General features: G+C 31.1%; 4 protein-coding genes across 5 annotated transcripts; 2 read left to right on the forward strand and 2 right to left on the reverse strand.

Moving 5' to 3' along the window:
- The first annotated feature begins 21,315 nt into the window (after positions 1 to 21,315).
- Positions 21,316 to 22,911, forward strand: LOC127259335 (stemmadenine O-acetyltransferase-like). Its single transcript, XM_051286600.1, has one exon. It carries the CDS (start codon positions 21,430 to 21,432, stop codon positions 22,780 to 22,782), a length of 1,353 nt encoding a protein of 450 aa, XP_051142557.1. The 5' UTR covers positions 21,316 to 21,429; the 3' UTR covers positions 22,783 to 22,911.
- A 189-nt stretch (positions 22,912 to 23,100) lies between these two features.
- LOC127259987 (uncharacterized protein At2g39910) lies at positions 23,101 to 29,014 on the reverse strand. Of its 2 annotated transcripts, XR_007840612.1 has the most exons (10): positions 28,905 to 29,014; positions 28,290 to 28,827; positions 28,061 to 28,147; positions 27,035 to 27,225; positions 26,755 to 26,950; positions 26,009 to 26,073; positions 25,663 to 25,764; positions 25,441 to 25,540; positions 25,204 to 25,284; positions 23,101 to 24,350 (listed from the first exon to the last, which is right to left on the reverse strand). XR_007840612.1 is itself a non-coding variant. In XM_051287607.1 (9 exons), the coding sequence occupies exons 1-9, from the start codon at positions 28,970 to 28,972 to the stop codon at positions 25,276 to 25,278; spliced, it is 1,356 nt and encodes a 451-aa protein (XP_051143564.1). In that variant the 5' UTR covers positions 28,973 to 29,014; the 3' UTR covers positions 24,958 to 25,275. The 2 variants fall into 2 exon arrangements, 1 of the variants encoding a protein (XP_051143564.1); XM_051287607.1 differs by lacking the exon at positions 23,101 to 24,350 and having other exon boundaries at positions 24,958 to 25,284.
- An 8,758-nt stretch (positions 29,015 to 37,772) lies between these two features.
- On the forward strand, positions 37,773 to 42,107 carry LOC127260105 (LIM domain-containing protein WLIM2b-like). The gene is made up of 6 exons (XM_051287783.1): positions 37,773 to 37,971; positions 38,201 to 38,356; positions 39,772 to 39,871; positions 39,996 to 40,030; positions 40,116 to 40,205; positions 41,588 to 42,107. Exons 2-6 carry the CDS (start codon positions 38,222 to 38,224, stop codon positions 41,807 to 41,809), a joined length of 582 nt encoding a protein of 193 aa, XP_051143740.1. The 5' UTR covers positions 37,773 to 37,971; positions 38,201 to 38,221; the 3' UTR covers positions 41,810 to 42,107.
- Positions 42,108 to 51,335: 9,228 nt separating this feature from the next.
- LOC127260180 (probable sugar phosphate/phosphate translocator At3g11320) lies at positions 51,336 to 55,002 on the reverse strand. Its single transcript, XM_051287881.1, has 4 exons — positions 54,104 to 55,002; positions 53,353 to 53,456; positions 53,011 to 53,239; positions 51,336 to 51,965 (listed from the first exon to the last, which is right to left on the reverse strand). The coding sequence occupies exons 1-4, from the start codon at positions 54,563 to 54,565 to the stop codon at positions 51,819 to 51,821; spliced, it is 942 nt and encodes a 313-aa protein (XP_051143838.1). The 5' UTR covers positions 54,566 to 55,002; the 3' UTR covers positions 51,336 to 51,818.
- Between the last annotated feature and the right edge of the window lie 17,087 nt (positions 55,003 to 72,089).

Here is a 72,089-nt window from a genome sequence, read left to right on the forward strand (position 1 = left end):
CCATAGATGGATTTTCTTAATTTACAAACCATTTGCTTTGGGTCACCGACCTCAAAAGTTTCTGGTTGTACCACATAGATCGTTTCATTAATGTCACCATTCAGAAACGCCGTCTTAACATCCATTTGATGGAGCTCTAAATCAAAGTATGCCACAAGAGCCATGATTGTCCTAAAAGAGTCCTTCGAAGAAACCGGAGAGAAAGTCTCTTTATAATCAATCCCCTTTTTCTGAGTATAGCCTTTAGCTACAAGACGTGCCTTATACCTCTCCACATTACCATTTGCATCCCGTTTGGTTTTAAAAATCCATTTGCAACCTACGGGTTTTGCACCTTCTGGCAATGGGACAAGTTCCCAAACTTTATTGTCTTGCATTGACTTGTACTCATCACGCATCGCATCAATCCATTTATCTGAATAAGGACCCTTCATGGCATGATAAATATTAATTGGATCATCCTCAGTCATGCCATCATTATCCTCACTTTCTTGAAGAAATGTCACATAATCATCCGGAATGGCATTTCTCCGTTCTCTAGTGGATCTACGCAATTGCGTTGGCTCTTGAACTGTATGTTCTTCAGTTTGTTAAGTTTGTTCCATAGGCATAGGTTCCTGTTCTATACGAACGGATTCCTCAGTCGCACTTTGAAACTCTATGGGAGCTGGAATGACTGCTAACTCATGAGGTGTTTTATCAATCACATCAGTGATTTCTTGATCCTCAAAAGTAAAGTCTAAAACTGTATTTCTCCCCCTAAACTCAACATCCTCAAAGAACTTGGCAGTAGCCGTCTCAAAAATAGTTCTTGATGTGGGATCATAAAATTTATACCCCCTTGACCGTTCCGAGTAGCCAATAAAATAACTGTTTACTGTACGAGGTGCTAGCTTTGGTTCATTTGGTCTATAGGCCTTCGCCTCAGCTGGACGACCCCACACCCTAAGATGATTTAAGCTAGGCTTGCGCCCAATCCAGAGTTCATAGGGTGTTTTGGCAGTCGCCTTAGTTGGTACTCGATTAAGGATGTAGACTGTTGTCTTTAATGCTTCTCCCCATAATGATGGTGGCAAAGTAGATTGACTAATCATACTTCGAACCATATCCTTCAATGTGCGGTTTCGTCTCTTAGCAACACCGTTCATGCTAGGTGAACCGGGCATGGTGTATTGAGGGACAATTCCACACTCCTTAAGGAAGTCAGCAAAAGGACCTGGACGTTGTTCACCCGAGTCATCATTTCTGCCGTAATATTCTCCTCCACGGTCAGATCTGACAGTCTTAATGCGTTTGCTTAGTTGATTTTCAACTTCAGCCTTAAATGCTTTGAACATGTCCAGTACCTCAGATTTTTCCTTAATAAGGTACAGATGACCATATCGAGAATTATCGTTTATGAATGACACAAAATATTGTTGACCGTTCCACGAAGGAGTGGGAAAAGGCCCACAAATGTCTGTATGTATCAATTCTAAGACATCCGTAGCTCGATAAGCACCTATCCTTTTAACCTTGGTTTGTTTACCCTTAATGCAATCGACACAAACGTCAAAGTCTGAAAAATTTATGGAATTAAGGATTCCATCCTTAATGAGTCTTTCAACTCTGTTTCTTGAAATATGACCTAAGCGTTTGTGCCACAATAAACTAGAGTCATGAAATTTTCGCTTAGTACCTTTTGATTCCATATTAAGTGCCTCATTATAGGAAACCAAAATATCGAGCATATATAAACTGTCATTCACCATAAAAGTACCAAAACCAACCAAACATGAATTAAAAGACAACTCAACTTTATTGTTTCCAAAAGAACAATGATAACCGAATTTGTCCAAATAAGAAACAGAAACCAAATTCCGTCTAAACGACGGTATAATAAAAGTGTCTTGCAATTCAAGAAAATGTCCAGTACTCAATAACAACTTGAAAATGCCCACGGCTTCCACCACTACTGAGTCCCCATTTCCAAAGTAAATGCGTCTTTCAGCATTAGTTGGGTTTCGGTAGCTCAGGCAACCCTGCATTGAAACACTGATGTTAGTAGTTGATCCAGAGTCTAACCACCAAGTATTTCGAGGTACTGAAGCTAAATTAACCTCAGAACAAACCAAAGTAAGAAACGTACCCTTCTTCACGCGCCAATCGTGAAACTTAGTACAATTCTTCTTCTCATGTCCAGGTTTCTTGCAAAAGAAGCAAGTCTTTTCAGGACGAGCCCGAGGAGCTGGAGCTGGAACATGAGCCTTAGCAGTCTCAACCTTAACGGCCTTATATTTTCTCTTCTTGCCGCCTGCATCCTTTGAGGTATCCACCACATGTACCTCTTCAGTCTTATTACGCTTCATCCTTTCTTCTTCCTCAACACAGTGAGAGATGAGCTCATTGAGAGTCCACTTCTCCTTTTAACAGTTGTAACTGACTTTAAACTGATCGTATTGAGTAGGAAGTGAGAGCAAAACCAATAGGACTAACATGTCCTCTGAAAGGTCTAACTTAAGTGCTCTCAACTTAGAAGCAGTATTAGACATGTTCAGGATGTATTCCCTTATATTTCCTTTGCCGCTATACCTCATGGTAATGAGACTCTTCAGGAAAGTACTCATTTCCGCCTTATCGCTTTTGATAAAGCGTTTCTCAATTTCGACAAGGAAATCATTAGCAGTAATGATATCATCAGATATCGTGCCCCTAAAGATTTCTGGAATGCTTTTCTTTATGATCATTAGACTAAGGCGATTAGACCTATCTCACTTCTCAAATAACTGTTTTTCATCTGCAGTGCTTTCTTCCGTAGGAGAAGGGGGTTGGTCTATCCTTAATGCCAAGTCTAGATCCATACAGCCCAAATGAATCAATATTGATTCTTTCCAGTGCTGATAGTTGTCCCCAGACAGTATTGGGACTGAATAGTTAGAAGATACCATAAGATTTGATCCTGAAGATAACAAGGAATTAATATACACATAAGTACTCAAGTAGCATAATGAAACTCAAAATAAAATAATGCAATCCCATCTCAAGACACTAAACGCAACATTAATGTTTAATCTTTGGATCAATGCCATTAACTGCAAGCAGTCATCTTGTTGCAATAATCATATACGGATAATAAGGTAATGTCAAACAGTAACCAATCTTTGGACTGATTTACTATTCACATAAGTTAAATCTATATAATTGTCTCATACATATTATCGCAGATGCATATTTCATTCTGTCAATTACCGACTGCCTTTGGGCCGAAGAATAATCACATGAATTAAAATACACATGTAAACACTTACGCTATCAAGTAAAAATTTCATATAAGAGAGGTTACTTTGGCAACTTCAAATACTAGATTTTCACCGTCAAAATGCAGCAAACATTATTAATGAGTTTCCAATTCTGAAGGTTGAAATATTTGCAATATAAACAAAATTAATTTATGAAGATGCATACATCAATTTCATAAATAATATATTCCAAAATATTGATGATATATTTATAAACAAATAAACATGAATTCATGACATGTATTCAATGCATAAATAAATCAATAAATAAATGAATTAATGAATGTCCAGACATGTATGCACGGAGGCATATTCTGAGGAAACATTACAATATATATATACATACATGCTTTCAATATATTCTATTTCACAAAATAAAATTAAATAAATAACCGAGATGTCTAATCAAGATTGCATGATTAATTGTGTTTGAACACGTATGCACACATACATCATATTATATATACACATGTTGCCAAATTGCAAGTCTTTATAACATGCTAAATATGAAAATTAATAATTAAATAAATATGTGTACTTTCAAGACTCATAACCATGTAAATATATAAACATAAACACGTCTGCACACACAGCATGCCTTTTATGTACTTCCAACAATTAAAACCAATTTGTTGTAAGTGGAGTAGCCCTTCACCCCTTATAAAGTAGGGGAATCCTAACATTACATCCAACGTGGAATACTTGACACCCCCCTCGAGATGGTAATCTCGAAAATCCATACATAATCAATACCAAATACGGGCAACATGGCTCTGATACCAATTGTTGAATATTAGATGCCCGATCCTTTAAAGCGGAAGCGTACCTGATGAAGCCATATACAAATTGGGTGATTAAAGGTTTGGTCTTCCAAGATCAGAGAGCCGGCTTCTTTTCTGTCCTTGACGGGTGAGGAGCAGAAACTGCAGGGAGAATCAGATCTCTTTTACGGCGTGCTGATCATGGGGACCTAACCCTAGCCTATTTATAATAGGGCAAACATAATTGCAATTACAATTATGCCCTTAATTAATATTATTAATTTGTCACGTCACCAAAATAATAATATTATACGGGTAGCTGCACTTTCATTCCATAACAATCAAACCTATCAGTCAATAATTAATTATATTAATTAGATCACTTAAATAATAAGACTGAATAAAATAATGACTTTAACAACATATTCGATACACATATTTGATCCCAAATCCAACAATAATTACTCATGAAATTGATTCCGTGAGTAATTCGTGCATATTTTTTGAATAATTATTCACGGAATTGATTATTGAAGTTATTGCGTGAGTACCCATTTCATGAGTAAAATGCAGTTTTTTTGTAGTGTTCTCTCTGAACGAATTCGTAGACTGCGACAAGAATTTATGGTTTTCATCGTCGCATACACCCCTATTGGTAGCTTTCTATTCCTTACGAGATTATATCGTTTTGTGGTTCTAAAAGTGTATGCTTGTTTTCACCCCTCTTTTTTTTTATTTTTCTTTCCTTGTATTCTCGTTTCTTACTACCATATTTGAATTATTTTTCTCGATTAATAGTTTTATTAAGACTATTAAATTATGTTTCTTTTTACTTGGCGGAAATAACTATTAAGGGCTCGAGACATCCCGATGAGGAGATTTTCCTATCAATTATTTTTTTTCTTATTTATTTATAATTTTTTTTGGATTGGTAACGGAATTTGATTAACTGAGTAATTTCGTTAGTAAATTTAAATTATTTGAGTAATTACTCATTAAATTGATTCCGTGACTAATTCGTGCGTATTTTGTGAATTATTATTCACGGAATCGATTATGTAAGTTATTGCGTCACTATCCAATCCATTAGTAATTTTCATGAGTAAAATGCAGTTTTTTTTTGTAGTTTTCTCTCTGAACGAATTCGTAAACTGCGACTAGAATTTAAGGTTCTCATCGTCGCATACACCACTATTGGTAGCTTTCTATTCCTTACGAGATTATATATTTTTGTGTTGCTAAAATTGTATGCTCGTTTTCACTCCTCATTCTTTTTTTCATTTTTCTTTCCTTGTATTCTCATTTCTTATTTCCATATTTGAATTATTTTTCTCGATTAATAGTTTTATTAAGGCTATTAAATTATGTTTCTTTTTACTTGGCGAATATACGTATTAAGGGCTCGAGACATCCCGATGAGGAGTTTCCCTTCAAATTATTTTATTTTGTATTTATTTATATATATATATTTTCGAATGCTACCGGAATTTGTTTAAGTGGGTAATTTTGGTAGTAAAATTAAACTATTTGAATAAATACTCATGAAATTGATTCCGTGAGTAATTCGTGCGTATTTTTTGAATAATTATTCACGGAATCGATTATTGAAGTTATTGCGTGAGTACCCATTTCATGAGTAAAATGCAGTTTTTTGAATAATTATTCACGGAATCGATTATTGAAGTTATTTCGTGAGTACCCATTTCATGAGTAAAATGCAGTTTTTTTGTAGTGTTCTCTCTGAACGAATTCGTACACTACGACAAGAATTTAAGGTTTGCATCGTCGCATACACCCCTATTCGTAGTTTTCTACTCCTTACGAGATTATATCGTTTGTGGTTCTAAAACTGTATGCTCGTTTTCACCCGTCTTTTTTTTCTCATTTTTCTTTCCTTGTATTCTCATTTCTTACTACCATATTTGAATGATTTTTCTCGATTAATAGTTTTATTAAGGCTATTAAATTATGTTTCTTTTTACTTGGCGGAAATAATTATTAAGGGCTCGAGACATCCCGATGAGGAATTTCCCTTTCAATTATTTTATTTTGTATTCATTTATATATATATTTTGGAATGCTAACGGAATTTGTTTAAGTGGGTAATTTTGTTAGTAAAATTAAACTATTTGAATAATTACTGATGAAATTGATTCCGTGAGTAATTCGTGCGTATTTTTTGAATAATTATTCACGGAATCGATTATGTAAGTTATTGCGTGAGTACCCATTTCATGAGTAAAATGCAGTTTTTTTGTAGTGTTTTCTCTGAACGAATTCGTAGACTGCGACTAGAATTTAAGTTTCTCATCGTCACATACACCCCTTTTGGTAAGCTTTCTATTCCTTACGAGATTATATCATTTTGTGTTTCTAAATGTGTATCCTCGTTTTCACCTCTCATTTTTTTTTTTCATTTGTATTTCCTTGTATTCTCGTTTTTTACTACTATATTTGAATTATTTTTCTCGATTAATAGTTTTATTAAGACTATTAAATTATGTTTCTTTTTACTTGGCGGAAATAATTATTAAGGGCTCGAGACATCCCGATGAGGAGATTTTCCTATCAATTATTTTTTTTCTTATTTATTTATAATTTTTTTTTGGATTGGTAACGGAATTTGATTAACTGAGTAATTTCGTTAGTAAATTTAAATTATTTGAGTAATTACTCATTAAATTGATTCCGTGACTAATACGTGCGTATTTTGTAAATTATTATTCACGGAATCGATTATGTAAGTTATTGCGTCACTATCCAATCCATTAGTAATTTTCATGAGTAAAATGCAGTTTTTTTTGTAGTTTTCTCTCTGAACGAATTCGTAAACTGCAACTAGAATTTAAGGTTCTCATCGTCGCATACACCACTATTGGTAGCTTTCTATTCCTTACGAGATTATATATTTTTGTGTTGCTAAAATTGTATGCTCGTTTTCACTCCTCATTCTTTTTTTCATTTTTCTTTCCTTGTATTCTCGTTTCTTATTTCCATATTTGAATTATTTTTCTCGATTAATAGTTTTATTAAGGCTATTAAATTATGTTTCTTTTTACCTGGCGAATTTACGTATTAAGGGCTCGAGACATCCCGATGAGGAGTTTCCCTTCCAATTATTTTATTTTGTATTTATTTATATATATATATTTTCGAATGCTACCGGAATTTGTTTAAGTGGGTAATTTTGGTAGTAAAATTAAACTATTTGAATAAATACTCATGAAATTGATTCTGTGAGTATTTCGTGCGTATTTTTTGAATAATTATTCACGGAATCGATTATTGAAGTTATTGCGTGAGTACCCATTTCATGAGTAAAATGCAGTTTTTTGAATAATTATTCACGGAATCGATTATTGAAGTTATTTCGTGAGTACCCATTTCATGAGTAAAATGCAGTTTTTTTGTAGTGTTCTCTCTGAACGAATTCGTACACTACGACAAGAATTTAAGGTTTTCATCGTCGCATACACCCCTATTCGTAGTTTTCTACTCCTTACGATTTTATCATTTTGTGGTTCTAAAACTGTATGCTCGTTTTCACCCGTCTTTTTTTTTCTCATTTTTCTTTCCTTGTATTCTCGTTTCTTACTACCATATTTGAATGATTTTTCTCGATTAAGAGTTTTATTAAGGCTATTAAATTATTTTTCTTTTTACTTGGCGGAAATAATTATTAAGGGCTCGAGACATCCCGATGAGGAGTTTCCCTCTCAATTATTTTTTTTCTTATTTATTTATACATTTTTTTTGGATTACTAACGGAATTTGATTAACTTAGTAATTTCGTTAGTAAATTTAAATTATTTGAGTAATTACTCATGGAATTGATTCCGTGAGTAATTCGTGCGTATTTTGTGAATAATTATTCACGGAATCGATTATGTAAGTTATTGCGTCAGTATCCATTCCATTAGTAACTTTCATGAGTAAAATGCAGGTTTTTTTCTGGTTTTCTCTCTGAACGAATTCGTAAACTGCGACTAAAATTTAAGGTTTTCATCGTCGCATACACCTCTATTGGTAGCTTTCTATTCCATACGAGATTTATATCGTTTTGTGTTGCTAAAATTGTATGCTTGTTTTCACTCCTCATTCTTTTTGTCATTTTTCTTTCCTTGTATTCTCGTTTCTTACTACCATATTTGTATGATTTTTCTTGATTAATAGTTTTATTAAGGCTATTAAATTATGTTTCTTTTTACTTAGCGGAAATAATTATTAAGGGCTCGAGACATCCCGATGAGGAGTTTCCCTCTCAACTATTTTTTTTCTTATGTATTTATAAGTTTTTTTTGGATTACTAACGGAAATTGATTAACTGAGTAATTTTGTTAGTTAATTTAAATTATTTGAGTAATTACACATGGAATTGATTCCGTGAGTAATTCGTGCGTATTTTGTGAATAATTATTCACGGAATCGATTATGTAAGTTATTGCGTCAGTATCCATTCCATTAGTAACTTTCATGAGTAAAATGCAGTTTTTTTTTTAGTTTTCTCTCTGAACGAATTCGTAAACTGCGACTAGAATTTAAGGTTTTCATCGTCGCATACACCTCTATTAGTAGCTTTCTATTCCTTACGAGATTATATCGTTTTGTGTTGCTAAAATTGTATGCTCGTTTTTACTCCTCATTCTTTTTTTCATTTTTCTTTCCTTGTATATTTGTTTCTTACTACCATATTTGTATCATTTTTCTCGATTAATAGTTTTATTAAGGCTATTGAATTATGTTTCTTTTTACTTAGCGGAAATAATTATTAAGGGCTCGAGACATCCCGATGAGGACTTTTCCTCTCAATTATTTTATTTGTTATTTATTTATAATTTCTTTTTGGATTGCTAACGGAATTTGATTAACTGAGTAATTTCATTAGTAAATTTAAATTATTTGAGTAATTACTCATGGAATTGATTCCGTGAGTATTTCGTGCTTATTTTGTGAATAATTATTCACAGAATCGATTATATAAGTTATTGTGTGAGTACCCATTTCATGAGTAAAATGCAGTTTTTTTGTAGTGTTCTCTCTGAACGAATTCGTAAACTGCGACTAGAATTTAAGGTTTTCATCGTCGCATACACGCCTATTGGTCGCTTTCTATTCCTTACGAGATTATATCGTTTTGTGTTGCTAAAATTGTATGCTCGTTTTCACTCCTCATTTTTTTTCATTTTTCTTTCCTTGTAATCTCGTTTCTTACTACCATATTTGTATGTTTTTTCTCGATTAATAGTTTTATTAAGGCTTTTTAATTATGTTTCTTTTAACTTAGCGGAAATAATAATTAAGGGCTCGAGACATCCCGATGACGAGTCTCCCTCCCAATTATTTTATTTGTTATTTATTTATAACTCTTTTTTTTGGATTGCTAACGGAATTTGATTAACTGAGTAATTTTGTTAGTAAATTTAAATTATTTGAGTAATTACTCATGGAATTGATTCCGTGAGTAATTCGTGCATATTTTGTGAATAATTATTCACGGAATCGATTATGTAAGTTATTGCGTCAGTATCCATTCCATTAGTAACTTTCATGAGTAAAATGCAGTTTTTTTTTTAGTTTTCTCTCTGAACAAATTCGTAAACTGCGACTAGAATTTAAGGTTTTCATCGTCGCATACACCTCTATTGGTGCTTTCTATTCCATACGAGATTATATCGTTTTGTGTTTCTAAAATTGTTTGATCGTTTTCACTCCTCATTCTTTTTTTCATTTTTCATGAGTAAAATGCAGTTTTTTTTGTAGTGTTCTCTCTGAATGAATTCGTATACTGCGACTAGCATTTAAGGTTTTCATTGTCGCATACACCTACATTGGTAGATTTCTATTCCTTTCGAGATTATATCGTTTTGTGTTGCTAAAAGTGTGTGCTTGTTTTCACTCTGCATATTTTTTTCGTTTTTCTTTCGTTGTATTCTCGTTTCTTACTACCATAAATTTGAATGATTTTTCTCGATTAATAGTTTTATTAAGGCTATTAAATTATGTTTCTTTTTACTTGGCAGAAGTAGTTATTAAGGGCTCGAGAGATCCCGATGACGAGTTTCCGTTTCAATTATTTTATTTTGTACTTATTTATAATTTTTTTGTTGGATTGCTAACGAATTTTGATTAAGTGAGTAATTTTGTTAATAAATTTAAATTATTTGAATAATTAATCATGGAATTGATTCTGTAGTAATTCGTTCGTATTTTGTGAATAATGATTCACGGAATCGATTATGTAGGTTATTTCGTGAGTACCCATTTCATGAATAATTTTTATGAGTAAAATGCAGTTTTTTTGTAGTGTTCTCTCTGAACGAATTCGTAGACTGCAACTAGCATTTAAGGTTTTCATCATCGCATACACCTCCATTGGTAGCTTTCTATTCCTTACGAGATTATATCGTTTTGTGTTGCAAAAAGTGGATCCTTGTTATAACTCTTCATTTTTTTTTTCATTTTTCTTTCCTTGTATTCTCGTTTCTTTCTACCATATTTGAATGATTTTTCTAGATCAATAGTTTTATTAAGGATATTAAATTATGTTACTTTTACTTGGCGGAAATAGTTATTAGGGGCTCGGGAAATACCGATGAGGAGTTTCCCTCTCAATTATTTTATTTCATATTTATTTGTAACTTTTGTTTTTGGATTGCTAACGGAATTTGATTAAGTGAGTAATTTCTGTAGTAAATTTAAATTATTTTAGCAATTACTCATGGAATTTATTCCGTGAGTAATTCGTGCATATTTGTTGAATAATTATTCACGGAATCGATTATGGAGGTTATTGCGTGAGTACCCATTTCATGAGTAATTTTCATGAGTAAAATGCAGTTTTTTTGTAGTTTTCTCTCTGAACGAATTCGTAGACTGCGACTAGCATTTAAGGTTTTCATCATCGCATACACCTCCATTGGTAGCTTTCTATTCCTTACGAGATTATATCGTTTTGTGTTGCTAAAAGTGTATGCTCGTTTTCACTCCTCATTTTTTTTTTCATTTTTCTTTCCTTGTATTCTCGTTTCTTTCAACCATATTTGAATGATTTTTCTAGATCAATAGTTTTATTAAGACTATTAAATTATGTTTCTTTTACTTGGCGGAAATAGTTATTAAGGGCTCGGGACATACCGATGAGGAGTTTCCCTCTCAATTATTTTATTTCATATTCATTTATAATTTTTGTTTTCGGATTGCTAACGGAATTTGATTAACTGAGTAATTTTGTTAGTAAATTTAAATTATTTGAGTTCCATGAGTAATTCGTGCGTATTTTGTGAATAATTATTCACAGACTCGGTTATGTAAGTTATTGCATGAGTACCCATTTCATGAGTAAAATGCAGTTTTTTCATAGTGTTATCTCTGAACGAATTCGTAGACTGCGACTAGCATTTAAGGTTTTCATCGTCACATACACCTCCATTGGTAGCTTTCTATTTCTTACGAGATTATATCGTTTTGTGTTGCTAAAAGTGTATCCTCCTTATCACTCTTCCTTTTTTTTTTCATTTTTTCTTTCCTTGTATTCTTTGTCATAGTTGCTTCTTCATCTCGTTTCTTATTGTCATATTTAACTGAATTTTCAGGATTAATAGTTTTATTAAGGCTATTAAATTATGTTTCTTTTTACTTGGCGGAAGTAGGTATTTAGGGCTCGGGAAATCCCGATGAGGAGTTTCCCTCTCCATTATTTTATTTATTTTTTTATTTTATTTTTGATTGCTAACGGAATTTGATTAACTGAGTAATTTTGTTAGTAATTTAAATTATTTTAGTAATTATTAATGGAATTGATTCCGTGAGTAATTCGTGCGTATTTTGTGAATAATTATTCACGGAATCGATTATGTAAGTTATTGCGTGAGTACCTATTTCATGAGTAATTTTTTTTTGTAGTTTTCTCTTTGAATGAATTCATAGACTGCGACTAGCATTTAAGGTTTTCATCATTGCATACACCTCCATTGGTATCTTTCTATTCCTTACGAGATTATATCGTTCTGTGTTGCTAAAAGTGTATTCTCGTTTTCACTCCTTTTTTTTCATTTTTCTTTCCTGGTATTCTCGTTTCATACTACCATATTTGAATGATTTTTCTCGATTAATAGTTTTATTAAGGCTATTAAATTATGTTTCTTTTTACTTGGCGGAAGTAGTTATTAAGGGCTCAAGACATCCCGATGAAGAGTTTCCCTCTCAATTATTTTATTTTGTATTTATTTATAATTTTTTTTTTTTTGGATTGCTAACGGAATTTGATTAAGTGAGTCATTTCGTTAGTAAATTTAAATTATTTGAGTAATTACTCATGGAATTGATTCCGTGAGTAATTCGGCGTATTTTGTAAATAATTATTCACGAAATCGATTATGTAAGTTATTGCGTGAGTACCCATTTCATGAGTAAAATGCAGTTTCTTTGTAGTGTTCTCTCTGTACAAGTTCGTAGACTGCGACTAGCATTTAAGGTTTTCATCATTGCATAAACCTCCATTGGTAGCTTTCTATTCCTTACGAGATTATATGGTTTTGTGTTGCTAATAGTGTATCCTCCTTATCACTCTTCATTTTTTTTTTTCATTTTTCTTTCCTTGTTTTCTTTGTCATAGTTGTTTCTTCATCTCGTTTCTTACTGCCATATTTGAATTATTTTTCAGGATTAATAGTTTTATTAAGGCTATTAAATTATGTTTTTACTTGGCGGAAGTAGTTATTTTGGGCTCGAGACATCCCGGTGAGGAGTTTCCCTCTCAATTATTTTATTTTGTATTTATTTATATTTTTTTTTTTGGATTGCTAACGGAATTTGATTAAGTGAGTAATTTTGTTAGTAAATTTAAATTATTTGAGTAATTACTTATGGAATTGATTCCGTGATTAATTCGTGCGTATTTTGTGAATAATTATTCACTCAATTGATTATGTAAGTTATTGCATGAGTACCCATTTCTTGCGTAATTTTCATGAGTAAAATGCAGTTTTTTTATAGTGTTCTCTCTGAACGAATTCGTAGACTGCGACTAGCATTTATGGTTTTCATCGTCGCATACACCTCCATTGGTAGCTTTTTCTTCCTTACGAGATTATATCGTTTTGTGTTGCTAAAACGTATGCTCGTTATCACTCTTAATTTATTTTTTTCATTTTTCTTTCCTTGTTTTCTTTTTTATAGTTGCTTCTTCATCTCGTTTCTTACTGCCATATTTGAATGATTTTTCAGGATTAATAGTTTTATTAAGGCTATTAAATTATGTTTCTTTTTACTTGGCAGAAGTAGTTATTAAGGGCTCGGGACATCCCGATGAGGAGTTTCCCTCTCAATTTTTTTTTTATTAATAAAAAAAATTTGGATTGCTAACGGAATTTAATTAAGTGAGTAATTTCGTTAGTAAATTTAAATTATTTGAGTAATTACTAATGGAATTGATTCCGTTAGTAATTCCTGCATATTTTGTGAATGATTATTCACGGAATCGATTATCTAAGTAATTTCGTTAGTACCAATTTTATGACTAATTTTCAAGAGTCAAATGCAGTTTTTTTGTAGTGTTCTCTCTAAACGAGTTCATAGCCTGCGACTAGCATTTTAGATTTTCATTGTCGCATACATCTCCATTGGTAGCTTTCTATACCTTACGAGATTATATTGTTTTGTGTTGCTAAACGTGTATGCTCCTTATCACTCTTCATCTTTTTTTTTTTCATTTTTCATTCCTTGTATTCTTTGTTATAGATGCTTCTTCATCTCGTTTCTTACTGTCATATTTGAATAATTTTGCAGGATTAATAGTTTTATTAAGGCTATTAAATTATGTTTCTTTTTACTTGGCGGAAGTAGTTATTAAGGGCTCGGGACATCCCGATGAGGGGTTTCCCTCTCAATTATTCTATTTTGTATTTATTTATATTTTTTTTTTTTGGATTGCTAACGGAATTTGATTGAGTGAGTAATTCCGTTAGTAAATTTAAATTATTTTAGTAATTACTCATGGAATTGATTCCGTGGTTAATTCGTGCGTATTTTGTGAATAATTATTCACGGAATCGATTATGTAAGTTATTGCATGAGTACCCATTTCATGAATAATTTTCATAAGTGAAATGTAGTTTTTTATAGTGTTCTCTCTGAACGAGTTCGTAGCCTGCGACTAGCATTTAAGGTTTTCATTGTCGCATACACCTCCATTGGTAGCTTTCAATTCCTTACAAGATTATATCGTTTTGTGTTGCTAAAAGTGCATCCTCTTATCACTCTTCATTTTTTTTTCTTTCCTTGTATTCTTTTTTATAGTTGCTTTTTATCTCGTTTCATGCTTGAATGATTTTTCAGGATTAATAGTTTTATTAAGGCTATTAAATTATGTTTCTTTTTACGTGGCGGAACTAGTTATTAAGGGCTCGGGACATCCCGATGAGGAGTTTCCCTCTCAATTTTTTTTTATTTATTTATAATTTTTTTTTGAATTGCTAACGGAATTTGATTAAGTGAGTAATTTCGTTAGTAAATTTAAATTATTTGAGTAATTACTCATGGAATTGATTCGGTGAGTAATTTGTGCGTATTTTGTGAATAATTATTCACGGAATCGATTATCTAAGTAATTGCGTTAGTACCAATTTCATGAGTAATTTTCATGCGTAAAATGCAGTTTTTTTGTAGTGTTCTCTCTGAACGAGTTCATAGCTTGCGACTAGCAATGTAGTAGATGTTTATCCTCCTGTTATAGAAAAAAATAATTTGTAGATTATCGAATTTCACCACCAGTTTCTACTAACACTTATTGGCGAATTAAAATATATTCCATATATTTTTCATTGACACGGTCGAAGGAGAAAAGTAAGAATATGTTCAAAGAGAATTGTGGGCAACAATAGTCTCTCTACTTGCATACTGCCTTTTTGAAATGGAACTACTTTTAGAGCAAGAAGATAGTACTTAAATTATATGTGCAACTATATTCACTGAAATCCATCAATTAACAATAAAAACATAATCAATCAAAATTCGAAAATTCCCAATCTCAAACGAATGTGGTGTTCTAACTCGAAAAGAATCTATTTTACAAGAAAACTGAAATTACGTCAACTAAGGTATGTGTGCAATGATATGCCCTGAAATTCATCCACAAATGTATCATTAAAGACATACCCCAAAAGAATTAAGAACAAGAAAATGTCAGAATGATGAACCAATTTCGTAACTATTTCACATGAGGATTCTATCCATAAAATGGGAAGGTCCAAGAGAATGGAGAAATCACTTACCCAAGCGGGGGAAACACTATGTTACTCACCGGAAATTAAGATGCGCGGTCGATCCCGGGTCACCATCTCCGACGCCGACGACGTGCGAGGAGCCCTTGGACTTGCGGGAGAAGGTTTGGTGATGGGAAAGATGGGAGGAATTTTGATTATAAATTAAAAAAAAAAAAAAAAAAAAAAAAAAAAAAAAGAACTCACACGATGGGCTTGCGAAAAGACCATTGTGAAACATCTCACTCCCATCCGTCGATTTATTGCAAAGTAGGCTTGTCACATTATTCATTAGGCTTGACACGTAACTCACTCGATTGAGGCTAAATTACAAAGGGTCATTGCAACAGCTCTTAGACAATATATTATAGATTCGTATATAATTAATTAAAAGACATTTATCATCTAGCTAATTAGGGTTTAAATCATTTTGTGTTTATTGTGCAGTTTGTTGGAGAATTAATTTAGAGGCTTTTCAGATTTGTATTGAAAAAGAAAAAAACCAGTGATGTTCTTAGCTAAGGACATTTATTTTCCAAATTAATTTACTTTTTTTAAAATAAATTGAATGAACGAGATGATATGAGAATTAATAATGTATTTGTAAATTTAAATATTATTAATAATTATATACAATTAATTTTTTGAATAAAAAGTTTTAAAAAAAATATACAAATAATATTATGAATAAATTAAAGGTATATTAAATAAATAATTAATCATAAGTAAGGAAAATTATATAGAATTAGATTTTTATTTAATTTAATTTCGTAAGAAAATCATAAAGTAGTAATTTAAATATTATTGAAACATATTTATCAATAAATTATTTTTTAAATATATTTATCCATAGTATTCCCTCCCTTCCCTCAGTCATTCAAATCTATGTTCACTTTCACTTTTTTATTATCATCAAAAAAATATTCTTCTTTCTTTTTTAAAGTAAAAAATCATTACACTTATTTACTTTTTCTTATTGGAAAAAATAACAACTAACTTTTATTAAAATCCAATCGAATGAGCACACATTTGTACAGAAGAAATAGTATTTTTGTAGTTTTAGTAATTTATATTTATTATCTTAGCAGTACAAGAGTCATATAAATTATTTCTTAATATATATATATATATATATATCTCAGTATATAGTACTGATATAATAAAAACAAAAATAACACAAAGTCAGAGGTTAGGGCATAGTGTATATATATATATACACACACTAGTACTAGTGTGAGCGCGGCTAAGCCGCACAAATTTTTGTTATGGTAGAATTTTTTTGTAATTTTTTTTATATAAATATGTTGTATGAGTTCATTAGCGGTGCATATTTTACATTTTTAATTTCTTGAAAGAAAAAAAAATATAAATATATTATAAGAAAAAAAAAATTGACCGATTTAGTTTTACAAAAGAGGAAGAGAATGAAAAAAAAATAATATAAATATATTTTAGGAAGAAAAGTAAAAAAAAAATATTGATCGAGTTAGTCGGAGAAGGAGAATGAGAGAAAAAATAATAAAATATATTTTATGGACAAAAGGAGAAAACAGAAAATATATTCAACCAAATTAGTCTTAGAATTAGTCTTAGGAAAGAGGTAAAAAATGAGAGAAGAGAAAAATAAGGTTTTTTCTGTATTATTCAAAATATTATTCTATCCAAAATGATATACATTGATGTATTTTAAATGTGTATTATTCAAAATATTATTCCATCCAAAATGATATACATTGATGTATTTTAAATTTCTAAATAAATTTTAAAAATATGAATATATAAATTTAAATAAATAAATCCTTATGAGAGAGAATAGAGAAAAAAGAAAAACAAATGTCTTACTGAATTGGTTGGATGAAATGAGGAGAATCGTCCAGTCAGTTTGGCCGAAAAGAGAAAAGAAAGTGTCTGGTCGGATGAAAAGGAAAAGAACGGTCCAATCGATTGGAATAGAAAGAGAAAAGAAAGAAATATAATAAATTATATATATCTATATTTTTTTTATAATTATGCAACCAATCAATTTAAAAAAATTTATTTTTCTTTTTTCAAAATATTCTTTTATATTGTACTTTTGTTTAGTTAATTTTTTTCTATATTATTAAAAAATGATTATATACAAAATGATATATATATTGATATATTTGAAATTTCTAATTAAATTTTAAAAATTACATTATATGAATATGAATATATAAATTTAAATAAATAAACCATTGCGAGATAGAGAATGAGAGAAAATAAAAAAAAATAAAAATAAAGTATCTGATCAAATTGGTCGGATGGAAGAAGGAGAACCGTACAGTCGGTTCGGATGAAAAGAAGAAAGTGACTGAATTGGTCGGATGAGAAGGAGGTGAACCATCCAGTTGGTTGGTGATGTTTTCATAAATACTTTTCTTTGCTGCTCATAAACTATTTGTGCAGCATATTTGGCAACATTTTCTTGCTTTGGCTTGAGTACAATAGCAGGAACGTTCTTTTACCACTCCATCAACATCAATTTCCTACTTTGACTTCCAGATATCCCCAATTTCCTTACAGATATCCCCAATTTCCTTAGGTTTCACCTTCCAGCTTTGGCTTCCAGATATCCCCAATTTCCTTAGGTTTCACCTCAGCTTTGTAATCTGTCTCAAATGGCGGAGACACGGCCTTAATCGGCTGAACAACCATTCGTCCAGACGATTCATTGGTCGCCCAACAAAGCGACCACCATACGGTCTCTTCAAACGGCTGAACAACCATTCGTCCAGACGATTCATTGGTCGCCCAACAAAGTAACCACCATACGGTCTCTTCAAACGGCCGAACAACCATTCGTCCAGACGATTCATTTGGTCGCCCATTCAAGCGACCACCATACGGTCCCTTCAAACGGCCGAACAACCATTCGTCCAAACGATTCATTTGGTCGCCCAATCAAGCGACCAACTGACCGCCCTTTCAAGCGACTGAACTACTGTTTGACCAAGTGACCGGCAAATCAATCAGGCGACTAACAGGTGGTGGCTTAGTTAAGCGACTAATTAACAGACCTTTCTTCGCCCGTCTTCCTTTTGCCAGACCCATATGCCACCCGACCTGAGTGCATATTGTCTTCCCTTCTTCGTCCGACTTCTGTGTCCGACCTCTACGTCTGCCATCTCATCTTTCTTCATCCGACCTTTATCCTGACAGACCTCCGCGTCTGCCATCTCATATTTCTTCGTCCGACCTTCGTCTTGACAGACCTCTGCGTCTGTCATCTCATCTTTCTTCGCCCGACCTTCGTCTTGACCGACCTCCGCCTCTGCCGATACTTCTTCTTTGTCCGACCTTGTCCTGTCCGACCTCCGTACCCGACTTTATAATGTCCGACCTCCGCGCCCGACCTTATCACGTCCGATCTTCGTGCCCGACCTTATCTTGTTCGACCTCCGTGCCCGACCTTATCATGTCTGACCTCAGAGCCCGACCTTATCATGTCCGACCTCCGTGCCGACCTTATCATGTCCGACCTCCGTGCCCGACCTTATCACGTCCGATCTCCGTGCCCGACCTTATCTTGTCCGACCTCCGTGTCTGCCGAATCATTCTTCTTTGCCCGACCTTATCCTGTCCGACCCCCGTGTCTGCCGATACTTCATCTTCGCTTGACTTTTGGGTCGTTTGGCTTATATTCAGACTCATCCATAATCCTACTGTCATATTATCATTATTATTATATTTTGTGCTCAACACAACTAATTTTAAAAAATATTTTTTTTTCTTTGGATAATTTTTTTTCTATTTATTAAAAAATTATTTTCTACAAAATGATATATATATTGAGAACCGTCCGGTAGGTAGTCGCTTGGGATAGAAAGAGGAGAGAAAGAAATATAATAAATTATATAAATATATATTTTTTATATTTGTGCAACCAACTAATTTAAAAATATATATATTTTTCTTTGGATAATTTTTTTCTATATTATTAAAAAAATAATTGTCTACAAAATGATATATATATATTGATATATATTTAAAATATTTAATTAAATTTGTAAAATTTCATTATATAAATATGAATATATAAATTTAAATAAATAAAGAATATAAATATAGATATTTTGAAATAAAAATGAAGTGGTTGAGGGAATTGGTCGGTTAACACTTGAGACTGACCGAATTTCGGATGTCTTATATTTCTGTAAAATCAACCGTCCAGTCGGACAATAATTTTTTTTGTTTTGTGTGCCCAACAAATTTAGAAACCCCTGCATTATTTCAAATGCATTTTTTCATATATCATAGCATTAGAATATTGTAACTAAGTTATTGTATTAGAAAAAACGTTACGATCTACAAAATGATATCAATATCAATATATTTTGTACAAATAAATTACTACAAAATAGCAAATGGAATTGGAAAAACACAACACTCAGTAACACCCAATATCTTCGGTATAACCGACAACATGGGGTTTATTGAGAAATTTAGTCATATTTGCCCACAATATTACCGGTACGTACAACTGAGGTAAAGATACATTGTTTCAATATTAAGAATAATTTAGTAAAAACAGATAATCATCCGTTCAGCTTCTCATATATATGTGTTTGTTGATATATAAATATACGTGTTTGTTGATATATATATATATATTGCACTTGTTACTGATAATTTCCAAGATTAAAATAATTTTATGTCATTGCATACATAGTGTATCAAATATATATATTTAGTATTCGATGAGAAAGCTACGGATGATTTTATTGCAGGCTGAAGATACGACAGAAGGAGAATATTATTGTGTTCGTAATAGGTTTATTCCATTCCATCGGTATTATTAAATTAGGAGATTCTTTATGTAGTGATAAAAAACTATTCTGGTGTTGATATCACTTTCAATATTAATATTGGCAACTGAACCACATAAAACATAAAATAATAACATAAGATTTTTATTAATATAATAATATAGAAACAATATATAAACTAACAGCAGACGTGCCGACCTCTATTTTTTATGTGATGATCGGTGCAAACCATATTGTTAAATATATAATTAAAGCTTAGATCACATCACCACGCGTTATATATATAAACAGCACATGTTGTGTATAACAAAATAATATGTTATTTTTTAATAATAACAAGGGTGTGTGTTGTATACAAGTATGTCATGTGCTAAAATTAGAGTTGGCAAAAACTGACCAGACACGACAACCCGACACGACCCGACACAAAATAATTGGATTTTGGTCAAAGATTTCAACCCAATTATGTATACGGGTTCACACAAACCCGACACGATAATAAACGGGTCGGGTTAGAATTGAGGCTCTCAACTCGAACCCGACACGACAATCCGATTATAATATATTAATATTGATTAATATATTTACTATATATGTAAAATGATTATATTTTAATAATTTTCTCATAAATTAATTTTAAACTAAATTCGATTTTAAATAATTCAATCTAATTTACGCTCAAACCAATAAAAACTAACATAACAGACAAAACAACAAAAAATTATTTAATTTGAATCAAGAAATTCGACTTAATTATGTAGACGGGTCAACACGAGTCAACCCAAACCCGACACGATAATAAACGGATCAACACGAACCTGACACGATAATAAACGGATCGGGTTAGAGTTGAGTAATTTAACCCGTTTAAAGTATTCAAGCTGACACAAATTCAACACAAATCGACCCATTGTCAGCTCTAGCTAAAATGAACTGTCGTATGTGTTGTTTGAGATTATAGCATGTATTAGTTGTGTGTTGTTGAGACTATAGTATATGTGTTTTGTTCTTGTGCTGTATTTTTATTATATTAACATATACAGTGGACTGTTTATAGTAATATTATGTGTTGTGTAATAGCACACGACACTGTAGCTGCGATCATGTATACTTGATGTGTTGTTTTTGTAATTACCAGTTGAAAATACTAGAAAAATACTTGACAACCGATCGGTCAATAGAACTTTTTATCTTCTTTTGTGCTTCATTAAACTTCTAAGATTTCCAATTTCCGCAACAAGCTAACCCCTCCCATAAAATAAATAAGGCCTATGAATTTTTCTTGTTAAATCGATTTAATACACAAAGGGTTTTTCAATTACTCATTCCTAAAATACAAGGAAGCATGAAAATGGAGAGCAAGATAATTTCCAGTGAATACATAGAGCCATCTTCTCCGACGCCGGCACGCCTCAGGACCTACAACCTCTCGATGCTCGACCAGATCATGGATCCAGTTTCCATCCCCATTGTCCTCTTCTTCCCTCCTTGTTCGGACAATACTTCCAATGACTTACATGTTTCCAAGACATCGCAACAGCTGAAACGCTCGCTTTCCATCATTCTTACCCGCTTCTACCCTTTCGCCGGAAGAGCTGTCCCCGACAAGCAATACATCGACTGCAACGACGCCGGGGTTCATTTCATTGTCGCCCTATTTCCAGGTCACCGGTTGTCTGATCTTCTTAAAAAACCAGACAAGGATCTGTCCGATCAGCTCTTACCTAGAAAAGTCACCTGGGATTCTGAAATGGATCCTGAATGTAAGATTCTGCAAATCAAAGTCAGTTATTTCGACTGCGGTAGCATCTCTATCGGCGCCATCTTTTGGCACAAGGTAGGTGATGCCGTAACAATGGTGAATTTCTTGAAGGCCTGGGGAAGTGCGAATCGGGGAAGCAAAGAAGGAGTTTGTCCTAATTATATCTCCCAAAGTCTATTTCCACAGAAGGAGGAATTGCTCGACACGAGGCGATCAATTTTGAATGAGGGGAAATGGAGAACTAAGCGCTACATTTTCGAGTCATCGAAGATTATGTCTCTACAGGGCAAATCAGGCCTGGAAAACCCTACCAGGGTGGAGGCTGTCTCAGCATTTCTCTGGAACTGTTTCATGGCAGCATCCTTAAAAAATGGAAAATCAGATTCGGTCCTCTCGGTCCTTATGGACTTGAGAAGGAGAGCCAATCCGCCATTTCCATCGGATTGTTTTGGGAACTTTGTATTCTTTTCTGTGGCGGTCAGCAAGAACCAAAGCGTCGGAGAATTTCAGGGCCTGGCGAGGAAAATGAGGAGCTCCATTAAAAGAGTGGATGATGAACATATTACGAGGATGCAAGGAGATGGAGGGCTTGTCGGGTACTACGAGAATTTGCAGTCGGCATTTTTGGAATTCCCTGAGGGAGCTGATCTGCTGTTCATCTCGAGCTGGTGCGGGTTCGGAGTTTACGAGGTTGATTTTGGATGGGGGAAGCCTGTTTGGATGACGACATATTTTCATGAAGGGAGTGATTCGGAGACGTCGAGGTACATGAATTTGGTTGGGTTAATGGAGACGAGAAGTGGGCGTGGAATAGAGGTTTTGGTGAGTGTTGGTGAGAAATACGTTGAGGTCTTCGACGCCATTGAAGAAGAGCTTCGGGACGTCGCCTGCGTCGAGCCAAGTCCACTACTGGAAATTGGGCTGACTATGAATTGATTAAATGAATAATAACATTGATAGTATTTTAATATTCGCAATAATCATTATATTGATCAAGGTGTTACTAAAGGAATCAAGAGTGCCTTTGGCTATCGATTTAGTTTTTGAGTTAGGAGTCAAGTGAAAAATAATTTATTTAATTTATAATATAATATATATAAGTTTTGAAAAAATCAAGATATTATTTAATTATTTTAATAAAATATAAATATAAATATTATTTTTAAAAAAAAAAATATTTACATAACATAGATAAAAAAAAAATACCATTACACACGATGCAATTACTTTTTACATAAAGTCAAATCGCAAAAATATCAAAACCTCTTACACACTTCCACTAACTAATGAAATACTATTATTTCTTAATCTATTACAAAAACCCCAAAGGCCCCTTTAATTACAATTAATATTAAATATTTTAAAAATAAATCAGAAGTTTTGAATGTATATAATTAGCCTTGATTAGCTTAGTGATTAAGACTAATCAACATCATGTTTAGGTTGATCTAAGTGTTGATAACTCGTAATGCCACAAAACGACCTTGACAACCCCTGGAGAACGGGAGCTAGTGTTGATAACTCCTAATGCCACAAAACGACCTTGACAATCCCTGGAGAACGGGTGCTAGACCGACAATCGAAAGATGAGGAATCCGTCCTTCAATAGGACTCAACAGCAGAGACGGTGGTGTCAACTCCGAACAGCAAAGTGGCTACCCCCAGGAAGGTCGACAACAAATTGTTACTAGTGGAGTCACACAAAAGGTGGAGGAGTTGCCCCCGGAGGAGAACGCGGCGATTATGGAGGCTGAAATAGGTTGTCCCGGAGGACATGAATGAGTTGGGCCAGTAGGTACCTCCGAAGATACCAGTAGCAACTATTTCGGAGGATAAGCCAATCACGGTAGCAATGGAGGATAGATGATAAGACATCGATTGAGAGTCTGGATATCATTGCAAATGATCGGGACTTAGAACGGGCGCTACGCTACGAAAGGGATTTTCGAGTAAATATTGTCGGCTTCTTGCCCAAGGAGTTCTTAAAGACTTGGACTGCAATTTCACTATGAAAGCATTTGAAATCTATACGGAGGCCAACGCATGGCCTGTTTGCCATTTGTTCGTAATGAATAAGGATTGGGAAGTGTTACGGAACCTGGAGAGACAGATTCGCGAGACATGCAGCACTATTGGGGACCTGAATCTGTCCCGATGCATATTCTCAAGAGACAGACCGATTCCTCACATTTTCCGCCTCCCCCAAGGGATCAGAATGAAGAAGAGCTTTCATCTCCCATCTGAAAGGCTATTCCACCGTTTGAGATTCAGGATCCTTTAGAAGAAATCGACTTTGGCGACGATTCGGCCCCCGGGTGATGTGGATCAATTCAGTGTTACCTCCGGAACAGAATAGCGATTGACAACATTGATCCGGGAATACCAAGATTCTTTTGCGTAGGATTACCACGGGATACCAGACCTTATGTAGGAGTTTGGTTGAACATCGCATATCCACAAAACCGTTGTTCAAGCCCAATAAGTACCCCCCACAATGATTCAACCTGAAGTTGATATCAAAAGTCAAAAATAAAGAAAAGCAGTTGCACGATGAAGAAGGAACCAATTTCAGGCATAGTGAGCCGTCACAATTAAAGTGTCTTGTGAAGCTCGAACAGTACCTCCAATTTCATTCAAAAATACTAAGCTTCAAAATTCGATGTTTCACACCAATTATTGTCCAAATATTTTTGTGGAGGCATTTGCTATCCACCAATATTAAAATAGAACCCCCAAGAAGCTACTCTGGACCAATTTCGTACGTCCAAAAGAAATGTCCACCCAAGTTCCCGTCAAAATTTATCCATCAGAATTATGAAGAAATGGACAAGCAATGTGGATAAACTATAAAGAAAATTAAGAAGTTAAGATAGATATCATTTTGGATATAATCGTGGATGAAGTTGAAAATTGTCTTAATTGATAGGATATATATACATAAGAAAATAATCACCAAAGAGGAAGAGATACACAATCATCCGTCCAACACCCTAACTTTTTCTTTTTTTTTCTTTAATGTTTTCCTCTACTATTTTCCTTTCTAGTTTGGTCTATTTTCACAATTATTATTCCTAGATTCAGTCTGCAAATTCTAGTTAAACTAAATACAAGTTTTAGATAGAAAAACCCAATTTACGTCAATGCGCCAGCCAGGCATAAATTTATTGGACCATCATCGACAAATGTCAGCTATAACAATTCTATAATTCATTTTTTTTTTTTTTCCTAACTCGTACTCAATCGTACTTCAATTGTGGAATTATGATTGAGATACTTATACCAAATTAAACCAACACTTAAAACAATTCTTGTACAAACTAGAATGAACTTCCAAGCTGCATATGAATTCCAGCAAACCTTCAAATTCATAAATCACTGCGAGACTGAAGCTGAAATTGAGTTCAAAACTGCACCATCACCATTTCAATCTCAGCCAACCTACAGTTTCAAAAGAAAATTAACATAAGCTCTTGTAAAGGAAACAGTGAAACTGTAACATTACGGCGCACGCCAAGCCAAGGTATAAAAATTGTCCGATTTCAAAATGTAGTACAGAAGCAAACGGCCAAGAATAGTAGTAGCAGTACGTAGTACCATTTCCAGATCTCTTCTAGCTAAGGGCTGTGAAAGAGCCGTCAGGTTCGGGTCATCCTTATATTTGGCCCAAGTGGCGTCGAACTGAGACTGCTTGGACCTGTCAAAGACAGGAAAGCTAATATCACTGTGCATCTCAAAGATGTCACCGTTCACAGGGGCACCAGATAAATATTTTATTGCATAAAAATGACGAAAAAATATCAAAATGAGTTAACTTACACACGGATCGTGTTTAACAAAGGAAGAATAAGCGATCTAATATCTTCACAAGCAATTTTCAAAGCTGAATCCTTGTACAGAACAACAAGCTCATCCACCAATCTGAGAATAAACATATACGAACAAGAGTGGCGAATTATAGTCGTCAGACATTTTTAGCTCTACGGATGCACTTGACTAGTAATTCTCTCCGATGTCATGATTGTATGCTCGTTAAGCTTTACTAAATTCAATTTAGCATAAAAAAATTTAAATTTTAGGGTAAAGTCATGTTATATACGATATATCTCATCCTAGAAACAGAACATATGCCATGAGTATTAATAGTATAACCTATCATAGTAACCTTTCAATAAATGGAGAATTCCTAATCCACGTGAGCCTTGCAACAGTAGTCATCCGTTTGAGAACCTAAAACAATACCAATAGAGGGAAACTTACTTTGGAATAATGTGATAAAACAATACTAAATATAAGCAAGGTGCATATATTAACAAATAAAATAGAAGTGTATCGCAAAACACCAAAATGTAAAAATAATGATGCAGAAAATTGTAATCGGATTCTTTCACTGTTGTTAATCTTGTTAACCGAATCAAGCCGTTCATGAACTTGACTCAGTTCAATTTAGTTCGGCTCAGTTTAAGCTCGTTTGCAAATGTAAACGAGTCGAATCGAACAATATAAAGAGGTTTGTTTTGTTAACGAACAAGCTCAAGCCTTATTCGGGAATAGTTGTTAAAATAATATATTTGTATTATAAATATAAATTACAAAATAAATAGAATAAAATAAAATATTATATATACAAATTAAAAAATAAAATAAAATATCATACATATCCAAACGAACTCAATCGAGCCGAACACTAACATGAGCTCGAACAATAAAATTGTTGAATGAACCAAGCTCGAATACTACAAAATAGTTCGAACCTTAACAACAAATGTTAACGAACAAATGCAAACGCTTAAAATTTCATTAAGTTCAACTCGTTAACAGCTCTATGTAAATCTTTGCACCATCAATACCAAATAGAAAATAAGATGCAAATGAAAATCAAAATTCTTAAGCAATGAAGCGTAGTCATACCAGCAAAACTGTCTGATCATCATCAGCATGGATCCACTTGAAGAAAAGTGGGAACAGACGCCTAAAATGAGCTAGCAGTACGAGACCAAGACCATTAAAAAGTAAATCGCAATGCGTCAGCCAGGCAATGCGCCGCTGCTTGTTTCTAGGCTGCCTTTCTAAATGATTTAGCATTTCATTGAGTATCTTCTCATACCTACGCAAGAATCCGAGTTGAAAGCTCATCGCAAAAAAAGAAAATTCAATAATTGAGGCCAGAAAACCAAGTTAACATCAATACCATGGACTACGAGGATTACATTGCTGTGTTAAAGTGACAAGCAGCACAGACATCTCCACCACATACTGCCATATCTCATCGTCACAAGCAATATTTTGGCAGCAAGCGTCCAGAATTGCGTCCGCATATCCACCAATCTCGGCAGCACTAACATTTTTTCCAAGACATATAAAGCTTATCATACCTTGGCCCTGAATATAGAAAGCAGAAAATTTCCATTCACAAAGACAAAAAATTATTGAGTGGATAAATAGTTCTATTCCTTTAATTAAAGTACTATGTAAAACAGGAGAAAAAATAGTTCGTAACATAGAACAGGAGCAATAAAACAGAGAATGGATAACTTTCTCAAAGAAGAAAATATAACGATTTCCAAAGTTCTCAGGATTACAAACTACAAAACACCGTCCATTAGCACTAGATGCCACGACAAGTTACAAGAAATTACTCGAAGTTTCAAATTGTCCAATCACAGAATTATATCTACAAAAAATTAGTAACAAATACTTCACTAATTCATCAATCCAGTTCGGTAAGGCATATCACATACAAACATTATTAAATCATTGCGGCTTCAGGATTTCATTAGTTAAATATGTACAGATAGAAGTGTCACCTAATAAATGAGAAATGAAACATAATACCTTGAATTACTGCTTTTCAGAAGCGTTGAAAGGCAAAAGAAATCTAGAATTGAGGGAGGGAACAAGAAACACAAGGGAATGAAGCTTGACCCAAACAAAATGACAGCTATGTCCAATCCCAATCATAAAGACATATTAAACAGAAACAAATGACATCTAGACCTAATAAAACTCTCTTTCAACTTCCAAAACTTTGACAAAATTTAAATAATTGCATCATTGCCTAAATAGTAATGGATCCAAGCGAGAACGAGCATTTGGTGCACCACAATAATTCAAAAGGCATATAGGCAATCGAAAATAACAATTAGGCATAACAAAAATGCGATAAGAAAATTAAAATCACAACACAAAGGAGTTATGCACCAACTATGGATCTTACTTTTACTTCTGGAGACCAGTGGTCTAATGCTGTCAAAGCACATGGAATCACCAAAGGACACAATTTCCCTAATTGTGGAGCTCCCACCTATAATCGACATCCAACAATGTTCCACAATAAATATCATAGAAGCTTCGTTCAATTCACAAAAGTCACTAGAATGATTTATATACTTACATACATATATATATATATATATATATATAGAGAGAGAGAGAGAGAGAGAGACCTGGGTAACAAACCATCTGAACTGATAGGCAGCCAAAATGGCATAAGCCACAGGAACCCTGGCGCTGGCAGCTGAAACTGCGCCACTCTCTTCGTCGGGGCCAATGGCGCTCTCCTTTATGCTACTCTTGAGCAGAGGCAAGACCTCTGGCATCAACTCAATTGCCAGCTTCTTTTCACAATCCGACACCTCCCTCAAATCCAACTCCAGTTCGCCGAGGACTTGCGTCGAACACTTCGAGCGCATGGCATCGTCATAATAAGCCGTTGTAAAGTCTTTCCACGCAGAAACGGCGCAGTCGGAGAGCGACTCAGGGACCCACGAGAGATGCTGGCTGGGGAAGTTTGGGGAGGAAGAAGAAGAAGCCAGCGCCGCGCAGCAGAGAGCGAAGTCTTTAATTTTGGTTTGGAGCTGTTGATCGGGAACGGAGGGGTCCGGGAGGAGAGATAGGAGCAGGGATTTGACGGAGACATTGGCGTGGGCAGGCGGCGGGGCGTACGAAGTTGCGGAAATTGATTCCCTCAAGGGTTCCGATACTCTGGAAAAATCAAGAAAAGTTAGAGCAGAAAACCTGGTGCAGTGTATGGAACAGGTGAGGTGGAGAGAAGAAATTACTGTATGAGAAATTGAAGGAGATTGGATGATGATGAGGAAGAAAGGGCGAGGGTTCCATGGCCGCTCATGGTTGCCGCTGAGAATGAAGAATTTCTTTGAAAATTGGCAAAGAATATATCTATCTATTTACAGTATATTTTTAAATATTACTATATCAAATAAAAAATATATATACTATATTCCTATAAAAAATTAATTACATAATGATTATAATATTTTTCAATAATATACAAATTATAAGAGTTTTTTTTTAAGAGTAATAATTATTTGTTTGTCTCATCGTATATCATAATAATATTTTGAGAAATTATTATTTTTGTTTTAATATAATCAAAATTCATCGATTTTGGTTTAAAAATAAAAAAAAATCATTAATCTTAGTTCTAATATAATCAAAACTCATATTTTTTGTTCCAATATTACCAAAATTTATATTTTTTTTGTCCCAATATAATTAAAATTTATATTTTTTTGTCTCAATATAACCAAAACTCATCGCTTCTAGTCTCACTTTCATTCCACCAACAAAAAATGCTGACGTAGATTTAACGGAGCTGACCAACGAAAAATGCCGATATGGACTTAACGGGCCGACATAGCAGATAACCTGGAATGAACACGACCGTATATTATCTAACTCGTCCGTATTTCTACAAGTCAGCATCCCCAGTCATAATACACGGCCGTGTAGCAGTCTTACGGCCATGTTCCCGGGCTGTGTACACACAAGGCCATGTGTCTACATGAACACGGTCGTATTCATCTGAACAGACAATTTCTGTGAGTCAACACGGCTTTGTTTAATGGTACACACAGCCGTGTTAAAGTTTTACAGCCATGTACTCAGGTTGTATTGTTGCACGACTGTGTATACTTGAACATGGTTGTGTTAAGTCGTTTGATTCTATTATCTCTCTTGTATCTGACACGGTCATGTATTATTCCATTAAGGCCGTGTATCTTTCTGTTTGGAGCTTAAAATTTAATATTTTGGATTTATTTTTTTTTGAAATTTGTATAATGAATTTAAAAAAATAAAATTATTAAATATTAAATATTACCCATTTTTTAAGTTTGAATTAAAATTAGTAAGAATAATATAAACAACCTTTAAATTACTTTAAGGAATAGTACATACTTAAAATAAATAAAAAAAAATCATTACATACTAAAAACAAAATACAAGAAAAAAAAACACAAAGCTACTCGTCCTCATTTCCGCTTGGATGATCTACAAACAAAGCATCTCAATCAATTATGACATCGTTGTATTCCGGTGTAGGAGCATGAGAAGCGTCATCGTTTGGTGGAACATAAATAAAGAGATGCTGAAAAATACGCGAATATGAAAATCTCATCTCCAACCGCATACCGTCCATCTGGCGATGCACCTCCATCTGCAAATCGTCCATACGGCGATGCATATCTATGTGTTAGTCATCAATGACTGACCTGTCGATGGGCATGGTATCCTAAACCATGTCGTGCGGCTTATCACCCTCTGGCGCGCCCTGATCACCGGGAAGCTGATCACCCCATCTACTGGTCCATTAACCCTATCAACTAATACATATTTATCTACTCCTCCCCTCGCCACCTTCCTAATCATACCCATCATCTGCAACGTCTGAAAACCACAAGGCTGCGTGACACATATCGGATCCTCAATATCTTCCTCTAAAAGCCGAAGGCCCTTTGCCAGTCGAGTAACATACGGACCAAGAGAAATTTTCCTCAAACAGGCGTCCTCGAACTGATGTATCATAGATTAAGCAAGCATAAAACCCAAATTTATAAGTTGATGCTTTAGCATACTCCAAAGATAGCATAAATCAATATTTGAAAGCCCCGATTGGAAAGTGAGTGAACTAAAATATAATGTATATACCGTAGTGGCGGGTACTGAAGAGTCAATGCCTTAGAACGTGCAGAATTGTAAGCCATTTCAGTGCTAATTTGGGACCAGTACACGGCAGATTGAATATGCATAAGAATAGGCAAGGCTTTGAAGTAATCCGATTCCTCAAAGTCCTGATTATATAAACCCATTATCGGCTAGTGATCTCGAAAACATCTTTCCCAATAACCTAAACGTCAAAGTCTTAGGTTTATAGTTCACCAATCCATAATCAAGAGTTGACATAAACTCCAAACTTAAATTTCTATAACTAGGCTCTACAATCCCAAAAAAACGAACCCACGCCTCAACCGAAACTAAAGTCTCTACCTCTTCCCTCATTTCAAAAATAGACAAAACATTCCAATCGATATGCTTACTCTTTGAAAAATGATCTACTCCTAAATCTTTTATATCATTCCGCGTTTTCTAATTCACCAAAACTTAAGACATCATCTTTCGTCTCCACCTGCGAAATAGTTGTTGAAGAATTTGCATCTGTTCGAACTCTCTTAGCCTTACCATTTCTCCTAGGCATTATTATTCTACATTAAATATAAAATCCAAACCAAAAATTTATTTTGCTCAAAATATCCATGAAAAACAACAAAAAAAATAAAATCAAATAATATATATCTTCAAGCAAAAATCATTCTAACAAAATATAATATAATCCGATACTTAAAAAAAACAAAAATATAACAGTAATAAACATAAAAAATTATCAACTAAATGAGAAGAAAGAAAATTTACGGAAAAAAATAGATATATCCACACATTACCTTTGAGTCGAACAAAGAAATCTCAATTTTAACTTCCCTAAATAGACGCCGCCCGCCCTCGTCCGCCGACTGATCCATCATCGCCGTTGCTGGAAAAGGTAAAAATGCGAAAGAAAATAAAAATGGGTCTCTGTGCATTCGACCAGAAGAAAAGTTTAAAAACTTCTAATCAAATCAACCACGGCCGTATAGTAATTTAATACGGTTGTATACTAATTTAACACGGTCGTGTACCTGTCAAAATATTTGAAAAATCGTGGTACACTGCCGTGTACCTAAATTTACACGGCCATGTATCAAAACGGCTGACTTAAACGACCATGTGAAACCCTAATTATTCCTTGAACTATGTGCCTAAACACGGCAGTGTATCTCTCTGGACAGCTGTCAAATCAATACGCCCGTGTTTATAAAGCAACTCGGCCATTTAACTTTCTGTAAATCGCTGGTATCAAGTGTCGAATTACACACACCGTGTTCACATAGCACACGACCGTGTAAGTCTTAGAATAATCATTTTCCAATTTTTTAACACGAACGTCATGTACATACTTTTACACGGCCGCGTAATTCTCGGTAAATCTGGATATCTAGTGTCAAATTATACACGGCCGTGTACATCTCTGTTTTCCTGTTGTACACTCTCATTGCATATCTTTACAATCTAGTATTCAGAAATTCATAAAATTACAATAATAATAATAATAATAATAATAATAATAATAATAATAATAATAATAATAATAATAATAAATTCAATGAAAATAGTATCTAATATTTTTAATTTTCCAATCCCATTACAACCAAAATATCATCCATACCGAACAATCTCAAAACATGTCCAAGCATTACAATCTATCAGAACATGACAATCAATTTTAAGAAATCTCCAAAATCAATACGTTCTTGTCATCTTCCACGTAACGTTCCAATATGACTCAGGTTTACGTATTTTCTCGGGCCAAATTTCGTTTCCTCACCTATTGTATAGAAATTCAAAGATTATTCATAAAAAGTTGTATATACAAACATAATTACTTCAAAATTATACCGTTAATTTTGTTGTGTGGGCTTGTACCCTTTGCGGCTCCTCATGTTTAACGAATGGAAGCTCTTGTGCAGGAATATCACTTGTTTGAAATAATAACCCTTCAGTAGCTTGCTTAATTCTTGCATTGAAATTTGATTCATACAACTGAGTTTTACTCTGTTGACAACCTCTAAGTGTATGACCGATAAGACTACAAAATTTACAAGTTATTCATCTTCTCTGTTTCGAAAAATTATTATTATCTCATTTTTGTCTTCTTGTGTATCCCTTCTCCATAATCTCATCGGAGTCACACCTTCTTGTTGTTTTAGGCCGGCCAACAGAGCATTTTATGATAGATGGAAATGGTAGAGGCAATCCAGTTTTCGGCCACAATTGTGCTCCATTCATGGGGCCAATCGAATATGAATAAACCCTTTTAAAGGTCTCAACATTATATACTTCGTCAACAAAGTCCGTTGGATCTAGTTCTTATCCGCATATGACACTCATTCCATGACGACAAGGAATCCCACATAAATATCATTTTCTACACCCACATGACTTCTTCAAAATGTCAACTACAAACTTGTTTCCATCGGAACAACCCACGTCATAGGTCCAATCATTGGCTTTAATCGGTACACATGATGAAACTTCTTGAATGATTTTTCCATGATCTTCACTATTTTGGGGCAAAACTGCATATTCTCTAAATTTTGAAGTGTCATTTCCCTTCGCTTTGCAAGCCGTAACAATAGATATCTCCTAATCCATTCCAACATAAGAAATATTGACATTTCTCTTGCATCCAATATAATATTGTTGAAAGATTCACACAAAATGTTCAAAATCATATCACACTTTGAAAATGTGGCAAAATACGACATTTACCATTGTGAATGTGGTTTGTCGGCCAATCAATCTACATATCTTCCATCCAACTTTTGAATCTCCTTCGTAGCATCCTCGAACTCGGGAACAGTTGTTGCATCTGCTGTCATTCAAATAAGTCGTTTGTATGCAAGTCCCTTTAACCCAGTACTTTTCATATTACCGTAAACATGTTGTATACAAAATCTTTTTTCTAATCCGGGAAATTTTTTTTCCATAACAGACACAAGTCTTTTCTATTTGTCTGATACGAAGGTATATGACTCATCATGTTCTATAGTTGGATAATCTTTCAACAGCATGAAAAACCATTCACTTATCTCACTTGTCTCATTCCCAACAACAACATAAGCCAAATAAAATAATTCATTATTAGGATTAATTGAAATCGCAGATAAAAATATACCTTGACATGGACCCTTCAAATGACATCCATCGACCCCAATCATAGGTTGAGGACCGGATTGAAATCAGAGAATGAGCAATTTCAAACATATATAATATTTGCTAAATCTTCGTCATCCATTCATAAACTCACATTCCAACTCCATCAAGACATGTGATCCCATATTCAATTACCACAATGCTTCGACATAATTTCATAACTTTTCATATTGTTACTCCGCATCACCATCAATTGCTTTAAGTATTTTTTTTTTTTTTTTGGTCCTATATGCTTATTGATATGATACATTGCATCTAATATCTTTGAAAATATCCACTCTAAATCCTTTCACACATCTTGAAGGGTCTGATTGAAACAACAATTTGTATTTTTTGGCAAGCTAGGAAGACTTTACATTCTTGACATTCAAATCACACATACAGTCATGCTTTAATTGATAGATTCTGAGTTAATATGTTGATTGATCGCTCACTTTCAAAGCATTGATTCTCCAATTACAAACTAAAATTGATCACTTTTAGTCTCATGATAGTTAAGACTGAACAAAGCCGTGTTAACATGAATACAGTCTTGATGGATTACTTAAAAAGGTGATTAAGGCAACAACATACCGGTATTGTTGTGTTTATTACCCTACTCTGAACATGGTTGTGTTCATGTCGCTCTTCATGGTTGTGTTCATGTCACCGGTATTAATATTTTAAAAATTAACAATAAAAAATATAAAATTAATATATATTTTTAATTATCATAATTTTAGTAAAAAAATTTTAAAAATAGAAAAAAATAGATTTAATTATTATAATTCATAATTCATAATTTAAAATATAAAAATAAAAATATTATTTTAAAAATTATAATATTTTAATTAGAAAAATTTTAAAACGACATTAATAATTTATTCGGATATTTTATCTCCTTATCGGGTCCGATAGGTTTCGGATGGATCCCGAATCCGATCCAATTTGAATCCGATTAAAATAATAATATTACAATTATATATATATATATATATAAAGTATTAGAAAAGATTTGGTTTAATATAATGTTGTAAAAAAAAAAATACACATTAATAGAAAAAACTGTAGAATAATACTACCTCCGTCCCACATACCGTGTTAATGCTGGAGACACGGTATTTTAGGAGGGGTGTAATTAGTAGATAATTAAGAATGTATTAGTGAAAATAATTATCCTATAATATAAATAATTATAAAATAAGATTAAAATAACTAATTAGTCTAATTAAAATTAAAAAAAATAAATTAAAAAGTTTAAAATGAGATTAAAGTCTGTAATCATTTTCCAAAAAAAAAAGTGATATGGTATGTGGGACGGACAGAAACGGCAACATGGACATGGTACGTGGGACAAAATGAGTAAAATTTTTAAGGCAAAAAATTTAAAATGAAAAGATAAATAACTTAAAAACCAAAGAAAATGAAAAAATAGGATTTTTATGAACTACATAGTGTTTTCGACTCTTTAGAAATTTTGAATCAATATGTTGGAAATAACCGTAAAACAACCTGCTCGATTGAATGATTTTGGTTCAACTATGTATGCCTTGGTATATTTTGACACACTTGGTTGTGTTTGTTTGAGGAATTGAATTTTAAATATGCTATTCATCTCTTCTTTTTTTTTTTTCAAAAACATCAAATCAAACACCTATTTTTTTATATTATATTAAAATTAATTTTACATTCAAAATTACATTAAAACCTATTTATATCACGTTATACAGCTATTCAAATTCAAAATATTTACTATTCAAATTCCAACTCAAAATTCAAACCCCCAAACAACACCCTAATAGAAAGCATTTTCTTCAGCTATAGCCGACGGTTGAGCAACTCTGATCGAGCGCTCTTGCGCCGAAGATGAACGGGGCTAAGCGATCTGCCGAAGCTGTGGGATGTAAAAATACATCAATTGATTATTCCTCTCCGTTCGTATCTATCAACCTAAATCTTTTGGCGAAATAGTCGATTCAAAACTACAAAAATAGGTGGATTAAAATTATGCATGACAAAAGATGAATTTTTTGTTTGAAAGTAATATTTGGATCTTTGTTTCAAAATATGCACATCATTCTTTAATTGACTTGAGGTGAATTTTCAAAGATAAAAGAGAAGAAAAATATATTAGACTTAAAGGAAAAATTAATAGCTAAGAGCTTTTACTAAAAAAGAATTTATGTATTATAATCCGATATTATTTTATATTATGCAAATTTTTATTGATCAAGTCATGTTTGTTAGATTGCTCATTTTATTGAAATTTTAATGAATTATATTATAACTTTTCTTCTTTCTTTTTCTACTTTTTTGTTTATTTTAATGGGGAATTTAAAAGAAACGATGTGTTTGTATGACAATTTTTTTAAGATTTCTATTATTCATTATTTTTTTTAAAAAAAATATCAATCGACTACTAATTTTTTTTTATATTTTATATTAAAAAATAATTTTTTATTAAAATATCGTATTATGACCTATTTATATCATATTATATAACAATTATAATTTAAGATTTTTATTATTTAAATATCAATTCAAAATTCAAATTCACGAACAAAGACACTATTTATTGATGGGATTCTTGAGAGAAAATTGTTCGATCAATTCGAGTGGCATTCAATCTTGTGTTTTTGTACTAGTGTACATTCCGTTGTTTTTTTTTATATATAATTTATATGATAATTTATAAAATAATATTAATCTCTCCGTTCACGAATTAATATCCTACTTTTTTATTTGGAATATCTAACAATTATTGTTCTAGTTTTTTGTTTAAACACAAATTATATATTTTTACAGTCCATTTATTTATTATTTTTAATCTCTATTATACAATTAATGACAAATTTGTTAATTCATAACAAAAAGACAATCACCTAAAAAATTGTGCAAATATACTTTAGAACAATAAAAATTGGACAAAAAAAGTATATTTTTATTAAAATAATATAAATTCAATAGTATTAATTTAAATTTAAAATTCAAAAGAAACATATCTATATTCAGCATATATTTATATCATACTTAAATATTTTTCCATTTCTAAAATCAATTAAAAACTTTAAACCAACATATATTAATATCATACTTAAATATTTCCCCATTTCTAAAATCAATTTAAAACTTTAAACCAAGTCTATAATTATGAATAATACTATTAGGTGTGTTTTTTTGAGGATTCGTCAATTTTTTTTTTTTTTTTAAATCAAATAAAATGCTTATTTTTTATTTATTATATTATACTAAAATTTAAATTTTAGATTCAAAATATTATATTAATACTTATTTATATCAAATCATATAATTATTCTAATTCAAAAATTTTACTACTTCCTCCATCTCATAACAAAGTATCAATTTTTCTATTTTAGTCCGTCCCATAACAAAGTATCTATTTCCCTTTTTAGTAACTGTACTATCTAACTAACATTACAAATACCTTTATAACTTACAATATATTACACAAATGTCATTACCTTTATATCACACATACTAACAAGATTATTTTAGTCATTTCTACTTTATTCATACTATATCCCAATATAATAGTAATATTTTTAAAACTACGTGCAAAAAACAAATGAATATTTAATTTTGGGACGGAGGGAATATTAAAATCACAACTCAAAATCCAAGTATGAACAAACACGCCCTTAAGGTTGTCTGTCGTTAGCCAAATCATACACACATTCTCATGTGCATCCCACATTGTCTTTATCCACTTTTCTTGTGAAAACTAATAAACGACGCCGTTAAGGCTTACAATTCAAAAACAAAGTGGAAAATGATACGTTTCCAGCATATGATATAATTTACAGATATTTATATTTATTCCTTTCTCTCTCATTCTTACCCCCTCTCTCTTTCTCTCTCTGCCCACCATAATCATTATTCTCCACCATTTCTGCATCCCCTCCTTCTTACCTAAAACAAATCCGAAGGGTGGTCTGATTCCGCCATTTTCGCCCCCCCCTTTTCTGCGTTCTTTCCGCTTCTCGATCAGCAATCTTGGTTGACCAAAATTATTCTTACAAGGTATGTTGTAGCTCTTTGACCCAATGGAAATAGGTTTTGATTGTTTTAACCGGTCCAAGACGACGTCATCTGTAATCTTAATCTGAATTGAAGTTTTGAATTTAGATCGGTTCGAAAATGTTAGGGCTGAAGTACCTATTAGGAATGCTCCGCCGGTTTTCTTACATTTCGATGTCTGTAAGTGGTTTTGGAAGGTCAGATCTGATGTGGATTTTTGTTTGAATCGTAGAAAAAAGGTCGAGAGGGGAAAATGTCGTTTATTGGAACGCAGCAGAAATGCAAGGCCTGTGAGAAGACAGTTTATCCGGTGGAGCTTTTGTCTGCTGATGGAATCAGCTATCACAAGTCTTGTTTTAAATGTTCCCATTGCAAAGGAACCCTCAAGGTCTATATAGTTTTATTTATTTATTTATTTATATAATTTATTATTATTTTTCAACAATTGGATCCATGTTTTTTATGATCATTGTTATTGTTCATCTGTGGTGTGTGGTGTGTGATCTTTATTAGTTATGGGATTTTGATGATTAATTACTTCATGACATTTTGTTTGGATTTAGTGGTTGAGTTGCAATGTAGTGTAATTGGATTTCTTGTTTTTTGATGATCTCATTTGAATGAACTTCTTTCTTTGAAGAATTTTGATTTACTTCGAATCTTTGAAGTTTGTGGTTAGAATATTGAGGTGATTATATCTAAGGTGTTGAATGATTATTCTTGTTAAGAAGTGACTATGATTTAGTAATGTGTAGTGAAAATTTGGTGTGGAATGTAGGAAATTTTTTTGTTTTATTCTTGATGAAAATTAGATATAATTTGTCATTCCTAATTTTAAATGCATTTTATAAGGGTATGTGTTTGTTTTTTATTTCAAATAAAAAATTCTACTATTCATCATTTACAATTTTCAATAAAAATACACAATTTCTTATCACAAAATATTATATCAAAATATTAGTTATACCAAAACTCAAATCACCATCCCAATTTCAAATCAGCACCAACCAAACCCTCAAGGGTGTGTTTTTTTTGGAGGTTCGGATTTTGTGTTTGGGTTTTGAATAGTAACATTTTAAATTGGAATAACTATTTGGTGTGATATTTTAAATGTAAAATTAATTTTTACTATAATACGTATGCATTTGATTTAATGTTTTGAAGGGAATTGAGATTTTGGAATAATAGTAGAAATCATCTAAAATTCCCCAAACAAGCACAAACATACATATATATCTATGTATATATGTGTGTGTACTTATCACAAGTCAATCCATCATGTGTGCAACAATGGAAGATAGAGTCTCCAACTTCAAGTGAAGACAAAAAAAAAAATCCGAGTGAAGGCAATTGATAGTTTAAAACATTAGGATTAGCTAGGGGGTCAGGAAATAAATAGGTGAGTTCATAATCATGTGGTAAATTTACGATTATTGCTTTTGTTAACATAGTAGCTAAATAATCCGAACACATTACATAAGAGTAAATATTGTATGATTGTTAAATTTTCCACTATCTTCTCCGTTCCTCATTGTAATAACACAATGTTGGTTCACAATCATTAACATCTTCACCATCACGAACAACAATCAGCCGAAGAACACTGCAATTGATTGTTTATGAGCTTTACTTATTCCTATGATAGTAATAACTTAGAAACATATGATAGAAATCCCTTAAGAGAGGAAAGCTTACTCGCTTATGATGTAATAACACTAAGGAGCTAGCCATACACGATCAAGTTCCCGATGTTTTTGGTTGATTTATTTCCTACATTTTCGGCTAACAATGGTTTTACCTCAGTTGAGCAATTACTCGTCGATGGAGGGCGTGCTGTACTGTAAGCCTCACTATGAGCAGCTCTTCAAAGAGACCGGAAGTTTCAGCAAGAACTTCCAATCCCGTACGTTTGCATATGTTATGATGCAAAGCCTTTTATTTCCCTCTCTTCTCAAGAGATCTTATCCTTTTTTGGGATTATTGATTGTTTATTTAATTTTATTTTTATTTTGTTTTTTTCTCTGCAGCTGTGAAGTCAGCTGAAAAGTTAACTCCAGAGCTGGTGAAATTTCATGTTATTTTGGTTGGTTTGCATGTTTTACTATGTCCTTACAGCCTCTGATTTTCATCTTTGTTGCAAATTTCAGACAAGATCGCCGAGCAAAGCTGCCGGAATGTTTTCTGGGACGCAAGATAAATGTGCTACATGTGGCAAAACAGCTTATCCGCTGGAAAAGGTATTGTTACTAACTACATGTGGTTTGTCTATACATTTACGCCTGAAGCCCCAAAGTTATCACTTGAAGTTTACGTCAATTTCCAAATTTAAAATTAGAATTGGAAAGCAGAGTTGGAATTTTTGCAAATAAAAGAATAACTACGAAGGAAGTTCGTATGGGCTTGTTAACTTTGTCTGTGTGTGTTTTCAATGTTTTTGAGGCGAAATAATTGTGATATTTTGAATGAAAAATGGACGTTGGACAAGTTTTTCTTTTTTATTTTTTTTCTTTTGGCCGGGGAAAATTGCTAGGTTGGATCTTTAAAAATTGGAAGAAAAAAAACACATAGGGTTAATAGAGATCTTAGATCTCTATTAACCCTAACTGTAGAAACTTATAATAGGGAGAATGATGGTTTTAATTTAATGGAATTATATTGATTTGATAATGATTTAATTATCTAAATTAATATAATCTTATAAAAAAAATAATTCTGAAGTTGCTAGAAGCATGAAGGTTGAAGTTATTACCAACATCTGTAATCTCTCGACTTTATTTTTTATTTCATAAAGAGAATTAAAAGATGTGCACCCCTTGTTTTGTTCATGAACCTCAAAGACTTTGTTTAGTGTAATTTGTATATATGCACTTTCCCTATACTTGATTTTATTAGATCACGCGAATGATCCCATGACAATGCATACACCAAAATGTGAAGAAAAATGCATGAAATTTTATACGGCATAGATCAGGCACATAATCGACCAGGTTAAAAAATCTACCTCACATTAATTGAAAGCAGTGCTATATACTGTTTCTGATTTGCTGTGCAAGAATTTCATGTCTACTTAGTCGTGGAGAACTGTTCGACCCTTGTTTGTTTCTCTATATATGTTCATCCTCGATCTCACAGAAATGGTTGTTGCATAACCGGGGCTTTATTAATGCTGTTGAGATATTTTAGATAGACAGTTTTAAATTTAGGGTGTATTTGTTTGGGGATTGGATTTTAAATCATCCTATTTTTTCCCCCCCAAAAACATCATATCAAACATCTATTTTTTATTTTTTATATTATACTAAAAATCAATTTTGCATTTAAAACATCACATCAACACCTATTTATATTACATTATACAATTATTCAAATTCAAAATTTTTACTATTCAAATCCCAACTCAAAATCCAAACCCCCAAACAAACACACCCTTAGTAGATTTATATTTAGATTTGATTTTAATTCTTATCCATAGATTAGATTACTTAGATTTGAGTCTATCGAGTCTGATTTGTATTGCTTATATATAGGCTCATTATTTTGATAATACAATTTTATTATTTTCCTCCAAAATTTCTAACATATGCAATTTTTAAAATATTTTTTTGGCGTATTGATTCAGGTGACGGTGGAAAACCAAAGCTACCACAAGTCTTGTTTCAAGTGTTCGCATGGCGGGTGCTCGTTAAGTCCTTCGAACTATGCAGCATTAGACGGCATCCTATACTGCAAACCTCACTTTTCGCAGCTCTTCAAGGAGAAGGGGAGCTACAATCATTTAATCAAGTCGGCATCAATGAAGCGACCGACTGCTGCTGCTGCCGCCATTGTTCCGGATTCCTGATCAATTGGTTTCTTGATTTGCCTATATCTGTTCTTGATTACTCACTTGTGTGTGGTGTGATTTATTTGATAATCTTCTTCTGGTTGATCTTGATCTTGATCTTAGATCTTTTTCTAATATATTGATGTGGGAAGTAAAAATGTGTCTTGCCCATGTAATATTCTTTCAGTTGGTGTGTTTTGATCACATGCAATTTATGGGATCTTCGACTAAAATGTTGCTGTTATTTTTCATGCTGAGGTTTTGGGATCGTCAAATTTATTTTGATTCGCTAATGTTATGTAACTTTGGTTGGTTATGGAGATTCAAGAAATGATGATATTATAATACTAAAGTGGGTATGTAAAAAGATAACGTAGGAGTATTATATTCTCATTATTGCAATTTAAATTACTATTTTTATTATTTGTCTATTTTGTTTAAAAGTATTATTTTTTTATTATAATAAAAATAATTATACTAATTTTAAAATATTGTTCAATTTTTATATTAATTATAAATATATTATTACATATATATTTGATTTATATATAAATACAAATAACAAAAATATTAAAATTATTTTATATACTTTTAATAATTCATAAATTGTTTTTTTAATCTATTAAAAAATTCGAAAGGAGCCTTTGGATTAAAACGGAGGTAGTAATAAATTTATTATTGAGTTAATAAAAAAATAGTGGAACAATTAAAAAATTATGGTAAAATTATTGTAATAAATTTATTATTGAATTAATAAAATAATAGTGGAACAATTAAAAAATAATGGTAAAAATTATTTTTATTTATTAGAATAAAAGTAATAAAAATGTGGGTGCTAGTAATATATTTATTAAATCTCATTTAACTTATTCAAATACTTTTCAAAATACTTTTATTTTATATTACAATTGATCAATATAATATTCTCTCGGTTTCAATTCAAAGTATTTTTTTTACTATTTTCATCTGTCTACTTAAAAATATATTTTTCCTATTTTAGTAAAAAAAATTATAAATTAATACCAAAATACCCTTGACTTTTACTTAAATTACAAATATACAATTACACATACAATTACTTAAAATGTCATAATATGAAGAACGATTCGCCCTCAAATCAACTCGAGCTTCATCTCCATCAGAGTTGTTATCGGAGAAGGGAACCAAGTGTTTGAACGTTGAAGATATCCGAAGTGTATATGGCCGGGAAGATGGAGGCGATAGGCATTCGGGTTGATTTTCTCCACAATCTCAAAAAGGCTGATCTTTTGGGATTTCAGCTTATTGTATTCATGAAGAGGGAAGTGATCTTTAGTCAAAACAGGCCATACAAAATCATCAACCTTAAATTGCACTTCACAGCGTTTGAAATCCGTGATAACCTTGTACTTGGAATTTGAGGCCTCTACGTGGAGGTGCATCATAGCATGAATTTGTTGGAATTCAACAATTAGATCTGCAGCACGAAAGTCAGTAGGAATGGTGGAAGGTATCCTTAGGAGATCTATAGGGGCCCGCATAACCACCCAAGACTTCTATTAGATGCCTGATTATGAGCGAACTCTGCAAGACATAGTTTGGTATCCCAAGTCTTCAAATTATCCCCAACCAAGCAATGCAGCAAATTGCTCAGAAAATGGTTAACAACCTTTGTTTGTCCATCGCTTTGAGGGTGGTAAGCGCTGCTAAAATGTAACTCCGCGTAGGCTATGCGCCATAAGGTCCGCCAAAAGTGCCGAAGAAACCTGGAGTCTTTGTCTGAAACAATGGATAAAGGTAAACCGTACAAACGAAATACCTCACGGAAGAAGAAGGTCGCAATGTGCACGACGTCGGATGATCGCTTGCATCGAATGAAGTAGACTATCTTAGAGAAGCGATCAATGATGACGAAGATAGAGTCATGATGGCGTTGTGTGAGAGGGAGCCCCAGAATAAAATCCATGCTGATGGTAGCCCCATGGTTGTGGAGGAACTAGTAGCGGCTGTTATAGTCCCGCATTAGAGGTGGTGCCCTTCAAAACCTGGCATATTCTGATGAGAGACAAAACAACTGACATTGGGGCAAATCATAGGCCAAAAAAACTGATGAGATACCAATTCAATCGAGTGGTTGCGGCCAACATGGCCAACGCCGTGCACTTCAGAAATATTTTTCAACCGTAAACTGCAAGCAGGAATACACAAACAAATGCCCCTAAATAGACATCTATCGACCATGGTATATAATAATCCTCGTAAGCTGCATGATGTAAAATGGATAATATACGACCAAAAAAAGAGTGAGTGGCATAAAGATCGCAAAAGATATCAAAGCCAAGTACCTCCACATGCATGTCGGATAATAAGGAAAAACATCTACTAAGAGCATTTGTCACCTTGTTGTCCGTTCCAACATGATGACGGACAACATTCATAAATTGATGAAGGTACGATGTCCACTTTGCGTGGTGTGTTGAGAGGAAGTCTTGAGTGGCCAAGTGTTTGAGGACCTCATGGTTCGTGTAGAGAACAAACTCCCAATGAAATAAATAATGACGCCAATAAACAGCATGCACAAAAGCATAGAATTCAAGATCATAAGTGTTGTAACGTGAACGGGGGCCTGTAACCTTTTCACTAAGAAAGGCCACAACATGGCCTGCTTGGGTGAGAACAACACCAATACTGATCTTGGAGGCATCCGTACACAATTCAAATGGAGAGGTAAAATCTGAAAATGGAAAGAGAGGTGCGCTTGTGAGGGGAAACTTAATCTCTCGAAAAACGGCATTAGTCCGTGGAGTCCAAGTGAAGGTTTGACCATGCACAAGTGTCCGTAAGAGAAGCAACAATAGAGTTGAAATTCCGAATGAAACATCGATAGAAAAAGGCGAGCCTATGGAAGCCACGAACCTCGGTGAAGGTTGTGGAGGTCGGCCAATCCCGAATAGTTGCAATCTTTGACTTATCAACACCAAGTCCAGTAGAAGAAATCCAATAACCCAAGAAAATTACCTAATATATTAATAAGGTGCACTTCGAAGGGGAGACATAAAAATGTTCCATCCGCAATATTTGTAGAACATCTCCAAGATAGGACAAATGTTCAGTGTCGGACTTGCTGTAAATCAAAATATCATCGAAATAAACCACGACACAGGAACCAATGAGTGGTTGTAATGTCTAGTTCATGACTTGTATAAACGTACTCAAAGGGTGTGTTTGTTTGGGGAGTTGGATTTTGAGTTGGGATTTGAATAGTAAAAATTTTGAATTTGAATAGTTGTATGATGTGATATAAATAGGTGTTGATGTTGAATGTAAAATTGATTTTTAGTATAATATAAAAAATAAAAAATAGGTGTTTGATTTGATGTTTTTGGGGGGAAAAAATTGGATGAATAGTATAAATCAAATCCAATCCCCCAAACAAACACACCCAAAAAGGCCTTCACATGTCTTTTAAGTGGTTTTCCTCTCATCAGGCGAATTCTAATTTGATGACAACCACTACGAAGATTAAGGTTGCAAAAATGATAGCTCCAGCTAGTTGATCAAGAAGGTCATCCAAGCACGGAATAGGGAAACTGCAATGCATAAATGATCTTATTGATTGTCCTGATATCAACACACATATGTCACTCCCCCAATTTCTTTGGAATAAACAAAGTAGGAATTGCACAAGGGCTCAAATTATGTCGAATGAGTCTCTTTTGTAATAAATCTTCCACCTAGCGACGTAATTCATCATGCTCGGTAGGGCTAATGCGATAGTAAAGATGGGGTGTGGTGGATGCCGGTGTGAATGGGGTGCTAGCGCGGAGAAGCATCTACCGCTCCAAGGCAACCACACGTTGGTGCACTTCAGAGACCAATGAGGGGAAGAGAAGGTTGAGCGCATCTTGAATTGCGATGCGTAAGCCCCCTATATACTGAAAAGTCTATTCTTCCCCAGGTTTAAACAAATTCGATTGGGAAAGGAGTTGATCTGGGGCCTTGCTTCAAATTTTGTTAGTGTTGGTACAAGAGACATGTGTAATTGAAAGACAAGAATTCGGACTTCAAATATTTAACGAATTTCTCCCAAGAAGTAACATGAGGTTTTCCGCGGTGTTGACGAGTTGTCTTAAACTGGGACTATCAAGATGCAACATAACCGTGAAGGCGGGTGGCAACGAGAGCGACACGGCGGTCCTGTGAGACGGATTTGAAGTCTAGCACCTCCTCGATGGAACACAACCAATCGAGAAAATCGTTAGTGTGTAGCTAGTGTTCTGTGAAATTATGGCAGATCCAATTTAAATTTTTTCTCCCATCGGCGACTTTTGTCAAACTCACGGTGTCAGTGTCCAACCAAAGTAGCAAAAGGATTGTCAGCAGAGGCCTCATCGTCCGAGGTAAGATCTGGATTGTTCTGGGTACTGGGAGCAATGATGCGGGCATGGTGGAGCATCACGGAACAAGGCGGGAGCGTCCATCGTCCGTGCCTAGAGAAGCTGTATGACAACCCCTAGTTGTTGAGTAAGTTCATCCAAACGTTGGACGATAACATCTTCACGATGCGGATCACGGCGTGGCGGCATGATGGAATCACAAAGGCTGGCTAACTGATACCAGCTGATGTAGCCGATGAGGGGAGGATGAAGATACACAATCTTTATTACTTCAGAAAGAAAATTGTTTTGATCCTCATCTCCTAATTACATATCGTCAATATAAATAAGAGTAGTTTCCCAAAAATAACTATTAAGTCTATATAAAAGCAATTAGACTAAATTAAAGCAATTAAATTCAATGTCTTATTAAATCCGCAATTTAGTGGAAACTAATTTTTCCAAAAATCGAATCGCGGCATCACCTCCATCAGCTCTGCACATATTTATGAAAGTTTTGGAAACAAAAATGCAGCTTGAGTTGATTAATCGTTCTAACAACATTAGTAAGGGAGCATCTAATTTTTAAAAAGTATGATAAAAAAATACTTAGTCAAATACATTAAGATCATTAACAAATGAGGTAAAAAAAATAAAAATATTTGATTTTCACACTCTGGTAATTTAAAATATATCTTAGTTTAGATTTGCATGTTATCCATGAAGGCTTCAACTTCATGTCAAATCTTGCTCCAATTTGTGGAATACATTCTTAGATCGAAAAATCAATATTACCTTAACAACAAAAAATAAATATGACCTCAAAATTATATTTTAACATATTACCTAGATTTATCTGACAAATGAAAAAATTGCATATTTTTTTATCAAATCCGTTCCAAATAACAAGATAAATATAAAAGATCGATCAATCATAGCATAAATATTTTTTTTACCTTAAAGACAACACAATACAATTGTACTAATAACATTCAATAAATTCAGTAATATTTGAACGGTAACAATCAAAAACAACAATGAATTAATATGATCAATCATATTTTGTCTATTTGAGAACATGCAAGTTGAAAGAACGGATGGAACATCAAGCAACATTCGCCCCCACATCTCTTCCTATTTCTTTTCTTCTTTCTTCCCCATTTTTTTTACTTTTTTCCATATTTTATTCTTTTATTTTCCTTGTTACTTCTTTACCCCAATTCTATTGTTGTCAGTAGCAATCGCTCCTTCTTCTTTATTTTCCTCGCAAAGCAAAACTCATTGGCGAAGAAAGTTGCGAAGGAATAAGCATCATCGTTATTTACTTGCTCGCTAATTTGGATCCGAGAAACAATTTTCTCGCAACTTTTTTTGAAAGAATTTTGGCGTGGGAACAATTCCTTTGCAAATAAATAAATTTATTTTTTTCGAGGGAATTCATTCCCTCGCAAACTTCACCTTTGCAAAAGAATAAATTCCCTCGCAAAATTTATTTTTCGTAATTAAAAATTTGCGAGGAAATTTATTCATTCGCAAAAATTCATCGCAAACCATTTTACAAATTATCCCACCAGTAATTTATTCCGAACTCCTATCTTTGTCTCAAACAACTACAAATTAACAATATAAATTCATTTTAAATTCGTTCATATGTCCCAAAGAATTATATACTAACAATACAAAAAGTCATTCCAACAACAATCTAAATAGTAAATACCATGAAATACAAAATAAACTCCGTCCCTAATACTATACGATAATATAAAATAACCCAACTATTCCGTCAATTCAAAAAAAAAAAAAAAAAAACACCCAAAGTGAACGAAACATTGAGCAAATATCGCCCATTACAGTTAACCGTTGTGTTTCTTTTTTGTTAGGATATCCGGCTCGATAATAATAGTTTGATAAGCCATATCTCAACGTCATAAACTAATAAAGCTGCATATGTTCCTCGGTTGGACCGTCTCGAGCCTTCATCTGCGCCACCCGCAGGACTGCTCATTTGGGTTGTTCGGCACCATTCACAAGACCAATGTATTTTATCCCAAATAATATTTTGAGGGTAACCATAACGTAAACTTGGAAAGTTGTATCATCTCTTAATATTTTGTCAAATTTAGCAATATTGTTTTACAGTTAAGCGTTGTGTTTTTTTTTTTTTTTTTTTAAATATCCGACTCAATAACAATAGTTTGATAAGCCCTATCCCAATGTCTTTAAACTTATACACAATTCATTTATAGTAAACTTTACCCTACTATAATTTTATTACTTTTACTTTAACAAATAATAATTAAATTGTCACTATTTTTTTTTACTTATTCCACTATTTTTTATGAACCATTTTAATAAATTTATCATAGTATCCCCATTTTACTTTTTACATACCTCATTTTAATATTAAATTATTATTAATATTTAGGCTCAATGCCCAAACAAACTTACACCATTTTACCGGACGAAAAAGAATATAATAAATAATTAGTGATGTGACTCACAATTTTTTTTTTTTTTTTAATCTGATTTTTTTTTATTTGAAGTGGATATCACCGTTCATCTTCATCTTCATCTTCATCTCGAGACTCCTATAGTTTTAAGGTGAAATGTAATAAACTAGGATGACAAATAATCATTTGAGGTGGAATCTCCGCATATTTTTTTTTAAATAAATAATAATTAATTTGTTACTATTTTTTTTGTTCCATATTTTTTAATCAATCATTTTAATAAATTTATCATAGTATCATCACTTTATTTTTTATATACTTTATTTTTTATATACATAACTTTAATATTAAAAATATCATTATTTTTAAATTTTAATGTCCAAACAAATAGATATAATTAGTGATGGGACCAATATATAAAAAAAATTTTGAACTTTTTCTCTTTGAAGTGGGCCCACCACTTCATGTTCATCTTGAAATTCCAATAGTATTAAAGTAAAATATAATAAACTGATTAGAATAAAAAATTATCATTGAAGTGTTATATCCACACTTAAATTTTTTTATAAAGAAGACACATACCATAATTAAAATAAAAAAATAAGCCCACACAAAAAAATATAAAAAAAAAATAAAAATGAATTCCACACTAAAAAAATTTAAATATTATTTAATTAATTAAAAAATCAAATAAAATTTAATTATATGTTTTATGGGGTGGAACCTTTCATCTAAAAATAAAAAATAGAATCTGAAGAGCAACATGTGACATATAAGAATCAAGGGTAAATATATATGTATGAGCAAAAGCAGTGACTTGAAGATCAACGGCTTCATTATCAAACTCGAGACCCTGTCTTTTCCGTTGACGGTTTTTCGGTGCAACAGCTCTCCTTTCCAAGGTCAAAAAATCAACGGACTTGGAAATGATTGGTGTAAGTTAGGCAGCTTCAAAGTTATTTGCGACCTCTTTTTCTCTCTCTAGCATGGCTGTGTGTTTTAAATACATATATATATATATACACGGACGCATTTAAAATTATACACAATTTTATTTTTTAAACACGGCCGTGTTGAAATTAAAATTAAAAAAATAAATATAATTATTACATGTTTAAACAGTGACCAATTTTGTTTTTCAGAAAAAAACAAAATGATTCAATTTTTTTCTTCATTTCCATACTCCCGCTTATTTAATTTCTTTCCATGTCTATTTTATTAATTATTGTTCCTAAATTAGTGTTATTTTCAATTCCAAAGCCAATCCATAGCAGTCCCGTATTTTTTTTTTCTTTTCTTTTTTTTTTTTTTTTTTTTTTTTATACATTTTTCCTTTCATTTTTACATATTTCATACCATATTCCAATAAGTAATTTTTCATTACAATTAAAAGCGTTAATTTTTGTGTGAGAATAGCTCAGATACCTTTTTGAGTAGGCTAATGAATCCAAATTACGTCGAGTTTGACAAGCCCAATTCACTCAGGCATCATCTATGAAATTTTAACACGTCCAGTGTGACTTCGACGAATCTCATATACTATGCAATTGAGAAATTGCAAGTTACCTTTTCCGGCCAGCACCAACATGTTGAAGGACAAAGGAATTGCCGGTGAAACTTCAATACCGCATGTGTCCGGGAGGTATGGAAAGAATAGTGAGGATTCCGACCACTATTTTACAGGATCATATCCAGGAGGAGATCCAAGCAACACTCTACTCTACGGGTCGGCTTTGACCTTTTCCGGTAGGCTACGGAGTCTTAAAGCCCACAATGCGCAAATAATTCTTATGGATAAAGGACGAGAAAATGCATAAAGGCGAGGCACCGACGGCTAGCCCCGAAAGCATTGAAAATACTCTTCGGAGAAGGCAATGCAAGGGGCACAGCCGGATCACCTCCGGTATTACTCTAATATGTCAATGTGACCTTACTAGCCAAAGAAAACGAATATAGGAGCCTCCCGGACGAGGTTGTGGCTGCAGGACCTAGGCAGTCATCAGGGTAAGCCATTTCAGAGCTGACTTCACATCAAAGACATCCGAGAAGCTAACAAGTATGTATTGCCTAAGTCCCAATGACACAACAATCCTTGTCCGACGGAATAAGCGTACCTCCGAACACATTATGTGGGGTAGCCCCGCCATCTCCGTTAGCAATGGCGATTGCGTAGGACTCTAGTCTGACAGCTCCGGCTATGCCGTGTCCGCTCAAAGGGCAGGTGATCGTTACGTCCACGTCAGCTATTTTAACTTTTAAATGATGAGACTAAAATTGATTGAAATGTTTGTATTAGAATCAAAATTGATGAATTTTTTATATCCAAAATTAATTAATTTTAGTTATATTGAAACTAAAATTGATTTTTTTCCAAAAAACACTGTTCCGATGTAATAAAATCAAAAGACATACGATTAAAAGGTACTCCTAAAATGTATTTGAAAAAATCACTTATCGATTCAACAAAATCCAATATAAACAGGAAGACAAAAGGCCAGTTGAAAAGTCGATCCAAAAGGAATATAAATATATTTATTTATTTATTGAGAAAAAATTAATATATATATATATATATATCTTTGAATATATCCAATATGATATAGCATTTGAAAAAAGGTAAAATAGAGGCATAGCTTCAAACACACCTTTACTAAAACAGAGTAAAACTAACAAGTATGCAACATACAAAGGAAACTTTTAAGAAAAAAAAAAGAGAAGAAAAGAAAACAGTCGCAGGATGTGTGTTGCGAATTAAAATCATGGAAGGAAAGAAAAAAATACATCTTATAAATTAAAATCATGGAAGAGACAGTTGAACAACAAACATATTAAAGCTGTATGTATTTGCTATATAACTAACTAATTCATGTCATGAAGCTATACTCGCAGGATGTGTTGTACCCAATTCAAATCCTTAATTCCCTCAAAACAATTTAGTCAAAAAAAAAAAAAAGCAAAAAATGACTTATCTTTTAAGAAGAACACAAATCTGGGAAGAATCAAGGTCCTTCAGAGTTCTCTTATTGAAACTTCTACTCTGGAACTAATCCTGTGTTTGTTTGTGAGTTTGTGTCGAAACCTCACATCTCAGCTTGCTGAAATACATGCACCGACTGCACAAATACGAGTCACACGAATTAGCATCCATCGCTTGGTTTTGCACCTTATCATGTTGCACGTTAGATGGATGTAGCAGCCGGTGCTTCCCGACTGATCCTGCTTTCATTTACTGCGCTTTTTGGCTTCGCTGTAGAGGATGACGCCAAACACTGTTAAAGTATAGCCGAGCATCCCTGTAACTGAGACGGGATTCCTGAAGATCAATATGGACACTACCACAGCTACAGCACCTTTTGCATTCCCAAGGACCTGTAATGATTGCCAATGATGAATGCAATCGACGTGGCAAAAATTAATTTCATATTGTTGCAAGAACAGCACGAGAAATGATCCCTAATCACAATCGAAACATAGCCATGTATGTTATCCAAAAAAGAAAATGCTAGGCAGTGTGATCGACATCTTTAGTTTATGTCAGCAGTGTGATCGACATCTTTAGTTTATGTCAGCAGTTTAATCTTTTTGATTGTCGATTTTGTTTTTTCCCCAAGTACACAGCCACTCTTAAAAAATTCATATCACATTTTTGCAATAACAACATGAGAAATGACACCTCATCCCAATTGAAACCCAAAAAAGACAAAAAACTAGGTAGAGTGTTGACATCTAGTTTGAGGCAGCAGTTTAACCTTTTACAACATCAATTTTTTTCCAAGTACACAGCCACTTATTACAAAATTAGATTCTCATTTTCAAAATAACAGCCTGAGAAATGATAGTTCATCCCATTTAAAACATAACCATGTACCCAAAAGAAAGTGCTAGGTAGAGGGATCGTCATCTTTAGATTGGGTCAGAAGTTTACTATTTTTCATTTTCAATTTCTTTCCAAGTACATGGCCATTCATTCAAGGAAATTCACAAACTGAAACCATAACCCAGTAAACATTAAAGATTCTAAGACCTAGTCCATTTTCATTAAAATATATGAAACTTTCATTCTTTGAGTTTGTTATCATTCCGTGACACTAATAACCCTATCAAATGTTAATAAGGTGTCCAAGGAGCAATATCTAATTAGGTCTATCTATTAGCAGTTAGAGATGTGATAATCAGATTGACGAGTGTTTATCAAATATTGCAGTATCTAATTAGGTCAATCTATTACTATTATTCATGTCAATATCCCTATTCTGAGGCAATTTAGATATAAGAGTTCATCTTGGTCCATTTTACGATTCCATATATTGGGATGCTTCTATCTCTAGTATTTTTTTTTTTTATGGAAACCAAAATCAATGAAAAATAAAGATAGAATAGAAGAAGTTAGAATCGAAGAAGAACCAAGAAGTACCTGAAGTGTTAGAGCACTGGTGTGCTTTGTTACCAAAAAATTGGTCAAATTAACAAAATATGCGAGTGCAGAATTGAACAGCAGCAACCAGATAATTCTGATATCTTCCCTTGCTAATGCCATGGTGATACCAACGACATTTTCCTCCATATAAAGCGTCGCAGGAAGAAGCAATACAACGGCTATAGGAGCCATGTATAGGAGCAGATTCATTGAATTCAACTTTTCCCTAAAATAAACAGTAGAAGAAGTTTCAGGTACCATTTCATTGTGCTGCCAAAGAAATAAAATCCTACGTGATACTACTAGAGTAAACAATCGAGGAAAACTTAGGAGCCTTACGCCTCAGACGAAAGTAAAATCCCCTGAACGACAGATTTTAGTGCCCTTGCAGCTGTTGCACTCACACACATGATGAATCCAAACAAATGGAAACTGGGCTCGCCCTAACATCAACAGGAGGACGAGAATCAGAAATAAAGCATTTTAATTTCTAGAATCAGACATATTTGCAGTAGTTCTTTTCCTATCATATCATTCTATCAATCAGCTCTACAATATAAAACTAACTTATAAATTAATCCATCCATCATCACTCCATGACCCTACAAATATGAACAGATAAACCCGTAAACTCATCTTCCAATATATCAAAATCTATAATTCTCCATCCACATAAATCTTGAATTTTGTTAAATGACCACATCACCTAAACAGTGGGTAAACTGATAAAATGGTTGTCATCCTGATATATAATTTATATTTAACCACTTCAAAACACTCCCTTACGAGCTTCGGAAGCATAGTATTCTCTTCCGGATACAATACACGTTATGAAAACAAAGAAGCACGATGGCAGAGTAATAAAATTACATTTCTTTAAAAGAGAAGTGATTATTTAACACATTCAGCTCAGCATAAAAATAAATTAATAAATAGAAACTAGTTCATCAATATGTGAGGAAAAAGGAACAAAGTCTAGGGCAGCAAAATATGAGATTCTCCACAAAATTCACAGAAATTGATCAGATTAAATCCTAACAGCAAGAAGGCAACAAAACAAATAAATGAATACTTAAGCAGAGTGACATACCCCACTGGCAATGACGACGCCAGTGACGACCGGAATCAATGTGATGTAAGTCAGCCAGGCCTCCCTCTTGAGCGTCATCAAGTAGGCAAAAACAGCCGTGAAGAACGGCGTGGTGGCGCCGATGGCCTGATTGAAGCTAACGGGCAAATACTTGAGCGAAATGTTGCCGCTGACGACCGAGGCGCAGAAAATCATGCTGAGAGCGGTAATCTTCATGAACTGAACCCTAGATCTTATCGTCTGCATCGGAACCATCTTCATCCAGGCGATGGCGATGTAGCTGAGCAAGGAGCAGGCCGTCATGTGGCACATGGTGAGGAAAATCGGGTATTTGAATCCGTAATTGCTCAGCAAATACTTGTTGAGCAGAAGAACCCCAATGTTGGATGAATACCACGCCGTCACCAGCCCGATCGTGAACATCCGTCCCGAAGACGAAGACGAAGGCTTGGCCGCGGACATCCTTGCTTCCTTCCTTCCTTCCTTCCTTTCACTCGAATCAATTATATTCACCAACGACAACAAAAATAAAAATTCACGTGGGAAATTATACTATCAGGGTGTATAAATTAGAAAATGAAATCGCCGAAGAGGAGGGAGGGATTAAATTATCCAATCCATGGATGAAAAATTTAGGGATTAGAGAGGCAGAAGGGATCTGAGGAGACGAATTTAGTCATGGAATCCCAGATCAGATCAGATCACATATTGGAGAAAGAAATCCAAATTCGGTGAGAGAGAGGGGCATCGATTAGCATTAGCATGGAAAGGGTGAGGATAGAATGTGCGTGGGGGTGGGGTGGGGTGGGGTAGGAGGTGGAAGAGAGCGTCGTTGCCGTATTTGAGGAGGAAGAGCCGAGAGAAAGAAAATTCGTTTGCAGGCAGGCAGAATGCAAATCGTGTTGGGTTGGGGCCGGAAAAACTCTCTCTCTCTCCCCCTACTATTATTATTATTATTATTATTATTATTATATTCAATTAAATTTTTTTTTAAAATAGGACTAGTAATATTAAAACTAAACAATAATTCTTTTGTTTATTTTCTAAGCAAAGGCTTTTTTTTTTTTTTTTTTTTCTTTTTTTTGGCTAAATCCTCGACAAGTGAATTTGGAAAAGTCGCAGTTTGAATCTATAACAGTCATAAGTTCACTTCTCACACCCCGTCATTTTTTACTGGACAAGACTTTCTTCATCCTATTTATTCTGGTAATACAATATAAAAACTTAATAATATAATGCAAACTATTATTTTTTTTATTAATTAACAATTTTTAATATTTAATATAAAAAATATATTAATAACATAAATGATTTGTTGTTCTATGCGGAACATAATTTGAAGAGCACACATTTTTTTCATATGTTTAATAAAAAATATACTAAAATACTCCTGTTTGTTTCGTGGTTTGATTTGAAAAAAATATTTTTATGTGAAAATAGAAAATTAATTGTACAATAATATAAAAATAATAAGTATGTATAGTATATTATTTTTTTTATTTTTTAAGGAAATATTTTGAAAATTGTTTGAAAAAGAAACAAATCCTACATTTGTCTCATAATAGTTGATATTAGTGGCATGAAATCTTAAAATAATAGTTTAGTAAATTAATAACGGTAAGTTATAATATTATGTTATTATTTTTTTAATATAATTGATGATTTTGATATTTTTAAAATAAAAATTTATATATATAATTAAAAATTAAAATATATATTTAAATATTTTAATCACTATTATTTCAATAAAATATATAAAATATGTATATTGTTTTGTAAAAAATAGATTTTTAATCATATAATTATATAGAAATATTTTTATTTATTTATAATTGATATAAATTAATTTTATTAAAAAAATAAAGATTTTTAATTATTGATAAGGATATTTATTTATTGTGGATAGATTAAAAAAAAAAAAAAGAAAGAAAAAAAAAAAAGAACAAGTCATAGTTATATTGTAACCGAGAAGGAAGAAACAAATATCGTTCGAATCGCCTAGGGAGATGATAGATCAAATTCAGTCAAGATTGGGGGAAAGAGTGGGATTTAATTTATATCTAAAATTGGATTGGGTTTGGGTTGGTTCCGGTTTTTGGTCGGAGTGAAACAACAACTCAACAATCTTCTTTTGTTTCTGATGGACCATCATAGTTATATTCAAGGGCATAAACAAAAGTGAGGAACATGTTAGCATCATCGCCCTTTATACGTGTAATTTACCATATAGTTATTGCACACAAAACATATAAAAAATAAAAAGTAAACATATATGCAGACACGATAAACAACACTAAGTTGCAGCATATCAGTAAACAACACCAAGTTGTAATACATCTGTTTATTTCCAAAGTTAACACAACCAAATAATCAAACTTTAGATATAACATAATCAATATCAACAGAAGCATGTGATATAAAGTTACAAATCAAAAACAAATTTTTCAAAGGTAATATAAGGTAATCACGCAATTTCCTACACAGAATCAGTAGTAGCAAAACTATTTTTTACCATAAACATATTACCCACTACCTAATTCTCTATAGTCATATTCGCTTCATCACATTGTTAGTTTCTAAAATTTTTTTTAGGATGTGGACACTAATTAATAACATGATTTGAATTCTCACAATTATAGCACTTTGTATTCTTTTTCTTAGATTTATTTTTTCTTTTACTCTTATTCTTTTGATTTTTGAATATTTTTAAATTATGTGACATACTTTTAACTAACAGAACTTCATCAACCGTTTGTTTTTCCTTTTCATTAATCTACCATTCTAATTCTTTACTCTTTAATCTATCAATGACTGCTTAAAGAATTATTTAATATCTTGAACAAGTTTAATAAAAAGTTTATGATTTTCATCTATTGATTTAGTTAAATCAAGTTTAAATATAAAGAATTTTTCAAGTAGAAATAGTGTATTTGGTCTGAATGTTTCCATATAGATTTCTTCTAATTATTCTCAAAGTTCTTTTGCATAGTTATGCTTTCCTACTTTTTTAATAGTTGAGTTAGATAAATTCAATATTATCAATGATATGCGTGTGAATCTAATTCAATTTTTCTATTTTCAGTTAATCAGCAATTAAAATCACCATCAATAGTTTTAACAATATTTTTTTGTTATTAGATTACTTTTCATCTTTTGTTGTCGAATTGAAATTCAATTTTTCCATCAAAATTTACAATAGATACAATTGTTATACCAAGATCACACAAAAGTCACACAATTTGCCCCACAAGAATGTTACACAAATTTACTAACTATCAGTAGTCAGCTACTTGCTCGTTTTTTGAGCAGCCAGTTTACGTGATAGTAATATCAGCCAATTGAAACTCAATATTGATATAATTTAATAATAACTTACTCTATAAATAATTAACAGAAAAAATAAAATAAAGTAACCTTTCGCTATCAAATTTAGGGCTAAATTAATATTCTAATTTTAAACCAGTGCACAACCCACATGTGCTATGATATCAATGTTGGGGATTCTTTGCATCGCCACAGATTATTCGTGCAACTAAATAATCCTCACAAAGAATATTACTTGGTTAGTGAAATCAGAATAATAATAATTAGAAAGGAATTTAGAAACAATGCTATAATAGAAAGAAACATTTGTTGGCTTATATCACAGTCCACTTCATGGTAACTCCAAATCTTCCTATGAGGCAATAAGAGGGAGAAATCGAATGGGTTTCGACAACACGCCATCCAAATCACATAGTAATCCCACGAAGGAACAAAAGAATAATGAAAAAAAAAAAAAAAACAGAAAAGATTGAGAAATGAGAAAGAAGATATGCAAGATGCGACCTTTTTATGTATATATATTATTTATATTATCATAATTTATTCTATCCGTTCGTTAAATTTATATAATTTGCAGGGCCGTCTCGGATATTTTCAAGGCCCTAAGCAAAAAATAAATAATAGACCTTATAAACAAATGACTTTTTTTTTTTTTTTTTTTGTTGGCGTGGAGTAAATTGTCTGGCTTAGTTTGCTATTACATATTTTGATTATATAAAATTTCACAATATCTTGACTATTAAAATTAATAACTCAATACTAATAATTATACATTCTAAAGGAGAAAAATATAGGATTAATTTTTAAAAAAATTGTTAGAATTTATTAGAATTATAATTGGATTTGAGATTAATTTTAGAAAAATTGTTAGAATATAAGATAATGGAATTGCAGAGAAATAAGTAAATAATAGAATTGGAGAAAAGGAGAATTGAGTAAATAATGAGATTTAATTTTCTTGTTTCGCTTAAACAAATAATTGAGTTGAGAAATGTAAAAAAAAAAAAATACAGTTATCTGAATAGATCGAACAATAATAAATAATTAATTTGACAAAAGAATGTTTTAACGAGTGAGAATTTAGGAAAAAAATATTTTTTGTAAGTTTTTTTTTAAAAAAACTATAAATTATATATGATGTTTTGTAAGATCATATTTTAGTACAATATTTTTAAAAAAATTGTAAAAGTTAAATATTTGATAAATTAAATGTGATTTTGTAAAATTAAAATAATATATTTTTAAAAAGTATAAAAATTAAATATTACAAAAAAGATAAATATATATATTTAGTGCAACATCATTTCTGTCTATTTCCCAGTATATGGAATATAAATAAAAAAGAGAAATATAAGTGATTTATTTTTCAAGTTCCATCGACTCAAACAAAAAAGAGAAATATAAATGATTTATTTTTCAAGTTCCATCGACTTAGACAAAAAAAGAGAAATGAAAACATTTTTTCTCTCTCTATTGTCAATTCTGTGCAACAAGACAAGTTTATTAAATTAGAATTGGATTGGATAATTATAGAAAAATATGAGATAAAATTTAAATTAAATTTTAATATATCTAATAATAATAATGGGCAATGAAGATATAATTAATTTTAGATAATTTTTGTTAGAATTTAATTTTATAATGAAAATTAGATTGTGTATTTTTGAGAAAAATATGGATAAAATCTACATTAAATTGTAACATATCTAATAATAGTAAGATAAAATTAAAAAAATAATGGTCCTTTTAAGCAGAGGCCGTAAGCAATTGCTCAAGTTACGCTCCTACTAAGAGCAGACTCTCTAATTATTTGTTTGATCAATATATAGTAAATAATTTTATTTACCTATAATCTTATTATTTTTTACTTTAACAAATAATAATCAATTTGTTACTATTTTTAATTTACTCTCCTATTTTTATCCATTCTTTAATAATTTTTTTATTTTTTATTTTTATAATACCTATTTTGGTTTTTATTTATTCCACCTTAATATTATTATATTATTATTTTTTAGTGTCGGAGTTTGGTTAATATTTTTTAGTGTCAGAGTTTGGTTCTTTAGTGTCGGTGTTCAACCAACTCATAATTTATACTTTTTCCCTCCATTATACATTTACTTTTGGCGCGGTATTTAAGAAATAATAGTATTTTAATTATAATGAGTAGTTAAAAGTAGTGTAATGACATTTTGCCTTTACTTTTTTTGTGTAAAAGTAATGATGTGATCTAAAGTAAGAGTATTTGTTGAAAAAAATATGGTATTTAATAAAATGTTACATTTGTAATTGGACGTCCCAAAATAGAAATATGTAAACATTGTAAGTGGACGGAAACAGTATAAGTTTATTAAGAGAAAATGAAGAATAAGAGAATTAAATAAATTAATATTTTTAAAAAATAAATTATTATTATTACTAGAAATTAAAAAAAAATATTATCAATCCATAATATTAATCTAACTATGGGATAAAGACTAAGGGGAATGTATTCCATTAGGATTTTAATGGATTTGTTTGGATTTTAAAAAGTCCGTAAACTTGAGTAGATTTATAAATTCTATAGAATTTATGCAGAGTTTAATTGATTTTGTTTATTAATTTATATGGATTCTGATAGATTTGATTGGATTATTTATTGATTTCTCTAGATTTCATTAGAGTTTATAAATTTATAGATTAAATGTTTTTTTATTAATTTATATAATTTCAAATATATGCAGTACACTTGTATATATATAAAAATAGTACATTAGTTCTAAAAAAAAATTTATTATTATTCTTATTTTTATTTTATTTTATTTTAATGATAATAATATTTTTAAATTTATCTTTTTGTTATAGTATTATTTTGATCGGATTTATTATATTATATATATTCAGTGTAATTAATTTTTATTTTGTAAAAATCTATTTAATTGTTATTATTATTATTTATATGAATTTTTATACAAAAAATATATTTATAAATAAAATCATATTAAAATTACAATTTTTATTAATTAAAATTAAAAATAAAATAATTAAAAAGTAATAAATATAAACTAACATTGTCAAATATAATATGTGGTTTTTGAACCAACAGAACTGAAATCGAAATAATAAAATATAAATTAAAATTATGAAAAGTTTAATTTTGATTTAACATTTCTAAACATTAAAACTGATTATTTTAATTTGAACCATTTGAGCAAATTTATTTGTATTATATGTATATAATTTTTAATATTATTTCAAATATATAAAACTTTAAAATATTTGTAATTTTTATATTAAATATTTAAATTTTCTAATCTTATTGATATTATTATAATAATATAATAAATACATATAAAATAATAAATTATTATTAATGCTATAAATAAAATAATATATACTTTTTTACTAATTTTGAGAATTCATTAAAATCTCACCTTATAATAAGAGATTTTATAAAGTGTAATTTGCTAACAATTTTATTAAAGAATCCAACAAAATTCATAGATTTTTAAAATCGATGGATTATTGAATACACCAAAATTTTAAAAGACATTTTAAAATCTAAATTGAATACACCCAGATTTTTAAAAGTCTCAATTGAATACACTCATATTTTTAAAAGTCTCAATTGAATACACCAAAATTTTAAAAAAAATTTTAAAATCTGGATTGAATATATCCGTCCAATGAAATCCAATAAAATCTATATTGTATACACCCATCTAAATTTCAATTTCACTATATATATACTCCATCCGCCCCAATTAAAAATATTTTTCTTATTATCTTTTTCCGTCTCACTCAAAAGTATTTATTTTTATTTTTAGTAAAAATAATTATACACTAATACCAAAATGTTCTTAACTTTTAATTAAATTACAAATATATTATTACACATACAATTACTTTATACATAAAGTCAAATGACAAAAATGTCAAAATCTCTTACTATGCAACATATAAATTAACACGTGTTATAGTCACACAACAGTTGATTTTAGCACGTAACATACTCTTATACAATACACATATAATTATAAACAACATATATTTAGTATACACAACATGTGTCGTACGTAATAACAACATGTATAATTTGTAAATATTATAGGAAATTTAAATCAATCTATTCTCTTATTTTAATTATTATAATTTTTTTAGCTTAAAATTGTACTAATATGAGATAAAATATGGGAAGCCAATTAAGGAAATTTTAAGGAAGCATTACTAATATTAATAAGGGTAAAAAGACAATATTGGATGTTCATCCAATTAAGTTTGACAAAATAATATAAAATAATATTGTCTAAGCCATTTGAATTTATTTATGGCTATAGTTAAAATTTTATAATTAGTGTTCATATTTAATTGGTCAATTTTACAATTCCAAACACATTAAATATAAAAACTTGATTAGTATAAACAATGTACTCATTTATTCAGATAAACTCTACATTGAAAATTCAAATATTAGTTATTTATGTCTTTTTCGCAATAATAATAATATATATTAGTTATTTAACCCGTAATTTTAATATACATTTATCAAAATATATACAACTTAATATTTAAAAAGAACATTACAAATAATATAGGGTAAATTATATCACCCCCTTTGTATTTTAGTAAAAATGCATAAACACCATGTATTTTATTTATTATGTGAAATTCCTTTGTATTAATATAAAGTTTGCACGAAACATCGTCACTGTCCAAAACTGATATTTGATTCTAAATAAAGACCCAAATTACACTAATTTAATACAAATTAAAAAAAAAGTAAAATATCTTATATAATTTTTTTGAATAAAATAAATAAATAAATAATTGATCAATTATTTATTTTATAGTTTTTATAAAAATCAGATAACAATTTGTCTCAAAAAATTATAAAAATAAAGGATTAATCAATTATATACTACTATTAATTTATTTTATTCACAAATTTATTTAAGATATTTTTTATTTTTTATTTGTATAAAACTTGCGTAATTTAAGTCTTTATTTATAACTAAATATCAGTTTTGGACAAGAAGAGTGTTTGCAAACTTTATATTAACACAGGGTTTCACGTAATAGATAAAATATGGAGTATTTTGTGCATTTTTACTAAAAATATAAAGGGTGTTATATAATTTACCCAATAATATACTCCCTCCGTCCATTTACAAGGGTTACATTTACTTTTGGCGCGATGTTTAAGAAATAATAGTATTTTAATTACAGTGAGTAGTTAAAAGTAGTGTAATGATATTTTTGCCCTTACTTTTTTGTATAAAAGTAATGATGTGATGTAAAGTAAGGGTATTTGTGAAAAAAGTATGGTATTTAATGAAATGTAAATTTTGTAATTGGATATCCCAAAATAGAAACATGTAAATTTTGTAAGTGGAGGGAGGGAGTATAATCTGATACAAAAGAAGAAGAAGGCTTGTATATTCAATTAGATTAAATTAATATAAGAAGACGCGTTTAATAATAAATGTGTGAATATAAAGTAAAGTTCGTTATTTACTTACTTTTGCAATAATTTTCGGCACTAAATTAGTTCTTTAATTTAATTCAGAGACTTTATGTGGATTTTAAGATTTTGCTGTCACATCAACTGATTAATTAATTAAATTTAGAGACTTAAAAGGTTTATTTGGTTGTTGTTTTAAATTGTTTTGAAATTGATTAATTAATTTAATTGAGATACTTTTAATGTTTATTTGGCTCTTGTTTTAAATTGATTTGAAATTGATCGATTAATTATTAATCGAGAGACATATATTTATTTAGTTGTATGAAATTGATCTGAAATAAGTGTTCATTTAAATATTTAAAAGAAAATAAAAATAGATTTTTATTAGAATCGTATGGATTAAATTGTTAGTATTTTTAATTTGAAATAAAAACAAAGACAACTTTACATTTTGGGGTGGGGATAGTTAAAATTAAACATTTCTTATTCATGTAAGTAGGATTAATCATACATTTTTATTTAAAAAATCTTAATTTAATCTAATTCTATTAAAATATAATAAATATATATTTAATTTCATAGATGACATCATTACCATTTTGATATTTTATCTAGATCATGTATAGAAATAACGTTCTATCTAATATGCGGTAGTTATACCGCAGTATATGGAGGGTTATGGTGTTGAATTTGAAAAATTAGATTTTAAGAATTTGGAAAATTAGTATTCTCTCTGACCCAATACAATAATTTTGTTTATCATTTTTGTCCGTTTCAAAACAATAGTCTCATTTTCATAAATAATCATATCATCGTAAAATTATATTTATTTTTTCATTATTATTACACAATTGCCACTACTTTTTACATTAATATACTCACAAGGGCAAAAAGGTCAGTTATTCTTACTTTTTACCAACTATCAATATAATACTAATATTTCTTAAATCTCGTGATCAACCCAACAAGGCTATACTTTTGGGACGGAGGGAGTAAAATAATACATGTCTTTATTTGTAATAAAATGTGTTGTTTGTAATAAAAGTATGAGCTGTTTATTCATAATTACAAGAATATGTCATGTACTAAAATAATTGTTGTATGTATGGTGTGAAGACTATATCATATATTGTTAGTACATATGCTATATTTGTATTATATTAACTCATACTATGTATTGTATGTGATAATATCGTGTGTTGTCCATTAGCGCACGGCGCCGTTATAACAACATATATGTTGACATGACACTCCAAAACTAATACTCCCTCAATCCCAGCTAAATTGTCTTCATTAGCTGGGGCACGGAGTTTTATAAATTGTATAATTAATAAGTAATTAAAAAATATATTAGTAAAAATAATTATGATTTAATAAAAATAATTATAAATTAAAATTAAAATGACTAAATAGTTTCCTTAAAATACAAAAATTATAAATTATAAAATTTAAAATATGATTAAAGTGTATAATTATATTTTTAAAAAAATAAATAAAAAATTATATGAAACGGACAAAATAAAAAGAGTTGACAAATTATGTGAGATGAAGAAAGTATTTGTTAGTTAGGTGATAATTTCTAATACCAGATATTGTTGTTTATTTAGTTTTCTATATATATATATATATATATATATTGCTATAAATGCACTTAGAGTGTTGACTGGTCAAATTAGCAATGCGCTGATTAGATCCATTAGTAAATTAAAATGAAGCAATTAGTAGTTCATGATCATCACAAAAGAGATAACATATTGCCAAGTAGTCCGTTAACTTGAAGTAATTAGTATTTTATCACAAAATAGATAATATACATTGTGTTGCTATATATTATTTCCGTTCCAAAACAATAAAGACATTTGAGATTAGCACAAGAATTAATGAATAATAATATTATATTGATAGTGAGTGTAAAAGTATTCTTAAAATACTAAAATATCCCTCCTTTATGTAATTTTTGTAAAAAATGTAGAGATAATTTTGTAAAAAGGTGGAACGCTAGTTACAAAAAATGGAAATTGGACTATTATTTCGGGATGAACGAAAATGGTAAAATGAGATTATTGTTTTGGGACGGAAGGAGTATTATATTAGTATTTGTTACTTTTTTTTATAGACATTTGTTGATTGATCAAATTACTATTGTACTAAAATCAAAATATATTTTATTGAAATCATAATATATATTTGTCATATATAATTATATAATGTGCTATTAAAATATGTGATGTAAATTATATTAATATATGTTATTTTCTTTATAATAATTTGTTAGATTGGTTCAAATCAACACCTTCACTAGAAATTCATATCAAATATTGATGTGAATTTACTCTTTTAAATAATATTCCGATTATCGTATTGATTGAGTCAAATCAGCACATATCACTCAAATCATTTCGTTATGTTATTTACACCATCACCGGTTTATGGATGAGTGCTCTTGGAGTAGTCGGCCTGCTCAGAACCTACGTGTGTGCCTATGACTTTGTTTTTCAAAAAATTGGTGCATCGGAATATCCGAAATTTGAGACTTTTTACACCAATTTTTTTTTTATTAAACGAAGATATTCGTGCTTGGATGGCGGCTCATGATCAACCTCGTGAAAGCCTTGCTTGTATTCCCTGAGGAGCATCAACATCAATATAATGCTAATTTTGACCCGAAAAGCGGAATATTATTTTAAAAAATAAATTCATATCAGTATTTGATATTAAAAACCTCTAGTGCTAAATTATACTCTCTCCGTCACGCGAGGGATGAACCCCTTTATTAGGGACACAGTTTTTTAGATAGTGTAGATTAATAAGTTATTAATAATAAATTATTATATTAGTTTATTTTTTTTATATAAATAATATTATTGGTATTTTAAAATTTTTTAAGATTATATCTCGAAAAAATATATGTAATATGGATATCATTTTGTAGATAATAAAATTTTTATATAATACAAATAAATAAAAAAAATATTTTTATTTATTTGTGATTACTATAAATTAGTTTTATAAAAAATGAGAAGTTTTAAATATATATAAAATAATTATGTTAATTGAAGAGAAAGATAGAAATAAAGAATTTTTTTATACAATATACAAAAAAAAAATAAGAAGAAAAGAAGATCTCAAAAAAAAAAAATGAAAAGAAAAAATATAATGTATCTATTTTTTTATACAATATATTTTTTTATTAATCTAATTTCGAGTATTATATTATAAGATTTTTAAATTTGTAAATTACATTCAAATTTCAAATATTTTGGTTGAAATGAATATGAGAATAGAAATTTTATTTTTATTTTAGTACATTCATTTTTATTGTGTATACATTTCTTACTTATTTTTTTTTATTAGTCAATTTTTTCATTCGTATTGTATATGTATTATATTTCTTAATTATTTATTTTTTTTATTAGTCAATTTTTTCATTCGTATTGTATATGTATTTTTTTTAATTTGTTTTTGTTCTAAATATAATATTCTAATACATTTTTCAATTTTTTAGTTTATATTCGAATTTTAAGTATTTCGATTTAAAAGAATATTTAGAAAATGCGTACATAAAATTATGATAAGTTTTAACATATAAAATTTTTATTTTTATTATAGTGATTTCATTGTTATTGTGTGTGTATTCTTTTAATTATCTATTGTATTATTTTTGTTTTAAAATTTTATTGTGTATGTTATCTTTCAAATTTAATTGATTCGATAATATTTTTTATATATAAAAACACTATATATATTATTTATATAAAAATATTAAATCAGTAATATACTATATAATTTAATATAAAAATAACTCGTGCACGCACGAGTTACAAGTTAGCTATATAATACTTTCTCCGTATATAATACTTTCTCCGTCTATCAATGCAATCATTTTGTCATTTAGGTATATTCAAATTCAACGTATCCATTTTTTTTAATAATTATACTTTTTACTTTAATAAAAAAATATTTATACACTTTATATAATACTATTACAAATAATATCACTAAAAAATAAATAAATTTAGAGAGATAATTATCTTTCTATCATTCCCTATTAAATACTAATATATTAGAATTTACATATAAAATTAAATAATTATATTTGTGCCTGACTGAGAGTATATATATTTTATTTTATATATTACCCTAATATTTTTTTATAATTCATATAAAAGATATTTAAAATTTAAAAATATATAATTTTTAAATATAAATCAATATTAAATTATATATAATATGAATTACAAATAAATAAATACTAATATAATATATATATTTTTTTATATCGGGAGAATCTGCAGCCGCTATCCGAAAGTGTGCACTGGGTTTAAGAGGCCCGACGGGAAAGTCACACTAGGTGTCGGGGGTTTGAACCCATGACCCCGCAGACAACACTACTCTTGTTCGCATTACTTGTACACTAGTCATTTGAAATATAAGTTATCCTCCGTTCCACAAGAAAGTTGTCATGGCCTTTTTCCATATTGATATTTGAATATTAATTATTATATCAATATATAATAAAAATTAAGAAAAAAAGACAAAAATAAGTTTATTAGTCTCTTATAATACAAATTCAATAATATTTGTCGAGTAAATTATTCAAATATGAAGATATTTTTAATGTTAAATGCAATGATGCAAAAACCAAATGTCAACCTTCTTGCGGGACAGAGGGAGTATTTCCGTCCGACTCTAAGGATCTTATTTATTTTTTGTGGGTAAATATTTGAATATTAATTATTATATTAAAACATCGTACAAATTTAAAAAAATATACAAAAATATTTTCATTAGTGTCTTATCATACTAATAGAAAAATATTTATACAAAAAAAAATTATACAAATATAAGAATATTTTTAATGTTAAGTATTAATCAAATTCAGTCTATGCTTACTCGAATTTATATTTGTGTGTATTTGTTTATGTACAAGTTTTATCTAGTTCAAATTTATGACTTCTTTAGGTTCTATCTGTTACATGTAATTTACTTAGTATGATTTATTTTATTAGACCTACTTTATAAGCTATTAGATTCAATCGCAAATTTATCCAAAACGCACTCAAATGGTAGACGCTTGTCGTATGTTACATCATCAAAATAATAATAATAATAATAATAATAATAATAATAATAATAATTTGAAAAGCCTTTCCATCATTGAACAAATATTTTATAATTTTGTTAAGATTCTATTTGTTTGTGATTTTCCAACCTAATTTTTACTATTCATTACTTTTCACCAGAATTGCAAATTAAATACCTTTGTTTATATATGTACTACTGGCCATTCAAAATACACTCAAATTATTTATGTATGAATTTTAATATGATATGTATACATATATTATTTTTTACTTTTAACCTTTTATAATAAGAAATAAACAATAATGTACAATATAATTTTTTATTAAAATATAAAAATGAGAGCATTTTTAGATGACAAAGAAAATAAGTAAACACATTTTTAAATGACAAAATAATATCAAATTAAAAAATCTATATTCAAAATATTATATAATTACTTATTTTATACTCCCTCCGTCCCACATAATTTCTCCCTATTTTCTATTTTTATCCGTCCCATATAATTTCTTCATATTTTTAATTTTTGTTCGTCCCACATAATTTCTCCATATTTTCTATTTTTGTCCGTCCCACATAACTTGTCCTTGGAAATATAATTATACACTTTAATCGCATTTTAAATTTTAAAATTTATAATTTTTTTAATTTTAATTAAACTATTTACTTATCTTAATCTTAATCTTAATCTATAACTATTTTTACTAAATAATAATTATTTTTACTAATATACTTCTTAATTACTTATTAATTATACTTTACTTAAATTCTAATTCTCGTGTCTACAGTAATACACCCATATTACATGAGACGAGACGGAGGGAGTATAACATAAAAATTAAAAATAAAAAATTCAAAATTTATAATTCAAAAGCCTGCCTAACTCCCAAATACACAGACAATCACACTATAATAAGTGCGATACATTTGTCTCCTCTCTACTGGTCAACTTTGAATGTTATTTTCTATTTCTTGGTTGAAAATCTATTTCTTGGTTGAAAATCTATGCACTTGAAATTGCTTACATATATAACTACAAAAGTTCGACCAACTTTGAAAAAAGAAAAAACAAAGAAGAATCTCACCCACTCCCAAAATTTTCTAATGACCATACGACCATGTCCAAACCTCAATTTAAAGTCAAGAATGTCTTCACACTCATCTCTCTCTCTCTCTCTATATATTATATACTACTAGACACATTTTATATTCATCATATATCTCAAAATTCGACATTTATAGGGAATTAATTAGCCATGAAAGCAGTAGTAGCATGGGCATTTTTGTTGTTGCTGATGATGCATGGCTGTCCGACTATTTCCAGTCGGGCTGCCCGAGTGCTTAGAGGTAGAGCGCCATCACCACCGTCGCCAGGGCATAATATGATGCACCGTTTCAATCCCCCTGATCTGCCGCCGCAGCTGCCCTGCCCGCCTTCCTGCCGTCACTGCAACTATTATTAGTTTTGATTTGTAGGATGTCTGAATTTTGATGTTTTTTCTTTTATTATAAGGAAAAATTGCAAAAAATATTTCACATGTATGTCTTATTATCACTTTTGTCTTATATTTATCTCACATGTTTGCAAAAGTCGCTATTTATATCATTTGGTCGCGCGTCACTGCGCATGGTGTGAACGACACGGGCGGCTAAATGACAGAAAGAACGACTTTTACAAACATGTTAAGATATTCTGCCAACGAGATAAATACAGGATAAAAGTAATAATGAGGTATATAGATGATATTTTTTGCGATTTTCTCTTTATTATATTGCAGCTTCAATAATAGAATATGGAATTATAAAATTTTTCTGTGACTCTTGCTTAATTATTGGTATTGTGTGGCTTGAAAAGGCTCAAATCCTATATCTAATATTGAAAACCCTAATTAAGAGACATGCAACAGCCACCCACGGGAGGAGATTGAAGATTTATGTATTGCCACTGCATGCCGCCATTAATTGTTGGTGATTACAAGATAAATTAATGGTGTGAAGATTTGTTTGGCAATTTTTGTGTTTAGATTATTACCTAGTGGTGCAGTTGTTTTTCTTTTATTGGGACATATTGTAATTGGGACACTTGTTGATTAGTGGAATTTGTTTTGCTCTTTCTGTCCGTGGATACGAGAATTTATCTTGAACTACGTTATATCTTTGTCTTTTTAATCTTCTGCATTTTTTTTCGGATCATAATATTTTTGTATTTTATCCATCAATTTCACAATAAATTGGTATAAGAGCTTTTGGTTCCGCTTGGATTGTAAGATTGTGCAATCATTTGATTTTTAATGCTTACGACTACTATGAAAAAAATACGAAATTAAAAAAAAAAAAAACTGATGGCAAGAATGAATTTGGATTATGAAAATGTAATGTGTATGTTTTATTAGTTGAATAAATGTTGTTGAAGGCACTAAAGGACATTTAGACATTGTTGAAAAATATGTCTAATGAAGACAAAGAGGACTTCTTTGACATATGCTTTTAATGTTATTCCGTTGTCTTTGGGTGTTGATATTTTGCGTTTTGTCGTAGATGAGACATCACACTACAAAAAAAATAATATATTTGTAACGGAATTCCGTCCCTAAAGTTCACGTAGCTAACGTAATTTCATTCCTAATTCCGTCTCTAATGTCATTAGTAATGGAAAAAGTAAATTTAGAGAGAAAAATATTTTGTTACAAAAATGATTTTTTCTTGTAGTGTCACCTGCATATTCGTGGACCAAATTAAAAGTATTGTATATGACAAAGTTGTTGACTACTCAATTTTATTTGAAGTAGCAGCTCTACACTCATCGTATGAGGGAAGAAACATCCATTAGGAATCGTCTTTATAATTTCTAAATCTCTTATGCTTTGATCGTTTCTTGCTTCTTCTTCTTCTTCCTATAATTGTGTCTCAGGTAACAGTTTGCTCATCTCAATTATAGTGAAGGTTATTTGTTTCAAGACAGTACACGAGCTTCAATAAGTAGTACTTACCGAACCCCAACCCCGACTCTTTATGGTGTTAGATACTAATAATAACAACTTGATTTGGTTGAATCTTAAACTCTAGTTGCTCTCTTGTTGTTTATTGATTTCTATGGACGTTTAACGCATTCTATGAAAGAAGGATATTGATATCTATATGAAAGTCTCTGAATCATACAAATCAAAGCCAAAAGAATATTCTACTATTAAATTACAAAAGTTTTTGTATGGGCTGAAACAATCTGATCGTACATGGTACAATCGTGTCAATGAATCATTGATGAAATAATGATATACTAATGATTCTGTTTGCCCATATATTTTTATAAAGAAGAATGGTACAAATTTTGTAATCATGTTTATGTGGATGATCTCAGCTTACTTGAAACTCCTGAAGAACTCCAACAAGCCATTGAATAATTGGAAAAGAAATTTGAAATCAAAGATTTCGAAAAAATAAAATAAAATAATGCCTTGGTCTACAACCTGAACATTTAGAAAAATTTTGGTTTGAATTTGATATTAAAATAATGTATGATTGAAATATTTTGTTTGAGGAAAAAATATATTGTTTTCGAGAAACATAGAGTTCAAATAGTAGAGAAACGTGGGTTTTGGTGTAAAAAAATACACCCTAATATCTACATATATTATTATATCTATAGTTATATACTCCTTACGTCCCATTTATATATATTCATTTGTTTTTTGCACAAAGATAAAAAGACTAAATTAACTATATTAGTATTGTATAATATAAATGTAATGATATTGTGTAATATATTGTAAATTAGAAGGGTATTTGTAATGTTAGGTAGATAGTAGAATTACTAAAAAAATAAATAAATACTTTATTATGGGACGGACCAAAATGAAAAAATGGATAGATTGTTAAGGAACGAAAAAAATATTTTATAAGATATATATATATATATATATATTAAAAGCTGTGCTACGTCACATTCTATGTTGAAGTGACTTTTAACTATAAATTTGAATACATTATTATTGATTTATTGTCACTTCTTCATTATATATGTTTTGAACGCGCATCAATCAGATAAGTAGGTTGAGTAGGTTGGTCAACGGGGCATTAAAATTACATCTTAAACAAATAAACATTACCTTGACTAATGAAGCACTACAAACATCACAT

Source organism: Andrographis paniculata, unplaced genomic scaffold (genome assembly GCF_009805555.1).
Source record: "Andrographis paniculata isolate CXL003 unplaced genomic scaffold, ASM980555v1 Contig60END, whole genome shotgun sequence".
NCBI classification, from domain to species: domain Eukaryota; kingdom Viridiplantae; phylum Streptophyta; class Magnoliopsida; order Lamiales; family Acanthaceae; genus Andrographis; species Andrographis paniculata.

What these genes read in the sequence shown, in the direction of transcription:
- LOC127259335 (XM_051286600.1), top strand. Translation starts at nt 21,430, where the DNA reads ATGAAAATGGAGAGCAAGATAATTTCCAGTGAATACATAGAGCCATCT.
- LOC127259987 (XM_051287607.1), bottom strand. Translation starts at nt 28,972, where the DNA reads ATGAGCGGCCATGGAACCCTCGCCCTTTCTTCCTCATCATCATCCAAT. An exon ending in TGTAATCCTCGTAGTCCATG is followed by an intron (nt 26,951 to 27,034) that starts GTATTGATGTTA and finishes ATTCTTGCGTAG; the next exon opens with GTATGAGAAGATACTCAATG. An exon ending in TTGTTAAACACGATCCGTGT is followed by an intron (nt 25,541 to 25,662) that starts GTAAGTTAACTC and finishes TGTCTTTGACAG; the next exon opens with GTCCAAGCAGTCTCAGTTCG.
- LOC127260105 (XM_051287783.1), top strand. Translation starts at nt 38,222, where the DNA reads ATGTCGTTTATTGGAACGCAGCAGAAATGCAAGGCCTGTGAGAAGACA. An exon ending in ATTGCAAAGGAACCCTCAAG is followed by an intron (nt 38,357 to 39,771) that starts GTCTATATAGTT and finishes GTTTTACCTCAG; the next exon opens with TTGAGCAATTACTCGTCGAT. An exon ending in CAGCAAGAACTTCCAATCCC is followed by an intron (nt 39,872 to 39,995) that starts GTACGTTTGCAT and finishes TTTTCTCTGCAG; the next exon opens with CTGTGAAGTCAGCTGAAAAG.
- LOC127260180 (XM_051287881.1), bottom strand. Translation starts at nt 54,565, where the DNA reads ATGTCCGCGGCCAAGCCTTCGTCTTCGTCTTCGGGACGGATGTTCACG. An exon ending in GCGTCGTCATTGCCAGTGGG is followed by an intron (nt 53,457 to 54,103) that starts GTATGTCACTCT and finishes TGTTGATGTTAG; the next exon opens with GGCGAGCCCAGTTTCCATTT. An exon ending in CCAGTGCTCTAACACTTCAG is followed by an intron (nt 51,966 to 53,010) that starts GTACTTCTTGGT and finishes CAATCATTACAG; the next exon opens with GTCCTTGGGAATGCAAAAGG.